Genomic DNA, 72,089 nt, shown 5'->3' on the forward strand with positions numbered 1-72,089 from the left:
AGATTCAGCCAGGAATAGGGAGAGAGTTTCACCTGTAGGCAGGGGTGAAATCTACATACCTTCCTTACCGGTTCGGAAGTGCACGCGCCTTAGATAACTTTGCAGGGTTATGATAAGCTAAGGGGAGAAACAAAAACTGTATGTAGAACAGGGGTGTCAAATCTTGGCAACTTTAAGACCTGTGGACTTCGACTCCCAACAAGGCTCCCTGGGTAATTCTGTGAGTTGAAGTCCACAAGTGTTAAAGTCGCTAAGGTTGGACACAGTTGGTACATAGAAGTCAAGAATCTGACTTCTTGAGAATAAGCTGAATTCCCCTAGATTGGAAGTTTCTCTCATTTTATAGAGCAGTTCCCACTGAGCACACTAGGTGGCAGAAGATCCATTCTAAATACAGGATTCATTTCAAGTTTCTCTTAAGATTGCCCAGCCAAAAACAAGAAAACAGCCAGGTACACACACACACACTTGGAATTAGGAAGTTTATTCACTAAAGCAACACTGAGGAAAGTCTTTACATACAGGCTTTTTAAATTATCTTTACAAGCAGGTTCCAATATACAGCATTTCTCTCTTTTTCTTTTTTTCCTTTCCTTTAGGCAAAAGACTATATCGTAAGAGTATTTTGCAGCCAGTACTGATTTAGACTAACATTGCAGTTAATCCTGATAAATTGTGGTGCTTTTGAGAATTACACAGGCAGTGAGCAGCTTTACCACAGCAGTGATCAACTTTAACTTAAGTTTCTGAAGACCCAGCTAGTCCTCTCTAACCATGATCTCATTTCAACAAGGCACAACTCGCTGACACGATAATCCCACATCCCACAGCCACAGAGACTGAACCAGCCAAAGGCAAGGACAAGTTTAAATCTAGGGGTCTTCAAAGGGCTTGGTCCACTTCAGCTGGACCAGGTCCGTTGTATTTGGAGAACTGCTACCATCAGATGAAGGGCAGAGCAAACGGAATTGTCAGTCTGGTGCCAGGATGCTTCTGGCGGTAGCAGGTTGGTCTACCAAACACAAAAATAATGCCAAAAAAAGAGGGGGGGGGAATCAACTTTAGGATGCTACTGCACCATCGCACAAAAGGCTTCAGGCACGCAAAGAGTGCGGCAAGGAAGCTCTTAGTGACCTCCAAACACAGCATTTGAGACTAAGTCAGTTTGCAAGTCCCTATCACTAGATTCCAAATTCTTGAAATATGCAATGCTCCTTATTTGCACAAGGCAGGTGGTATTTATTGCAGAGTAACTTTTTTTTTTAAAAAACCCACACAATTAAATCAAGCAATTCTAAATGCAAACTTTAGCTTTGGCAAAGGTCTTAGGAATTTTCTCTTTTGAGTTATGGCATGAAGAATGTGGAGCTTCAGAAAGAAGATGCTTTAACAAGACAAAAGCTTTGCAAGACCAGGTTGTGTAGGCATGCAAGCCACCGTTCCACAAATAGTTTGAGATAATGAAGAGACATTTAATGGGCTGAATCTTCCATGGAAAGCTTATGTTTAAAAAAGCTGAAACACGAACATTAATATACACTGAAAAACTATTTCACTACTTCAGCTATGGATCTTTTTAGGCACAACTCCAAGCTCATCTAGTGCAAATCTGTTTTGTTCCATTTCTACTTCATTATACACACTGGAGTGGTTTAAATACCTTAGGAATCATTGCATAATGCAGTAGAATCCAATGGACACAATGCATGTTAGCAAAAAGTAAATATTAGTAAAATGCCAGATTTGTTTTTCCACTTTAAAGAAATCATTAAGGCCACTGGGAATCTGGTTGCCTATCTGGGACTCCTACCAACTTGAATGAGCCTTCAAGTCATACTGCATGCCAACTTTGAAAATAAGAAATGCCTTTCATCTGCTGGACATCCTAAACATACCCGAGAACTTTCTCCAACACAACTGCATTCAAAAAGGTTGGCCCTCTCAATTGTATAAGGGAGACTCACAAACAATGATTAAAAACCCATCAGGTCCCACCTTGGCTTTGCCCAATCAATGCTCAAAATTACAACTCAGGGCAGCTCAGCCAGCCCCCTCTGGGTGAAGGACTTCCATGTTGCCTCAAGACACAGTTTAGATGTTGAACATCAACCTCACAAGCTGCCATCTGCTACGGTCAGCTTGCTTCTCAGAGGCCAGTCTGACAATGGAATCGGAAGCAAAAGGCTACTGTTATCTTTGGAACGTAATTCTCCCAAGTGCTATATTTTCCTGAAGCAAAGAGGCCACCTTCCAAGGGTGACTTCTCATTAAGTGTTTACAGCAGAGGTCTTCAAACATGGCTGCTTTAAGACTTGTGGACTTCAACTCCCAGAATTCTCCAGCCATAGCTGGCTGGAGTTGAACTCCAGGAGTTGAAGTCCGCAAGTCTTAAAGCTGCCAAGTTTGAAGACCTCTGGCTTACAGTAACGCCGGGAACATGAATTTAAAAATGCTAGTTGAAGGCCTCCTAATGTATACTGAAATACTGTATAATGTAGAAGTTCAACCTGATGCAGTCGTGCTTTTATAAGATGGATTACGGTTATTACTTGCCATTGAGAAATGGGACAACCCTCTCTAATGTCTTTCCTCTGTCTAACTCTACAGGTACCCCTTGGTGTTTAGGCATCTTCTGTTGACATGGTACATTCGCATCCCGATAGGGACAAGAAGATGGTGTTATATATGGGGGAAGAACAGCTTGAGTCTGTTCAAGGTGTCAAAAACAGCAAGAAAGTGGTTGATTTATTTTGGGGAGGGGGGAATCCCCTCTGGACTGCCAACGTTTGTGCAACTACATAGGATCCCGTCATATTTATAGTGCTGAAAGGAGGCGGGCCCTTGGGTCCCATTGGATCAGTCAGCTTGCTTGGACAACTGCTCACTTGACAGGCTCCGTCTGCTCCGACATGGTGCCAGACTGGTTAGCCAGGGGTTCAGCCCCAACTACCTGGGCCGATGTGCTTGTCAGCTTGGATTAAATAAGGGGTGATCCACATCGAGGTTCATGGGGCTAATGTTACTAACCCCTGCCCGCTTTAAACACAGCCCTCCTTCAACCGTTATCCCTGATCAAAAAAAAAGGCAACTGAAGCTTAAATCGTGTCTGCCACTTGAAGAAAACAGGGTTTTTCTTTCCTCAAGAAAGCATTTTCCGGCCAACAACATCAAGAATGTTTCACTGCATACCTTCAAGATTTACAAGCAACACAAACACAGCTAAGGGCTCTTGGTCGGTCTTTTGATGATAAACTTAAGTTGGCTGCATATATTTCTTACTTATCCTGCTTAAGAAAACCAAAACTACTTGTCCCTGGCTTAATTTAGCCTATCTGGTGCCTTCCAAATAGACCACGGTTCCCGGCTAGCATATGCACAAGCCAGGTTATTTGAGGACGATTGAAGATTTGGCCCAGAGGTCTTCAAACGTCGCAGTTTTAAGACTTGTGGACTTCAGCAGAGCTGGTTGGAGAATTCTGGGAGTTGAAGTCCACAAGTCTTAAAGCTGCCAAGTCTGAAGACCTCTGATTTAGCCTGACATATTTGGAGGGTGCCAGATTTGGGAAGGTTATTTTGATTTTTTTTAAAGGATGCATTTTTCTATAAGAAATATTCAGCAGAGCTCAAAATCAATGCTGTGGTGTATTTTTCAAGTTTTATTTAACACTTTTAAGTGTTTTTTAAAAATGTCATTTCAAACAAGTGTTCTCAGATTGATACTGGAATAAGATTTCAAGATAATTGAACCACATTTATAACTTTTGTGTCTGTGGCTCTGGTTAACCCTTCCTTCTATTGATGGTCTATCTGACAGAATTTCTCTGTCTCCAGCAACTGTCTATCAACTTTCCCCAAAGATTAAAATGTTTTGTTTCTTTTATGACTTCCCAAGATTTCCCCAATGTGTATGTGTATATAAATGCATTTGGCATTTTAAAAATAGGGTTTAAAAATGTAAGCTTTATTATGAAAAATAATTTCTGAATCCCTACATATATGGCAAAATTTTGTGCAAACATTCCAAATTGGCTTCTTGAGATGTTTAGTTGTAACAGAACTCAATAAATAATGTTACCGTTATATTCAAGCAAGCCTTGAAATGAAAATTTACAAGCAGGCGATCATGGACTCATTATTTCCAGAGTCACATCACATGCCATTTGACAACTGTCGGTATAAACCAAAGTCTGGGATATATATTAAATACTGCTTTTCAGTTACACCATGATAATTGAGTAACACTTATATATTCTACAGCGCTTATCTACAAGGAACGGCTAAGACTTTAAATATAAATATATCCATTTCACCCTGTGAAATTTTGTGGCCACTTGTGAACCATGAATACGGACCCCAAAAACACAGAGAACAATTTGGGATCTTCCTTGCGAAAACATACAACCTCCGTTAAATATTAAATATACATCTTTTACAAAGTTTGGGGTTATAAAGAGACAATTTGCATAGGCCTCTTGAGAGACAGACTTATGGCTGAAGAGTAACGTGAAAGGAAGAAAACAACCACAACAAAAGAGATCACCAGTATCCTTTGTCCATCACTTTCTAATTAATTCCCAGAACCGGAAGGTAGCCTCAGTCATCTATTCTTCAGGGAGACATCTAAAGCAGGGACCTCCAACCTTGGCAACTTTTAAGACTTGTGGACTTCAACTGCCAGAGGTGGTTGAGGAATTCTGGGAGTTGAAGTCCACAAGCCTAAAAGTTGCCAAGGTTGGAGAGCCCTGATCTAAAGGATACAATTTCCGTCAGCAACTTCCCTGGTCAGAGACCATTGGTGCCATCAGGAGAAGTCACAGGCTCGTGCAGATCGAGGCTTGAAGAAACAATGCACTTTTTTAAAGAGGGTAAAACTGAGACTAGAAGAAGCAGCATCAGATGATGTGCATCGTTTGGTGCCTTCCAGGCTCTCACTGGGGCCTCCTGGCCAGGAAAAGGACGGCCAAGCAGCATCATGGGACAGGACAACGGCAATGACATGGGAGAGTCCCACTTGGGCTACGTCTTTGGTTTAGGGAGTCGGGAGTGACGGTACAAAGTCAGGCCCTCTCCGGGGCGAGGGGCTGGATCTCGGTTCTGTGGGGCGTCTTTTGCTGGCGTCAGGAGCTTTGAAGGGCCAGCCTGAAATCTCTGCTGCTCAGGAGCTAAGATGGTTTGGGGGGTTGTCCTCTGCTTGGGGCGGAAGGAAATGGCCGGAGGGCGAAGTTTGGAGGCCCTCTGGGTCCTGCTGTTTGGAAGGGAGAGGTTGGACACTGACTGGGGTTGTGCCTGGCCGCTCAGTGGAGGCACAAGGGAGTCTCTCGAAGAGGTTGCTGGAGGAGGCACTGGCACGGTCTGCTTTGGGGCTCGGAGAGCTCTTGACATCTTTGGTGGTGAAGCCTGGTTTGGCCTGGAGCTGTGACTTTTTAGAGCTGGTCTGGCCTGCCCGTCCTGTGCACTCAACTGGGCCGAGGGGGCAAGGGGCTGCGAGGCATTCAATTTCCGACCAGCTACGTCTTTCGCTTTTTCTCTGACCGTTTCGTTCTTGATGGAATGTGCGTTCGCCAGGGAGTTGTCTTCGTTCCGCTGTGTGTTTAAAGTGCTTGGTTCACGTCTGCTGTCAGTGCCGGAGCCGAGGGCAGCATGGTCGTCTTTGTGGCCAACGTATTCCAGTTGGTCCTGAGGAGGGGGCTCACTGTGAGCCACGGTGGGTGATGCTTTTGCTAGTTTTCCCTGGCTGAGGTCTGCGGAACGGGGAAGGTGGCTGGAAGGCTGTAGTACTTGAGGCTATAGAGGAAACATTACATGCCAATGGATTAGAAAAAGAAAGAATGGGAATCTTACTGGTATCTGCTTAAAAATTAACTTCTGTGTTTAAAGCTAATGAGCAAAGGGCAAAGGAACCAACGTTTTCCATGCCTGTGCAAGGACACCAAAGCAATAAGCTATTGCAGTCAAAATTCATGATTATATTTAGGTCTATATGTAATCAACACAATTCCAACACCCAACTGAACTCTTATTATTGTTCCTTATTCACCTGTATTTTTGCCTTCTAGCCCAGAGGTCATTCAAGGGGACTAATGCTAAAACATGCAATTATATCTGCTAAAAACAGTTAAAAATCAACTAGTCTTCAAACTAGAAATGGATGGGTAAAAAGGAGGAACTGGACTCTTTTCCTAAATGCAGTTTAAAGACTTTTCCTGAGGTGACAGCTGAAGGCAACTCCCAAGGCAATTATCCTTCATAGTTGGGGACCAATGCAGCAACTGTACCAGTAAACATGTGTCACAAAAGGAGGCCATTGTTTTCATTTGACAAGGTCTTTACTGGTTCAGATGAATTGGGCAACCCCTCCAAATATTTCATCCATTACCACAGGGATCTCCAACCTTGGCAACTTTAAGACTTGTGGACTCAGAATTCCCCAGCCAGCCATGCTTGAAGTTTAAAGTCTTAAAAGTTACCAAGGTTGGAGATCCCTACATTAGAGCGGAAAAACCGGCCTATTCCTATTGTTTTGTCACAATAGCAGACGTAACTGTGTCACAATTAAATGCTGTATAAGCAAATTTAACCAGATGAGCACTGTCTTCCCAAGATCCATTGACTAAAGCTTATTATTTGCAAGGGTATGTTGATTAATTAGATTAATTTGACTTTGAAATCTCCATAATTCCAAAGTCTTTGGGTTCTTCAGCTGTTAATAAATGGAACGCTTAGCTAGAAGGTTATCTAGGCTGGGTTAAAAAGCAATGTTTTAATGCACAGTATGCAACCTGGGATTACTACAGTAGTTCTGTTTCATGATCATTATCTCTCAGAAATGAGAATAAATGTAAGGAAAAATTCCATAACATGGTGAATGAGTAAATAGGGTACAGGCCTGAGAAAGATCTCTGCGTCAGATCTCTTTGTTATCACAAGACAAAACAGACAGTAAGATACATTTACGTTTATTTATTTATTTATTTTATTTATTTATTATTTACGTTCCCTGTATTTTTGTCTCATTTTAGCACCGTGCATCCTGAGTTAATTAACGTGGCCAGATTTTAACAGATATACTTTACTGTTTTCTATACACTATGTACCCACCTGCATAGATGTGACTGTTAGAAGACATGCAACTGTTGCAGATGGCAAATACAGACCAGAGTGATTTGTAGACAGAAAACATACAACACATAAAACACAAACTGCCCTCAACATACAACAATCCCACACAATCCCTCTACTTATATCAATGCCTGGAGGCTTTGGGGTTGTTGGTTTTTTTACTAATGTAAAAAGGGCTCTCTTCCATTTCAGGATTTTAAGTTACCCAATGGAGGATAATAAAGTGATAACACTTTATTTGATTTGATTACAGCAAACCTCAATTTATCAAAAATTCCCAAGAAGAAAATACATTAAAATGCTGCAACATAAATGTTATTTATACGTTGAAAAACAAAACAAAACAAAAAACTGTAATATATGCCTCATTACTCATGGTCTTACACAAATATGTGAGTTAGATCCACAGATACTGTTCTGTTCCTAAAGAGTCACTAAACGCAACTAAAATGAAACTGAACTAGTTATTAGTGTACAAGGGACACGGTGGCTTAGTGGGTAAGACGTTGAGCTTGTCGATAGAAAGGTTGGCAGTTCAGCAGTTCAAATCCCTAGTGCCACGTAATGGGGTGAGCTCCCGTTACTTGTCCGAGCTTCTGCCAACCTAGCAGTTTGAAAGCACGTAAAGAATGCAAGTAGAAAAATAGGGACCACCTTTGGTGGGAAGGTAACAGCGTTCCGTGCGCCTTTGCGTTGAGTCATGCCGGCCACATGACCACGGAGACGTCTTCGGACAGCACTCTTTGAAACCGAGATGAGCACCGCCCCCTAGAGTTGGGAACAACTAGCACATATGTGCGAGGGGAACCTTTACCTTAGTTATTACTGTAAGGTGACCTCAGATCTAAGGAATTCTAAGCCTCAAAAAGGTTAGAGCTGACTTTTGCCTAGTAAAATCTAATTTTGGGAGGAGAGGTCAGATGCAAAATTTTAACAGATCCAACATCAAGTGCAATAATTTAAATACAAGTTGTTAAATTAAGCAGCCTTCATTTCTAAATAAAAATGGGACAGGTTTACACTCAGTTTCACAGATTGTTCAAATAAAAATCTAGTTAGAATTTTTCTCCTCTCTCTTCTACTTGATCTACAAAACATTTCTCCTTAAATTTATCTTGGAGGGAGAATTAAATAAGGAAAAAAACCATAACGAGATCATAACCAACTTTCTCCTAATGGGTAGTGTGTCTAATCAGGTTGGCGACAGGACAGCAGAGGAAAAGAAGGAAGGAAATAGATAAAAGGGCGTGTATAAGGAGGGGTAACCCTAGTTATCTCCCACTCACCCAGTTCTGAAAGCAATGGGGGGAAAAAACAGAAAATATAGGCTCAGTTTTTCCAACTCGTCCTTGATTAAATCACTGTTTTCTACTTCTCTAGCAACTGAAAGAAGTTACTGCAAGTTTACAGAGAGAAGAAAAGGAAATCTTGCTTTCTGGGTATGGTGGAAAATCTGTTTTTCAACTCCCGTCTGGTTAAAGAAATCTCGTTTTGTGCCAGGAAGGAACAAACCTGCTTCAGCAAATCCTTGCTGCCCAACTGGTCAAATTACTGTCCCAAATGCAGAAACGTGCACCTTCTTCTTGTGACTGCAGAATCCCCAAACACTATTTTAATCCAGTGATTAAATTCACAACCCTGGTCAAAAATAGCCAGGGAACATACAGATCCTCCTGGTTTTTTGAAGGCAAGAACTGTCAATTCAGATAATGGCAAGACGGTTGTGTTAACACTTGAACTATCCTCTGCATCTCCTTATTTAAAGCTTCAGTCTTCTACTCTAACTCAACTGGGAATGGTCTGCTTGGGCAGGGAGAGCAGCTCCCAGAATTCCACTGGCTGGGAAAAGAAAGGAAGGATTGCTCTAATGTGTTGCTCGGATCCGTCATGTCTATGGAGATTCTCAATCACCCAGATCATGGTTGTCCTAAAGGTGCTTTATCCAAAAGGCAACTGGACTTCCTTGGGGTTGTTATTTTTTTTTCTTTGAAAACATTTTGCTTTTCATCCAAGAAGCTTCTTCAGTTCTAATTTCAGTTAGAACTGAAGAAGTTACTGCAAGTTTACAGAGAGAAGAAAAGGAAATCTTGCTTTCTGGGTATGGTGGAAAATCTGTTTTTCAACTCCCGTCTGGTTAAAGAAATCTCGTTTTGTGCCAGGAAGGAACAAACCTGCTTCAGCAAATCCTTGCTGCCCAACTGGTCAAATTACTGTCCCAAATGCAGAAACGTGCACCTTCTTCTTGTGACTGCAGAATCCCCAAACACTATTTTAATCCAGTGATTAAATTCACAACCCTGGTCAAAAATAGCCAGGGAACATACAGATCCTCCTGGTTTGTTGAAGGCAAGAACTGTCAATTCAGATAATGGCAAGACGGTTGTGTTAACACTTGAACTATCCTCTGCATCTCCTTATTTAAAGCTTCAGTCTTCTACTCTAACTCAACTGGGAATGGTCTGCTTGGGCAGGGAGAGCAGCTCCCAGAATTCCACTGGCTGGGAAAAGAAATGAAGGATTGCTCTAATGTGTTGCTCGGATCCGTCATGTCTATGGAGATTCTCAATCACCCAGATCATGGTTGTCCTAAAGGTGCTTTATCCAAAAGGCAACTGGACTTCCTTGGGGTGGTTATTTTTTTTTCTTTGAAAACATTTTGCTTTTCATCCAAGAAGCTTCTTCAGTTCTAATTTCAGTTAGAACTGAAGAAGCTTCTTGGATGAGAAGTGAAATGTTAAAAAAAACACCACAAGACAGTCCAGTTTGGAAAAAGCATCTTGGGGACTTGTAGACTTTATTACACAAGAATTCAAGTCTGTAGAACAGACCTTCTTTTCATAGTCATGGTCTTGACTAAAAGCCTTTAATTTAAATAATTAGCAAGATAGCTTTTCTTACAATTAAACTGGCTATCTAGCCCCTGTCAAAATTTGATGGCTTGAAAACAGCAAACTGGTTTTGGTTTGGCCCAAAAGTGGTGAAATGGTTGGAAGATGCTGATTGACAATTTATCACATTAGGGAATGTGTCTGTTTTTCTATCATACTTGTTGTTGCCTTCTGAAGTTAAGTGGCCATTGTATGAATAGGAATAAATCCCATTCAGGGCAATTCCTGAGAAACCAGACATGAGTCTTTATTCAGATCACAAAAGTATTCTAAAAGCAGCCAAAAATATACAGTAGTGGCCAAAATTGTGGAAACCTTTTGGGAAACGTGTATTTTTGAGGTTTGATGGCTAATAACACCATTTTTGGGAAGTTTCAGGATAATTATATTCCCCTGCTTGAATGGCCTGGGAATAGCCCAAACCTTAAGCCAATTGAAAATCTATGGAGCCGACTAAAGAAACTTCTAAGTCAGAAGCAACCCAGCAATAAAACCCACTTAATAGAAGCAATCCTTCAATCTTGGTTTCACATTATAACAGCTGCAGAACTAAAAGACTTGGTTCACTCCATGGGAAGACATTGTAAGGCCGTAATTCATGCTAAAGGTTACTCAACTAAGTATTAACTGACATGGTGATAATTTTTGTGTATCTTATTTTTTCTACGTGTTTCACTTTTCTTCTTTATACTGTAACTGCTATTCTAATAGCAAATCCTTCATAAAAGTTATTGCATTACATTCTTGATTAAATTATATTTCCATTGATGTATAATTTTATGATACTACTCCAAAAAAGTGGTGTTATTAGCCATCAAATCTTAAAAATACACTTTTCCCAAAAGATTTCCACAATTTTGGCCACTACTGTGTGTGTGTGTGTGTGTGTGTGTGTATGCACACACACACACACACACACTGTGTATTTATATCCTCGACTTAGAACAGTTCATTTAGTGACCGTTCAAAGTTAAAAAAGCACTGAAAAAAGGATTGATGGCCATTCTTTAGAGTTGTGGTCTTTGAAGCATCCCCATGATCATGTGATCAAAATTCAGACGCTTGGCAACTGGTTCATACTTATGATGGTTGCTGTGTCTCAGGGTCACGTGATTCCCCCCTTTGTGACCTTCTGACAAGCAAAGTCAACGGGGAAGCCAGATCCAGTTAACAACCAGGTTACTAATTTATTAACTGTGGTGGTTCACTTAACAACCGTGGCAAGAAAAGTTGTAAATTAGGGCAAAACTCGCTTAACAAATGTCTCACTTAACAACAGAAATGCTGGGCTCAATTGGGGTCGTAAGTCAAGGACTACCTGTATATATAAAAATAGCAATTGCTCATTTGGGATCTTTTGACTGTTTTGCATATCTCTGACAATGTTAGTGAGCCTCATGTAGATCTATTTAATAGAGGTGGTCCTTGGATTATGACCACTTGTTCAACATCCATACAAATTTATGATGATGCTAAATGAGTGTTACTTGTGACTGGTCCTTGGAGTTCTGGCCATTGCAGCATGCCTGCAGTCACATGATCACAGTATCTGATATTCCCTGCCAGCTTCCCACAATCAAGATCGATGGAGAGGCTGCAAAAAGTCAGGTCCCTGCTTAATGACAGCAACCAGAGGCTGCCAGAACTGCTGTTGCTAAGTGTCGTTGTCATGTGACACTGCACTTTACAATTGTATTGTTTCATTATGGCAATTCCAGTCCCAATTGCTACTGTAACTCAAGGACTACCTATATATCAATGGAGTGTGAGCTAAGAGTTACTAGCAAAAATTGTGACTTGTTTCATGTGTTAAAAAATAAAGTTGTCCAACATCTGAGGTGATGATCGATTGATACGTAGGAAGAATTTTATGGAGGGAGTTCAACAATTTGAGAGATGCACGACCAGAACTGCTTAGTTAAGAGAATGAGTCTCTTTCCCAACAAAATTGTATTTGTCAGAATCAAGCATGTAGTCCAGGCCTTCTGCTTTGTAGCAGGGAGACAATCCCAGGCTTCTTTTAATGTAAAGATGAAAGGAAACACAAGTGACCTATTTGGAGCACTGGAATATTCCAAGAGTTACTGTAATTTAAAATTCAACTTAGGTGCAGCCAAAGAAGCTATATATCATTTTAAAAAAAGAGTTTACTGATAGCATCTTTGGGAACATTTGTTACTGACACTGGGAAAAAACAGGTTTTCTCATATCCATCTGTCTTGAGATGAACTATTATTTCTTTAAAAAAGCGTACACAGAGAAGCATGGTCATATCCTGTGATGAGTGCTTCCACATTTAAGATGCTCCATAACCAAAAATTTATGAACAAACAGATAAACACTTAAACACCTTAACTTGGGAACTACTTCAAAACTTGTGTAAGTTCACATATAGTGGAGTGTACATTCGTCTGTGTGTTCAAAACACATGAGCTTAAAATGTGATTTAAGCTTCTCAATGATAAGATAAACTCAGAAGGAATTTGGTGGCATTGTTTCTGATTAATAAATGGTTATTCAAAGACCTTTGAATGAAATTGGTAAATTGGACAATATGCCATTAGAATTCTTTTGAATTTGGCAATATGGGTATGGTAATACACTAACAACAGCTCTCGTCCTAAAATGGTTTCAATTTCATTAAAAACTATAGAGCAGTCTTTTCCTTTTCCTATTTACGCAGTGAAATTAACAAGACAAGAGCATGCACAAGTGTGATCGGCATGCACCATGCAGAAAGCAAGTACAACGGTGAAGACACAAAAGGAGAGGTCGGGAAAAAAATCTAAAGTTGTACTGTACCACGCTTTATCACAGAAGTAATGGACTAACTCCTCAATTCCTTGTCAATAGCACAATAGGAAGCAGAGACAAAAAGAAAAAGAAAAAAAGAAAAGACAAGGACAATGATATCAGAGGGCCAAGACACAGTAATGAGCCACTGACATGATTAAGAACATCCTCTTTACACATTGTGATAGCCACAATGCAGATTCCCCCAATGTCAAAAAGGCAAACGAAGGGCATCTTTTAAATGCAACCATACCTACTCACCTTTATCCAGATCTCAGAATGCAACTACATCCGGTCATCCAATGGATCCTGCCCTCACATCTTGCTCTCAGGGGTCATCACATAATTTTATTATGTCCACCAGATCACAAAGTGTCAATGTGTTATCCTACATATCCATATCCGTTTGTCTTTTTCCACTTAAGACAGAATATTTCTGTGCTTCATAATTTTCTAAAGTGTAAGCATTTCGCTCGGCTTCAAATTCTTTGGATAACTTCCTAATTTCTTGAGCTAAACATCTGCTATGCTATAGATATTCTTGAACTACAACACCTCCATCAGCCTCAGACAAAATGGACAATAGGGGGGAGGAGGGGTGGATTTTGTAATTCCTACTCTGCCTTTAAAGTTATGCAAGTTGAAAAGTTGCTTAATGGATAAGCTCTCTCAGCAACCGTTACATACAAGAAGCTAAAAATCTCTAATGTTGTAAGTTCTCATGATGCTCTATTTTATTGGAATCAATTTTGCATGGAAGCGCTGTTCTTCCTGATAAATTTTAGTAATATTCACAAAAAATACAGCTGATAAAATTAGGACCTCCGAGATAAGGGCCTCAAAGCATCAATTGGCCCATAGATGCCTCTTTAGCACTGGTTCAATCTCTCTTTTCCAAATTTTTAAAAACATTTTAAGAATTCCTTTTTTAATAGAAATATTGCAAACTTCCGCTTACTGTTTTTAAGAAATAAAATTTAAATGGTGGGAAACTCCTTGAAATAAGGTGATAGGGAATTTTGTTGTCTTCCTTTTCTCTCTGGTGATCCTGTCACTGGATATATTTTTTTCTCTTAAAACACACCACTGGAATTCTGGAAGGCCATCTTAGCTTCAATTCTTGGCTTTCTAAAATTTCCCAAAATAGACCCCCCCCCCAACAACAACAAGCCAATAAGGCCAGTGGCAAAAGATGCTGTTTTTACACAAGCAAAAAGCCAATTCCCCATTCCTAATCAAAGGACAGTCCTCAGTTTAAATTCTGTTTCTAATTAAGTAAACATCAAGAATATTACTATGTCACCTGAAAGAAAAACAGAATCTAGAAGGCTGAGTGGCCTAAACATTAAGTGCACGGTTAGGTGGCAAATTCCAGTCAACTTTGTCTGATTCCTCAAATTTAAAGAGGGTCAGACCTGACTGGGATTTGATGAAAGTCTACCAAAAAACCTCAGAGCTACACATGAGTTGGGAAGTTGGAAAAACACAACAGAACAGCAGAGGCAGACAACGAGAAATCTCTGTGGCCAACAAATTGTAGATATTTTTTTTAAAAAAGAACAGCTTTATATTACTTTTTTGTGGAATAAAAATCATTTTAGGTATATTAATAAGTCTTTTTTTTGTTTTTGCAGATGTCTTTGTAAGTCAATATATTTATCTACTATTACATGTGTTTCTTTTGCTTTATGTATTTTTTGTTCACTTGTTCCAGTACAGAAGCACTGACAATAAAATAAAAAACAATGATCAGTCTAATTGCCGATACAAAATATTTCAAATTGTTGCTTTTAGCCAAAGAAAACCTATTTATAATCAGGATATGGCTTTAGCTAACTGGAACCCTTTGGAGAGATTCACACAGCTATTTAATCTTTATATGGTCAGATCCAAATGTAATAAAATGGCTCAGTTCCCAGATTTTGCTGTATATAGCAAGGCATCAAGCTCAGGAATGGACTGTGAAAGGATCACCATGATAATGAACACCCCTCCGTAGAACTTTGAAAAAGACTGTACTTTGGGCAATTCCCAGATTTTTAACCATTAATTCAGGCTAGCTAGTCGCTTAGTTAATACTTTCTTGGAAGTATCTTAAACAAATTCTATCAGCTAGATCTGAATACCTGACCATCAGGATTTGCTTTGCGTAGCTGTTTCTAATTAGTCTAAATCCATCTGTATAGCACAGGGGTGTCAAATTCAAGAGCCGGGTGACCGGATTCGGTTCATGAGGTACTTAGATCTGGCCTGCGGGGCCACCTTGGAAACAGTGAAGGACTGGCCTGCAATGCTTCTGCCAGCGAAAACAGGCTCCAGAGCTCCATTTTCAGCTGCCACGGCCTCCTCAACCCTCTGCCAGTGAAAACGGAGGGAGGGCTGCAAGTGCTTGGGCCGCCACAGGCACCCTGGACAAGAGTACACTGAGCTGGCCACACACACCCCTGCCCCCCCCCCCGAGGTCAAACACAACCCTCAATGAAATCAAGTTTGACACCCCTGGTATAGCAGATCAAGGAATGGACAACACTCCATTTGAAACCATGGCCTGATTTGTAAGTCTTGGCTTGTGTTTAACTATGGAAGAAACAGAATCTTACTAATTGATAAGAGATGAAAGCCAAGGGAAGCCAAAAAAGCGTATTAAAAGGCTTTTCTTTCTTACTCAGGTTCCATATTCTCCATGTTGATCTTCTCCTTCCTAAACTAGAGGTGAAGAAATTAACCTCCCACATCCAAACCAAATCTATATTCTCTCAATCCTTTCCAAAAGGGCACACACATAAAACTTATGCAAAAGCAAAAAAATTAATCCAGAAACAATCTCTCTCCCTCCTTCTTTCTTCCCCCTCCCTCCTTCCCTCTCAATGATTCAGTTTGTTTGGAAAACTCCAGTTTGTTCAACCAATTGTGGTTAAAATAAACATTACAGCTTAAGTGTCAGCTTTGGAAGCCATACTAGGCCGAAGGCTTCCGCGCTGCCACTTTCCCATGTGTGGGAAAGTAGGAGGCGGGATTTGGTAGAAGGGGCCATTAGACATAATAACATTCTTCCTGCCGATCAAGGTCAGGCCGAGCCTACATCTGGAGAAGGAGTGGCCAGAGTGATGTCTCGAGAGGGGATGGTTGGTGATTGGAGCATGTGATTGGCAGAGGGGTCAAGGAAGCGGTGATTTTGGAGTTTGTCTTACTGAGGATAAACCCGGATTCCCAGATTCGGAGTTTCTCCAGTTGTGCCAGTTTCCCTATGCTAGTAAAAGAACTTTGAAAGATGTTTGCTTCGGAGTCTTTTCTGCAGGAGGGGGTTTTCTGGAACGCTGACATTAAGCATGACATATTAACTCATTTCTCCTCATATTCTGAAACTCTTCTGTACTTAATTATAACAAACAAGTTCATCAATATTATGCACTGTATCAGGTATTGCTGACAGTTGCCATGGGTACCCCGTAATGAGTTAATATGGTCTGACATAAAACCCTGAAATAATGCAAGGGTGACTCAAGGAATACAAGTTGTTAAACTACAAAAAAACTATATTTCTTGGTTTTCACATCTGACTTTGTTCTTACTTTGGAGATCGGTTTTCTATAATCTGCATGTTAAGACTCATTTTGTTTCATTTTTTTAGGTTTTGCAAATCTGCAGTGTTGCTTTTAAAATTTTCCTTGTAATAATTTAAGAATCCACAAAAAAAAATATTCTCTATATCAGAACACTACAAATGAGCAAAAATGTTGTTTCTATTGTACATTAAGAACAAGAATACGAAAAAAAATCCCATTTTAGTTCAAACAGTTATAGGTTAATAAATAATATTAATACAACATGCAGAATTGAAAAAGCTACTTCTTAGCTGTTACGTGCTTTTTTTTTTTTTTTTTTGAGGAAAGACCGCTTGGAGAAACATATACACGTAGCTAGAAGCAAAGCTTAATTCTCCAAAGAAAGCAATGTGTCATGTATTATTAAAATACGGCTTATCATGAATGTATCTACACAAATATTTTGCAAGGAAATTGGGGTGGTGGGTACGCATGCCAATAACATGGATGAACACGGCCACACATTTCGAAAAGCCACTGGGAGGGGCAAGAGGGCAAGCAAATTATAGTTTGCATGAAAAAGAAACAAAACTTCCAGACCAATTTAAGGGCCGTTACAAAACCGTTTTCCATCCAGTTGTCAATGGCAGTTTTATAGCAAGTGAAGGAGGCAAAAGGGTTAAAGATTGTCCCGTGTTCTTGCAAGGGAGAGCAGAGAGAGCGAGAGCTGAGCGATGCGGGGGAGAAGGAGGAGTGCGTGCAAGGGAGAAACTGCTAGTGGAGCAAGGGTGGGGGACAGAGGCGGGGGTGAGTGAGGAGTACAGACTCACTCTGTCTGCGCTGCGGTGGAAGAGTCCGAGGGATGCCCTGGAATGAGCCCTGCCAGGGAGAGAAGGAAGGAGCAGAAAGCCCACTCTGTGCGGAGAAAGACGGGGGGAGAAAGAAAAAATAAAACACAGAACCAGGGGGGGAAAAACAGTACCAAAAGCTACATTGTTCCTCTTGTCTTAACAAAAAATAGCTGCAATTCTAACCCATCCCAAATGAGTCGTTGGATTTGCCAAGCTTCTTTCGACCGCTCTTTATTCCAGACACAGATCCGATTCTATTAGCTCATGATAAGCAGAGTTCTGCGGGGAAAAATAGAAGTATTCACCCCCCTTCCAGATTTTCTGAATTTTTTCTTTTTTTTTTCTTTTTCTTCTGAATGTTATCAAGAGCCTCAGTGACTGGTGGCCATGGGACACTGTGAGTGTCATAAAATGAATCAGGGTTGCCGAGTGCCCAAACCACAATTGTGACCATGGGATTGCTGCAAAAGTCTGTGTGAGGACAAGTTGTAAGTTACTTTTTACTGCAACTTCAAACAATGGTTGCATGTCAAGGACTACCCTTTACATTTTAACTTATCACATAACCAATTTGATAATTGCTGGGATCTTCTTTTAATTATTTCCAAAGATTGTTAGCTCAATGCAGAAGCTAAAAATAGGGAAATTAAAAAAAAAACGGGGTACGGAATTGCAGAGATTTTAGTTATTTTGAACGAAACTAATAATTGAATGGCGGTAAGTGGTTTATCCACCAGGAAGATCCCAAGGAAACTTATGTCAAATATTTCAGTAAATCATAGAATATACAATCAAGGTAAAACAATGTATCCAAGCAAACTTTATAAGTTTCAGAAATCTGGAAAACCAAAATAATAATAATAATAATTTTCACGGAAGAAGATTCTATCAGCAAGGCCCCAGGAATAAGAATGCCCCCCATCCTGGCCACCTCTCATTTCTGATAGGGGACCCAACGGTAGAGTTAAGAAGACAGGACCAGTCTCCTGAATATAAATCTTTGGAAAGAAGGCCTTCAGAGCAAATACAGCCACTTCTTTGGATTATTAAAGCAGATGTATCTTTGCCCAGGCCTTAATAGAAAGACTCAGAAGCAGTTATTCGTTTCTGCTTGAATGCATCCAGAGTTATCTACTCTCTATCTCAGTCTTTCCATTACTAAACTGCTTTTACTGTAAGGAAAATTTCTGTGGCCTTCAGCTGAAATATGTTTGCAGGCACCACTATAGACTGTTTCCCATCCTCTTCTGAACAACATCTCTTTAGGAGTTGAATCTTAACTGCCTTCACAAGGCTAACCTCTATCACTCTCTCCTTGTAAGACTTACTTTTCTGGAGCTGACTCTCTGGGTTGATCTTTTGTGCATCCCTTTCTGTTTATTTAAACCAGGGGTCTCCAACCTTGGCAACTTTAAGACTTGTAGACTTCAACTCCCAGTTGAAGCAAAACTGGCTGAAGAATTCTAGGAGTTGAAGTCCCCTGATTTAAACTCTTCTTCCAGTGAAGTGTCTGGAACTGGACGCAGCACTTAAGAAGTTTGACTTGTACAGAAACTATTTTTTCCTACTTTAGAAAGTATAATTTAATAACACCCCAAAAGTCAGATTCCTGACTCATTCAGTTCATAATCACAGTTCTTAGATCCTTCCTCCACCTCTCCTGAATCCCCTATTAATGAATTTGTTTTTTATTTCTAAAAAGAGTAACTTGTCTGATTAAATGTTGTTATTTTCAGTCTTTTCCCTAACTTTTCAAAATCATTTAAGTTTGTTTCTTCTTGCCATCTGTAAATTTATCAAGCCTTTCTTCTGAGCATATTGTTTTAAAGAAATTAAATAAGCATATTTACTTCTATTTCAGGAATTAGATATATGTGTTTAATATACTTAAAACAATACTCAGAAGCATATTGATTCTTTTTTTGGTGACGTTCTTACCTTTTGTGTAAATCTCCAGCTATAGTTATTGGTATATGTCATTACATAAATATAATTAATAAATTTAAAAAATAAATGAAATGAAATGAAAAAATCTGGCTATAGACATTTTCATGTTTTTCTTTTATCTATTTGGGAAAAAAATAGATTACGATATCTTGCTGTCCCGTTTCATTTATTGTCTGGCAAAAAATGGAAGAATGCACAAATACAAGGATGGTTAAAAGCTATGAGTCTGAGGGGGGGAAAAAACACCTGATGGCTTTTCAAGCTGATCTGAAAAATTAATTCAATTTTTTTCCTGGAAAGTTTAAGGGTTGAACTATGTTTTGGTGATTCTGTGATGTCAACCAACTGTTACAATCCCTCTAAAAATCTTCAAGAACAAAATGAGCTCATTCCTTTCTAATTCCCAAAAGCAACAAGGAAAACAAAACCAAGATATTCCCAAGGTGACTACAAAAAGATTTAGTATTTGTAAAAAAATTAACTTTCAACATATTCCATTTTGTTTAAAATACAAAAAAATAGCATGACTTTCCAAACATGTTCTACACTTGTGTTTAACTTACTGCACTGACATTTGCTATCCTGGCATTTTATGGAATATCCATTTAAATCTTCAGTAAATTATCTCTGTGTGCACTTTACAGATTGTTTATATCTTACATAAAAGTACAATTACTAAAAATTAAAATTGGAGTAAGACTTTTAAATTCCAGAACCGCAAAGAAAACTTAATACTAGAAGTAGTGATTTTAAATGGTCAAGAAATTAATGCTGTCTAAGAAATGTATGTTGGTAAACTGTTCCCATTACTTTAGAAAAAAGTGTGTTAAATCTGACTGGGTTATAAGATATATTCAGAATTGCCCCCAGTTTTTTCAGAGATCAATTTTTTTCCCCTGTTTGCCATGTAGACAAATCCACAAAATCCAGTATTAATGAATTGAGGAGATATAATACCTGCTTTTTGAATGCGTACCTAAAATATGATGAATGAGGCAAGCCTAGAACCACAAGCCTATCTTTTGATATTTCCAGGCTGCCCCCCGACCCCCGGGCCAGATTTAAGCACCCCGCGGGCCAGATCCAGCCCCTGGGCCTTGAGTCTGACACCCCTGCACTAGAGCAATGATGGAGTGCAGATAATTGTAGACTTACAACCACAATTGGAACCAAAAGTGGAGACCCCCAGACTTTTAGTCATGGGGGACTTTAACCTGCCATCTGCCGGCTCGTCATCGACAGTAGCTCGGGAGTTCATGGCTTCCATGACGGCCCTGGACCTGACTCAAGTAGTGGATGGCCCCACTCACATCGGGGGAGGCACACTGGACTTGATTTTCATCTCTGGTCGGTGGTTGAAGGATCTGGACTTGAGAGATATAGTCACAGAACCTTTGTCATGGTCAGATCACTCGCTCCTTCGCCTAGACTTTCTGACCGCTACCCAACACCGCAGGGAGACGGAACCATTATGTTGGTACCGTCCCAGGCGCCTGATGGACCCTGAGAGGTTCCGGACGGAGCTTGGGCCACTTCCTGAGGGTCTGGCTCACGGCACGGCAGAGGAACTAGCCGCAGCCTGGGAACGGGCTGCGGCTGGGGCTTTAGACCGTGTCGTGCCTTTGCGGCCTCTGACCCGGCGCAGATCCCAACCGCCCTTGGTTCTCCGAGGAGCTGAGGGGATGACACGCCGGAGAAGACGCCTAGAGAGTTCTTGGAGGTCCAGCCGCTCAGAGGCTGATCGGACACTAGTTAGATCCTATACTAGGACCTACCTAGTGGCACTGAGGGAAGCGAGGCGTTGCTACACCTCCTCCCTCATTGCGTCGGCAGATAACCGCCCAGCTGCCCCAGCCTGGTGACCCGCCTCCTCCTTCACCAGGGGAGCGGGATGACCCGTTGCAGGGACGTGCTGAGGAGTTTAACGGTTATCTATACGATAAAATCGTTCAGCTTCGGGACGGTCTGGACCAAAATTGTGGCGATTCGGACGGGGCGTCTGAGGGCGGTCTTGGTGATATTGTCTGGGATGAGTTTGACCCTGTGGCTCCCGAGGACATGGACAGGTTGCTGGGTAGACTGAATGCCACCACGTGTTTACTGGACCCGTGCCCCTCCTGGCTGGTGCTGGCCACTCAGGAGGTGACACGAGGCTGGCTCCAGGCGATTACAAGTGCTTCCTTGTTGGAGGGAGTCTTTCCTGCCGCCTTGAAAGAGGCGGTGGTGAGGCCCCTCCTCAAGAAGCCTTCCCTGGACCCGGCTATTTTAGGTAATTATCGTCCGGTCTCCAACCTTCGCTTCGCGGCGAAGGTTGTAGAGAGTATGGTGGCATATCAGGAGGAAACTGTCTATCTAGACCCGTTCCAGTCCGGCTTCCGGCCCGGTTACAGCACTGAGACGGCTTTGGTCGCGTTGGTGGATGATCTCTGGAGGGCCAGGGATAGGGGTTGTTCCTCTGCCCTGGTCCTATTAGACCTCTCAGCGGCTTTTGATACCATCGACCATGGTATCCTGCTGCGCCGGTTGGGGGGACTGGGAGTGAGAGGCACCGTTTATCGGTGGTCCCCCCCCTATCTCTCCGACCGGCCGCAGACGGTGTTGACGGGGGGGCAGAGGTCGACTCCGCGGCGCCTCACTCGCCCCTTCTGTTCAACATCTATATGAAGCCGCTGGGTGAGATCATCAGTGGCTTCGGTGTGAGGTACCAGCTGTACGCTGATGACACCCAGCTGTACTTTTCCACACCGGGCCACCCCAATGAAGCTATCGAAGTGCTGTCCTGGTGTTTGGAAGCCGTACGGGTCTGGATGGGGAGAAACAGGCTCAAGCTCAATCCCTCCAAGATGGAGTGGCTGTGGATGCCGGCATCCCGGTACAGTCAGCTGAGTCCACGGCTGACTGTTGGGAGCGAGTCATTGGCTCCGATGGAGAGGGTGCGCAGCTTGGGCGTTCTCCTGGATGAACGGCTGTCTTTTGAAGACCACCTGACGGCCGTCTCCAGGAGAGCTTTCCACCAGGTTCGCCTGGTGCGCCAGCTGCGCCCCTTTCTAGACCGGGATGCCTTATACACACTCGTGACGTCTCGTCTGGATTACTGCAATGCTCTCTACATGGGGCTCCCTTGAGGGGCATCCGGAGGCTTCAGTTAGTCCAGAATGCGGCTGCGCTGGTGATAGAGGGAGCCCTCGTGGCTCCCGTGACACCTATCCTGCGCAGACTGCACTGGCTACCTGTGGCCTTCCGGGTGCGCTTCAAGGTTTTGGTGAACGTCTTCAAAGCGCTCCATGGCATAGGGCCGGGCTATTTACGGGACCGCCTACTGCTACCGAATACCTCCCACCGACCCGTGCGCTCTCACAGAGAGGGACTCCTCAGGGTGCCATCGGCGCGACAGTGTCGTCTGGCGACGCCCAGGGGAAGGGCCTTCTCTGTGGGGGCTCCCGCCCTCTGGAACGAACTCCCCCCGGGACTCCGTCAACTTCCGGGCCTCCGAACCTTTCGTCGCGAGCTTAAAACGCATTTATTCATCTGCGCAGGACTGGGTTAGTTTTTTAAATTTATGGGTTTTAATTGGGGGTTTTAAATGGGGTTTTAAATTGTATCTAAATTTTTAGGCCGTTATTGAATCAGATTTTTATATAGTTTTTAATTTGTATTCTATGTATTGTGTTTTTTACTGGCTGTGAACCGCCCTGAGTCCTTCGGGAGAAGGGCGGTATACAAATATAATAAATAAATAAATAAATAAATAAATAAATAAAATGTCCATTTCTGACGAGGCGTTTGTTAATCACATTCAACTTCACAGGGTGAAGCAAATCCAAGCAAATTCCTGGAATTGTTAGGCGTAGTAGACAATTGTTAAGCAAATCTGGTTTCCCCCACTGACTGTGACACCATGTGTGACCAGCAGGAACCAGTGGTGATCGTATGATCCAGGGGCATTACAACCGTCATAAATAACGGCCAGTGGCCACGTGCCCTCATTTTGATCATGTGGCCATGGGGATGCTGCAATGTCCACAAGTGTGGGGACCGATGGGTCAGCCACAAGTCACTTTTTTTCAGTGCTGGTGCAACTTTGAACAGTCACTAAATGAATGGTTTTAAGGTCTAGGACTACCTCTCTACTGAAGTATGATACCCAATAGTACAACTGAAAGTAAAACACCAAGACAATATATAGCATAAGGAAGCATCTCTATGCAAGGAGCATCTTTTCCAGTAAAGGACTCACCGCATTTCTTCTCCAGGAGGTTTGGGTGAATTTGTCAACAAAGCTGCACGTGGTCACTTCAGGCATCTTGCAGCCTTTGTGGCAGTCACACCTAACAGCCTTCATGCAGAGGGAAGAGAGAAAACCAGGTGAAGACCGCAATTCAGCACTGCTGGCCTGTCGCCCACATTCTCTGCATAAGACACACAGACATTTCCACCCACTTTTGGGAGGAAAAAGTGTATCCTATGGAGCGAAAAATTCGGTAAGTGCTTCTTTACTGAACTTCGTGCACCTTATGGGCACAACCATTTTCTGCCATTATTATGATCGCATTTCTTTTCATGAGTGGCGTGATTACTTACAAGACGACGTTCAAGCTCCTGGATGGTCTCATCTTTCTTTTTTAAATCGTCTTTCAGCTGCGTGATCTCACTCAGTAATTCGTCAGTCTGGCATAAAAAAAAACCTCTCCATAAATTAAGGTATTAATGTGTTTTGAGAAATATTATAATGTCTAATTATCTGCTCCGGAAGGAAGAAGTATTGTTTTGAAATCAGGACTGAATAATGGACTTCACATTACCAAACGTTTAAGAATGATACAGATTGCCAGATATAATACTATATCTATACCCTCATATTTCTCTTATTTATTAAATCTGTTTGCCATCCATCTCGCTGGGAGACCTCAGCAATTACATCAGTGAATACATTCAATGAATAAATAACATTTGCCTAAGACAGATATGTATAGTTTTGTACCCAGACACAGGCATTTGTTTAGGAGAAATAAAATTAAAACGACTGGAAACCTTATTTTTTCTGATACTTGCCATTCACAAAATAACTGCTGTGTGTAGTGCAGGGGTCTCCAACCTTGGCAACTTTAAGCCTGGAGGACTTCAACTCCCAGAATTCCCCAGCTTTGCTGGCTGGGGAATTCTGGGAATTGAAGTCCTCCAGGCTTAAAGTTGCCAAGGTTGGAGACCCCTGGTGTAGTGAACATTCTACTAGTGCTGCCATCATTCACACAGTTCATATATTACCAGACTTACATACAAATAAAGTTATGCCATTTTTATGGATGCCACATCTATAACTACACATTAAATATGATCATTTACATAGCATATCCAAAAATGTAGGAAGCATAACTCAATTTATGAAAAACTGGATTGTGCAATATTTTCCAAAATGGAATATTACCTACGTTAGGGACTACCTACGTACAATTTTCATTTAGATCATGGCTCAGACATTTACAGTTTTATTATTAATTAAATAATTGGACATTTCGCCCACTCAAGACTATTAAATTACTTGTTTGTGATTTTTTTTATATTCATGTTTTAATCTAACTTTTAAAGGCCTTCTGGTGTTTTCATTTCTCCCACTTTCACATGTTTAAAAGTATTAATTAGAGATTGTCTGATTTTTAAATAATTTTATATGCCCATTTATTTTAATTAGCCGCTGTTCCTGTTCTATGTTATTGCCTTAAATTCTATGTCTCTACATGGCTCCTTTTAAAATAATTTTATTTAAGTGCCTAATCTATTTTGGGGACTTAAGATGATAGTAGAAGCATCCCAACCCTGAGAAAAACATGCAGCTTGGAATTATTTAGGTAAGACGTACAAATAGTTTAGAACAGATATTAGCCTCTCAATATCTGTGATCTGTCTGGTGTGATTTTCCTAGCAGAATCAAACCTCTTCAATATCCAGGGCAATTCCATTCTATGGTCTCATCTCCAATTACCTTATATGTTGGTTCAGGTTCCAGCTCTTCTGGACTTGATGGCACTGAGAATGTGATGTTGTGCAGTGACATGTTTTCATCATTCTGCAAAAGAGCAACATTTTGTTGTTGTTTTGAGGATCTAAATCTTACGAAGATAACCAGACTTGGGAAATAAAGGCTTAAAAATTTTAAACCCTAGTTGAACAACCTACCATAAATAAAAGGAAGGAGAATAAGCGGATACCAGGAATTTCATTTTTTCAACTAAAATCAGAAAACCTTTATCGGCTGCTGTCTTTTCCCAAATTCTCCCATGAGGGACAGATCCTACAGTAAGTCCAAACTACAAAATAAGCCAGCCAACAAAAAAGCTAGAAATCAACAATTTAACACATGTCCAGAATTTCTGTAATGGCCTTTGATATCCTTGCAAGAATTACATTTTCTCTCCTCTCTGCTGACCAAAACAATGAAATAAACCAACCTATTCCAAGACCCTGTCAACAGAGGCAGCCTGGAGGAGAGTCCATCCTCACAACCGCTGCGGCTTGCTGCCATCACTGGGGGTCATTTCTGTTTGGCTGATTTAGCTCTTCATTATTGCCAGATGCCGTTGCTTCTCCTGGATCTTTACAACCACAGCCAGCATGAAATCCCTCTTCTGGGCCTTCAAGGGTTACTGCAGGGACCATTAACTGCAGCCAGTCCCACACTTTGGCTTTTGCTAGATGGGTTATTGAATAGAGCTGGAAGGGACCTTGGAGGTCATCTACTCCAGCCCCCTGCTGAAGCAGGAAAACCTATACCATCTCAGACAAGCGACTGTCCAGTCTCTTCTCAAAAACCTCCAGTGATGAAGCACCCACAACCTCTGTTCCACTGGTTAATTGTCCTCACTGTTAGGAAGTTTCTCCTTAATTACAAGTTGCTTCTCTTTTTGATCAGTTTCTAATCATTATTTCTTGTCCTGCCCTCTGGTACTTTAGAGAACAATTTGACCCCATCCTCTTTGTGGCAGCCCCTCAAATACTGAAATACTGCTATCATGTCACCCCAAATTCTTTTATTTAGACTAGCCAAACCCAAGACTGGGAGCAAGTTAAGACTCTTCTGATATTTAGATACTCGTTTTTCATCTGTCTTTTCTTAGCAGATGCTCTAAACCTATCTTCAATGGTGCAAAGGCCTGCACCTATTTTCAACTATATAAAGAGCTCTTTGTTTTTGATAGTTGCCAAGTGCTTGAAGCCTTGTCTCAGTTATCTGATCTGGGGCTCACTTTCCTACCTCTGCAACAAACAGGCCTCTCCAACCTGGCCTCTGGGGGATCTGCTCCTTTTGAGGTTTCTGAAACTGTTCTGTCCTGAATTCCTCAGCTAGCTGGCTGGATCCTCCTAACTGCCTCTGCTTGGTATTTTCTAGAAGCCCACAGCCTTCTTGTACTGCTCTCTTGTTTAATCTTCCTTTGCTTTTCTCTCTTTCCTGAGAGACTCTCAGCTCCAAAAGCTGGAGCCCACTAAGGCCTCTCTTCTTCTTGAGTAGGCAGCGCCAAGACATGGCCATGAAGAAAATTCACCTTATTCCTGTCCTGTCAGGCATCCGCTCCTTCCATTGTCCTAATCACTGAGAAAACAAACCCTCTTCCTTTTCTGCAGCCTGTCAGGTCTGCAAAAAGCTTGGAAAAAGCTACACTCTTTTTTCACTCTAAAATACTGAGCAACAACAACAGAAGAAGCAGCTTGAACTTTAGCAGGGGCAGGGTGGGGTGCGGATACATCTGTACGGTTTCTGACTGAATACTTTTATTAAGGAATCAAAGGCAGATAAATAAGTAAAAGTAGTGTTGCAAATAAAACAAAACAAAACACGAGGCCATCTGAGGTGTGTTTAGATCCAGAAGGGATGTGGTTCCTCATCTGGTTGTTTTTTTTTGGGGGTGGGGGGAGGAGCATGACCCCTTCCCATGACTTTTAGCACCACAATGGAAACAGGAGATGCCCATTTTTAAGCAACGTGTACACAGATGAGGCAAAAGGGGAAGGCAGAAGATGAAATAGTTAAGTCAGAAGCAGTGACTGTGAGTTTGGGCAGAGTCCAGAAAAGGAGGAAGGTGGGGAGGGGCTGATCCATATAATCACGAGCATTTGGATGCACTCAGTGACCGAACAACAACAACACACAAATGTTCTAAAATAGAGCTAAAAAATGAGAGAAGAAATCTCCTCAGCGTTCTCCCAGAGAGGAAAATGCCAGGCGGGGTCTGGAACAAGGTGTTTGTCTTGGCTTCTACAAAAAACAGCCCTTGAAGTCACTGCCTTCTAAAAGGCTCTTGGCCTGGAGTAGATGATCAGGTCTTAGCCCACAGGTCCCGAAACTTGGCAGCTTTAGGACTTGTGTACTTCAAGCCAGCTATGCTAGCTGGAGAATTCTGGGAGTTGAAGTCCACAAGTCTTAAAGCTGCCAAGTTTGAAGACCTCTGACTTAGCCCAATATGTCTTAAAGCCCAATATGTCTTAAAATAAAAGAATAAAGGTTGGAAGGAAAGGTTTTCTCCACATTGAGAAAACCTTTCCTTCCAACCTTTATTCTTTTATTTTAACAAAGAGAAAATCAGCTTCTCAATCTATACAAAAAACAGTTTGCAAGATGAGACAATTGTCTTTTTAAAAAGGTCGTTTTAAAACTACAGTTTAACTACCGAGCAACTCATTTTACTAATTTTATTTTTCCTCTATCAGGTCTATATTCCTTCATGTATTTTCTATAGTAACTGGAAGAAGCAGTCTTCTGGAATTTGGGCTACGGAGCTGCATTTGGAAGCACAAACGCTGACCTTTGGTATTCAGACAGACTGCATCATTGTTGACATCACAACCTGTTGGTAACAGACCACATTCTTCTCCCCAGCTGGGGCTATAATGTGAGCCATGAATGGTTTAATAAGTTTATGTTCCAACTCCAATTAGCATAATCAGCAAGCAGCAACATTAGCTCTGGAGGAACCCAACAGATTTATATTGCTGTGATACTTTAATCCTGTTTTCCCAGGCCAAAAGCATTTGTGATTGTGAGGAATGAGAACGAGCCCCTTAATGCTCCCTGTCGCAGCTACTTTGCAAAGAGTCACACTGCCTTGCCTTAGATCAGGGCTGTCCAACCATGGCAACTTTAACATCTGTGGATCTCAACTTCCCAGCCAGCTGAATCTCAAGGAGAACTAAATTAAAATTTTGAATTTTAATCAATTAAAAATGCTTGCTGTTCGAAGGGATGCTCTGGTTGACAAGCCCCCATCTACTGCAACATCCATGAGCCCGAAAACCCAATTCCCAGCACTTGGGAAAAGACATTCCTCAGACTGGATGACCTTTCTCTCAACCCTCCATCCTCCAGGAATGGAAATATTTACTATTACTACTACTACTACTACTACTACTACTACTACTACTACTACTAGAAGGTAGGGATGTTCAAAACATTTCCAAACCGGAAATGCAAATTAGACTCTTCGAGGCACAGGGATTAAGCATGTAACAATATTTTGTACTGTACACAACAGTGCTTGTACACTTGGTACACTTCCAAAACTTGCTCAAAACAGCTATATGGCTCAATGACGGTGCCTTTTACACCCAAAACAGGAGATTTCCAATTCAATTCAAGATGCTATGATCTAGGACATTAGGGCTTATTACTATTTCAGCAGCCAACTTCAATGTCTTTAAATATTAAATATTTAGTTTCATAGTAAAAAAAGTAATGACAGGTTACCTTTTCTCCTCACTAACCTGATGGAGTATTCTTTTCATTTTTAAGAGCTGGGTTTTCACCGCTGTGCACTCTTGCACCATATGCCGAAGGGTCATTTCATCCAAGACCACAGTATTTGCTGGCAAACTCCTCAGTGGTGGATACAAGCCTGATGCCCCGTAGCCTTCGAGATGACTGACAGGGGGAGACTCGACATAATTGCAACCCCTGAAAGAGAGTTTGGAGGATGTTAGTAAAGAGCCTTTGTTTATTAAGTTTCCACAGAAGTGAATTTCTGTATTGAATTAAGAGCAATGCAGTATTCTACTTACAGTAGTGGCCAAAATTGTGGAAACCTTTTGGGAAAAGTGTATTTTTGAGGTTTGATGGCTTAATAACAGCACTTTGGGGGGGAGGGGGGGGAAGTTTCAAGATAATCCTATTCCACTGCTGGAATGGCCTGGGAATAGCCCAGACCTTAACCCAATTGAAAATCTATGGAGCCGACTAAAGAAACTTGCTAGTCACCCTCAGATTGAGACCTATTTACCCAGGCACTGAAAAATACATGTACAATTTTTATTTATTCTCTTACATTTGTTCTGTCCTATTCACGTTTTGTTGTTTTGCTTTTAATATGGTTATTCTTGCTCTTGCCTTGTAGGCCATCCAGTTATCTTCACACAAAGTGCAATCTTAAAATATTAGCGCTCATTGATTGATAAATTATACATATAACTCACTCCCATAAACTCATTTTTGTTTTGGCCATTGCGCGTATATATCAAATGTGAGCACAGTTGCAATCACTTTGGAGAAGCTTTCAGTGAGAAACAGCCTCATTTCAACTGTTTTGCCCTGAATTTGAAATCTTTTCAGAAAGATTAAAGTAGCCCATCAGGAATGGAACACAGCCATTTCAAGCTCAAGGTAGGGTGTTGACGTTGTCTGAGTTAGAGACATTTGACAACTCTCTGGACTGCTGTCTTTTCTTTGTAAGAATCACTGTGTCTAACTGAAGATTTTTAACTCAGGGGGGAGGGGGGGAACCTCTAATGAATAATGGCTGCTGGAGTGATCCCAAACCCCAACCTTCAACCTTTTCCTCCTCTGAGAATCACACCTGTTCAGATCATTTCTGAGGCGGGAATAGTGCTCAGTGGGACTAAGATGATAATGATCCTGAGTATTCCACCTCTGGGGTGTCCTCTTCCAGAGTCCCTCTGCTTTCTGCTGTCGAATATTTCTGTCCGGTCGCTCATAACGGTTCATATTGTCATATTCTTCTGTAACAACAGAAGAAAATAGAGTAACACTGATTTAAGCAGAACTAGTATCGACACAAAAAACAAAACAGGTATCAGATGGCACTCTTAATAACTCACAGTTGGCCATAATGAAGTCAAGGAATTGCACATAAATTAGGTCTGGGCATAGAAAAGGACATTTTATTTCACAATATGATGATGATCAGAGGCAAGATATAAATGTAAAACTCAAGTTTTCTTCTCCATATCAAACAACAGAAATACGAAACTAGTTGTGCTGAAATTAACTGGCTTTCGGTAGAGTAAAGCTGTTACTGCAGTTCAATAATTTAAATTCTTTCTTTAGCCTCATGGGGAATAAAGAATCAAGCCGTTCCTTTACGATCTCTCCAAACACAACTTAAAGCAGAAAAAACAACCTTTATTCTTCCCAAGGATTTTCCCCTACACTTACGTAATCGATGATGAAACATTATCTTTGGAGAATTTTATTAATTAAGGAAAGGTTTCAGAACACTCGTTTTACCATGCAACATGAAACTTCTAAAAAAAACCACATCTGTCAGTGCCTCCCAAAAAAACAGTTTGGTTTCTGACAACTGGATGAGGCAATTGTTTGGAAATCTTAAAAGCCAAACCAAGGCACCAAGAAGTTTAGCGGGGGAAGAAAAGTTTGAAGAAACCCGTTCAGCTTTCCACTTACCTAAAACTGTTTTTCTTCTCAAGCTAAGCCTTGGCTGCGTGGCCCTTTTCCTAGCTGTTGCTTGGCTGCCTACTCATAGTTTTGCAGAAGACGGGGACAAACAGGCCTTCCTTCCTGACCGTTCCCTGCTTGCGTAGAGTTGGGAAAGCAGCCCAGTTTGACCCTGTGACTTATAACTCCCGTCCTCCAAGTTGCATACTTCTTACCACAGAACAATTGCTATAAATAGAGGGCAAGTTCCATCGCAGGCTCCAAAAGGGAGCCAGAAAATTATAAACCTATGAATTACTTTAGCACTTGCTGGGGTCAATCAGCCTTCGGGCAAGATGTAGTTAACTCCTGAATTCATGAATCACATAATCTTGGGAGCTGAAGTGGCCACGGAATCCAAATCCTGTTTTCTGAACCTACATTAAAGCAAGATTGAATGCATCCAGTAAAACAGAAACCTCGCCTACACCTACAGTCAACGCTGGCTCTCTTCGGATTGTTCCTAACCTTCCACTGAAATTCTAATCACTCTGCTCTGCATGTAAAATTAAGGTTTGGTTACTTAATTTCCAGACTTCAGAAAGGTTTTCTGTGTACTTATCTAGCTAGTTGATTTTGGTGTGGGTTTTTTTAAAAAAAAGCAAAAAACAAAAGAATACACTGTAATTTTATCCCTAGTATATCAAAATTTCTCAGTGAGAACTAATTTAAAAAAGACTTAACTGAAAATGCTGGCTCTAAAAAAGAGACAGAAACAGAAGCTGAGAAACCTCTGAACGAGCTTCTGTGAAAACAGTGTTTCAAAAGTATTGCTCTGTTAAGAAACTTCAGAAAAATTCATTGCATTCCTTGAGCATAAATGAAGATGTACGGCAGGGGTGTCCAACTTCGGCTTATAGACTTCACCTTATAGAATTCCTCAGCCACCTTTGGAAATTCTGGGAGTTGAAGTCCACAAATCTTATCCCAAAAGTGCTTTTTCAAGAGGCAACTGGACTTTTTTGGTTTTGCTTTGAAGACATTTCGCTTTTTATCCAAGAAGAAGCAAAAAGTCTTCAAAGCAAATCCAGAAAGTCCAGCTGCCTCTTGAAAAAGCACCTTTGCGACAACCATGACCTTAATGACTGAGGATCTCCATAGAGATCCACAAATCTTAAAAGTTGCCAAGGTTGGACAGCCCTGATGTAGCCTGAGATAAATGCCTTGGTGCCCTACAGATTTCACGGGATGACCACTCTATAAATTGTTGGTTCTCTTGACTTAGTAGAAATCAAAGGTGAGATTAAAGTAGTAGCACTAATGTAGACTCCAGACACTTCAGAAGGATCCTTTCACTAACCATTATCACAGGGTGTATCCTCAGGTAAGTCGACATCAAGCATAAGATCATCATCTTCAAGATCACAGGACTCAAGGTTGTTCAGGATATCCTGCAAGGAACGAGAAATGGCTTCAAGCTGAGCCCACCGGACTGTGTTTCTCTGTCCGACTAACACACATCCAGTTTGAAAGTTTCTGCAATTACAGAAGACAACTTTATCATGGTCAATGATCAGAGCAGCTTCCAACTATCCAGCATAGCTAGTATTGAAATGAAAAGCAATAATTAATTCCCAGGCCTCTTCAAATAGGTGCTAAGTATTCAGGTTAAAACAGATCTTTATTTCGGCCATAGTCCAGCTTAAAATACAAGGAGGAAAAATTACACCCATTTCAGCATTAACATATAGAAACTTGTAAAGGATAAAACATAATTTAAAACTACAACAATTAACATAATACAATTATATTCAAATGCTAAAATATGTCTAGAAAGTGAGGAGGAAGATGACCAGCATCAAGGAGAAGGGACTCAATTATGCTGGCAATGGGGACACCCAGACGGTTGCAGGAGGCTGTGGCAGCTGAAAATGGTGCTCAGGAGCCCATTTTCACTGGCAGAAACACCGTGGGCTGGTCCGCTGTTTCCAGGGCGGCCCCACAGGCCAGATCTAAGCACCTCTTAATCAAGCATCTCTATGAATGTTTTTATTATTGGACTAAAATGGGGGAAGAACTATGAAAACCAACCACATAAAGGAGGTAAAAACAGATAAAGCAGCACAGGGGAGCCATAATGTCTGGTTAGATGTGTCATATTTTCCAGGTACAAAACCAAGGATTTGGAAGGTAATACGTCTGATTTGCATATATTTGATTATTGGCCTTGAAGAAATATCCCACCAGTATCAATAGAAATATGTTCCTGAGACTAGTCCCCAGTACTGGGACAAAAGGCATTAAAATGTTTGTGATTTCCCAGGTGATCCGTGTTTCTCTGAATGCTGTTATTACCTTTTCAAACTATAATTTAATAAGCAACTAGGACTTTTCACAACTATCAGAAGAACATCACAAGAAAATCGGATGTAGAAATGAAATATTACTACAGCTCCCTTAATATTCTACAGTAAACTCCTCCCTTCAATTGATATTTCACTCTTCCCTTAAAGAGAAAAGGATAAACTGAATTAATAATCTTCTTCCTTTCATTCTAGCATATTGTAGATTTCAAGGTCTTTGTACTAAATGAGTGAAGCAGCAGATAAAGTTGCATCTTCCCTACTGATTTACAAACATTGTGTAATTTGATTTTAAAACGGGATGACAAAACGGCAGTATTTCTTTTCCTTTTTTTTAAAAAAAAGGGCCAGTCAACATATTTAAATTTACAAAAATCCATCGAATTGTGCTGGATATTAACCTATCCATACATAGAGAATTGCTCTTCTACATTACATCACAGCTTAAGGGTGAAGCAGGTCCCATACCTTTAGGAAAGAAAATAAAGCTGACGAATGATTAAAATAAAATACTTCCCAAAGAAGGGAGACCAGAAACAAGAGGCAGAGGCTGGCCTTAAGCTTATTACTGCAGTTGCCATCGCAACCCGGGGGGGGGGGATTCAAGGAGACCTCCCAGCCTGTATCCAATCACAGAGGTGCAACCCCTGACTGCCACTACGTTGTCAGTCTGCCTGAGGCTAGCCAAACAATCACATGGACAGGGATATCAGTTGCCATGGTGAGAAACAAACCCTACTATGAGCCTCAGGAAATCATCAGCCCTTTATCCTCCTCTTATTGACTCTAGGAAGCCCAAAAAAAAAATGCACAATGAATTTTGCTAAACTACAGTTCTGGAAATCATTCCTGCAAACCAAGCTTTGGCAAGTGCTGTTTCTTCATGATTTGCGGGTCATTTACCCATACTTCTGAAATGTGTTTGTGTTTAAGCATACACAGATATAAAATAAAGGATAATATTGGTAGTGCGGGGTTGAAATGAGGGGTCCTTGGTGCTCTCTGCTCTTGGTTGGTTTCTTGCACCCAACTAGGTGACATCACCAGTGCTAGAAGGCTGAGTGCCAACCGTTCTGCCTTCTAGCACTGATCATGTTACTTAGTTTGGGTAATGAAACATCTGCAAGAAAACCAAGCTCAGAGAGCATCAAGGACCCCATATGAATAGATGTCCTGGTAATGCAGTGGTTCAGATGTAATCCAGAAATGATACTTGGGAATGGACTAGAGAGCAAATGCAACGTTTAGTTGTGACATATTAAAGTAGCCCCCTCTTCCTCAGAATTGCCAGCGACTGCAGCTGTGTAATCCTGGAGACTGACATGACTGTTTTAAGAGGCCACAGAGAGATGCTGTACCTGTGTCGCTCTATCTTCACAGCATTTATTCCAAATTAACTCTGAACTACTGCAGGATCTCTAATTGCTACAGATAAACTAATTATCAGATGTAAAGAAAAATATGTCTCATAAAAAAAAATTCAGATTACGGAGTATAGTAGCAAGTCATAATACTATTATAAATGAGATATCCATGTTCTTGATATTCTTGAAAGCCATTAGGCTCAGGGGTCTTTGCTGGCGGTGGAATTCTGGGAGTTGAAGTCCACAAGTCTTAAAGTTGCCAAGGTTGGAGACCCCTGCATTAAATCACCATCTTTTTACATTAAAATAGATTTTTTTCAATCTTTCTCCTTTGTCTACTCCTTTATTAAACTACTGTAATAATACCAATGTAATAGGTAATTCATAAATAGTAATTCAGAGCATTTGGAATTATAAATAAGTCCATTAAAATATAGAGATTTTTCATTATGGCTTCTACACTTGCAATAAAAACCATCTCTTAATTTCATTCTTCCCTGCTAACTCTTCCAGGGTGAGTTTCTAAAAAAATGTATTGCTTTATTCTGAATAAAACTGATTGTCATCAACTGTGATTCCAGCCACATTCTTTTTATATTATTATTATTATTATTATTATTTATTGGATTTATAAACCGCCCTTCTCCCGAAGGACTCAGGGCGGTGTACAGCCAGGATAAAAAAGAACAATATACAATTAAAAATACAATTAAAAAACTTATTACAGTATGGCCGAAAAAATTAAGAATTAAGAATCTAAAACCCCAATTAAAACCAAAGAAAAAATTTAAAATTAAACAATTTAAGAAAGCCCCGCACGAACAAACAAATATGTTTTCAGTTCGCGGCGGAAAGTCCGAAGGTCAGGAATTTGACGTAAACCAGGGGGGAGTTCGTTCCAAAGAGTGGGGGCCCCCACAGAGAAGGATCTTCCTCTGGGGGCCGCCAGCCGACATTGTCTGGCGGACGGCACCCTGAGAAGGCCCTCTCTGTGCGAGCGTACGGGTCGGTGGGAGGCATGAGGTAACAGAAGGCGGTCCCGTAAGTACCCAGGTCCCAAGCCATGGAGCGCTTTAAAGGTGGTTACCAAAACCTTGAAATGCACCCGAAAGGCAACAGGAAGCCAGTGCAGTCTGCGCAGGAGAGGTGTCACATGTGAGCTACGAGTGACTCCCTCTATCACCCGCGCAGCTGCATTCTGGACTAACTGAAGCCTCCGAGTGCATCTCAAGGGGAGCCCCATGTAGAGAGCATTGCAATAATCCAGGCGGGAGGTAACCAGAGCATGAGTGACTGTGCATAGGGCATCCCGATCAAGGAAGGGCGAACTGGCGCACCAGGCGAACCTGGTGAAGGCTCTCCTGGAGACGGCCGCCAAATGATCTTCAAACGACAGCCGTGCATCCAGGAGAACACCCAAGCTGCGCACTCCTCCTTTGGGGCCAATAACTGCTTCAACAGTCAGCTGCGGCTGCAGCTGACTGTATCGGGTGCCGGCATCCACAGCCACTCCGCCTTGGAGGGATTGAGCTTGAGCCTGTTCCTCCCCATCCAGACCCGTGACGGCTTCCAAACACCGGGACAGCACTTCGACAGCTTCGCTGGGGTGGCCCGGGTGGAAAAGTACAGCTGAGTATCATCAGCGCACAGTTGATATCTCACCCCAAAGCCACTGATGATCTCACCCAACGGTTTATAGATGTTGAACAGGAGGGTGAGAGAATCGACCCCGCGGCACCCCACAAGTGAGGTGTCTCGCGGCCCACCTCTGCCCCTGTCAACACTGCTGCACCGGTCGGAGAGATAGGAGGAGAACCACCGATAAACGGTGCCTCCCACTCCCAATCCCTCCAACCGTGCAGCAGGATACCATGGTCGATGGTATCGAAAGCCGCTGAGAGGTCTAATAGGACCAGAGCAGAGGAATAACCCTGTCTCTGGCCCTCCAGAGATCATCCACCAACGCGACCAAAGCTGTCTCCGTGCTGTATCCGGGTCGGAAACCGGACTGGAACGGGTCTAGATAGACGGCTTCATCCAGGTACTGGGGTAGCTGCCGTGCCACAGCACTCTCTACAACCTTCGCAGTGAAGCGAAGGTTGGAGACCGGACGGTAATTACCTAAAATAGCTGGGTCCAGGGAAGGCTTCTTGAGGAGGGGTCTCACCACTGCCTCCTTCAAGGCAGCAGGGAAAACTCCCTCCAACAAAGAAGCGTTGGTAATCCCCTGGAGCCAGCCTCGTGTCACTTCCCGGGAGGCCAGCACCAGCCAGGAAGGGCACGGGTCCAGTAAACATGTCGTAGTATGCAGCCTCCCCAGCAACCTGTCCACATCCTCGAGAGTCACAGGGTCAAACTCATCCCAAATGAGTAGGCTTGCTTTTGCTCAGTGTGACACAGAATGACCTCTTCAAACCTGCAGGTTTCTTACTTCAAAAGGTCATCTTCAAACAATAAGAAAAATGTACAGCTTTAATCAGTTGAAAGCAAAAATATTGACAGGTTTCTAGGTGAAAAAGTAGCAAAGCAATACATGTTTCTTAAAATATTCAGCATCATACAGTCTCAACTGTATTTAAATTTGGGAAGGAGAGGGAAGTTGCACCAAAAATCACCTAGACTTTTTCAGGCAGCTTAACAAACCATGTTTTCAAATACAGGACTGTATTTACAGTAGTGGCCAAAATTGTGGAAACCTTTTGGGAAAAGTGTGTTTTCTAGAGCTAGCTAATAATACCACTTTTTGGGAGTAGAATCATAAAATTATATATTAATAAAAAGATAATTTAATCAAGAATGTAATGCCATAACTTTTATGAAGGATTTGCTATTAGATTAGCAGTTACAGTACAAAGAAGAAAAGTGAAACATGTAGAAAAAGAGATAAACCAAAATTATTACCATAGAAAAAACGAGATACACAAAAATTATCACATCAGTTAATACTTAATTGGGTAACCTTTAGCCTTACAATGTCTTCCCATGGAGTGAACGAAATCTTTATTTCTGCAGCTGTTATGTGAAACCAACATTTGAAGGATTGCTTCTATTAACTGGGTTTTGTTTTTTTTTTTTTGTTTACATTTATACCCCGCCCTTCTCCGAAGACTCAGGGCGGCTTACAGTGTATAAGGCAATAGTCTCATTCTATTTGTATATTTTTACAAAGTCAACTTATTGCCCCCCCAACAATCTGGGTCCTCATTTTACCTACCTTATAAAGGATGGAAGGCTGAGTCAACCTTGGGCCGGGCTCGAACCTGCAGTAATTGCAGGCTACTGTGTTCTTAATAACAGGCTTTACCAGCGTGAGCTAAACCGGCCCCTATTTTATTGCTGGGTCGCTTCTACTAGCCAGTTTCTTTAGTCGGCTCCATAGATTTTCAATTGGATTAAGGTCTGGGCTATTCCCAGGCCATTCCAGCAGTGAAATAGGATTATCTTGAAACTCCACAAAAAAAGTCGTGTTATTAGCCATCAGACCTCAAAAATACACTTTTCCCAAAAGGTTTCCACAATTTTGGCCACTACTGTATATGGACATTCCCATTAGTGTTTCAGCTCCTAAAAGAGAAAGATTGTGTCTTAAATTTCTAAGCCTGTTTAGTAAAATGAAAAGTTAGTGGATGGTAACAAAGATGCTAGTAGAAGTTTACAAAGTTGACTTTTTCTTTTTTTTTTTTTTTTTTTTTTATTCAAAAAGTTTTTATTAGTCAAAAAAAGGTTTATACAAATACATATCAGGTATGGTAAATTTTCATTTTTCTTATCTAAAATAAGAATTTAACTCAAATTTTTTAACACATACAACAGCCATATGGCAAGCAGGTGACACGAAGTAGCTAAGTTTACAAATTTTAAATACGTAATAAAGAAGGGTCAAGAATAAACAGAATATCGTACAAAAGAGAATAAGGAAAACCAACACAATCCCAAATATCTTTATCACTTCCTAGTTTTGGATCTCAGAACTCTGGGTTCAGCCTGACCCAACTCCAGGGCCGCAACAGCGGCAGCCGCTTCCGCCCCATGGTCTATAACCTCCCCTTCTTCAATTCCTGGGTCATCTGATTCCAGGAGGGCTTTGTGTTCCTCCACATAGGCCGTAGCCTCCGCAATTGTACTGATTTTTTTCGTAATGCCCTCCCGGAAAATCATCAATCCTCTGGCATCAGCCATCTGAAGCCCACTCCTTCTGGTACAATTTGCTTGACAAAAATAATATTTCTTTCTTTTTCACGTACCTGTCTGGGAATCTGCCTCAGAATGGCTATCTCCCTGCCCCTGTAAATCAGTGCCCCACTCCTATGTTTTCTAAGAATTTCATCTCGTCTCTCTTCTCACAAATTTGACATGAACCTCTCTGGGAACTGCATGCGTGCGTGCATATTGCGAATTAACTCTATAAACTCGATCCACATCCCAATTCATGAAATCAACACCTCTCCCAAGAAATTCTCCCAACAATTTAGTCACAACATCTCTCAAGTCTTCTTGGTCCACTTCTTCCAAATTTTGAAACCTAAGGAAATAAGACATTTTATCCATCTGTAGTCCAAGCACAGCATTGCCTGTCGCCTCCTCTTTTCTGCACTGCCCGCATCTCACCCTCCAAACCTTCCACTTTCTGCTTGTTTTCTGCTGAAACTTGTTGAGTATCCTTTAAATCCTTTTGGATAGTCACAATTTCTGCTCTTATTTCATCCAATTTCTTGTCCATATTAGATAACTTTTCCAAAATTCTCCATCTCTCCAGCAGTTGGTCTCTGACCTTTTGCCATTAAGGAAAAAAAATACAAAATCCTCAGGCAGGCACAGTATCCTTGTAATTTCCTCCGGTTCAGCCAAATTGGTCCAAACCGGTAGCATTTCACCCCTGCTATTAACTGTGGATAACAACATAGATTGCTTTCTAGGTGGAACAAAACAGCACTAATGGTATTTTGTATCTAGTGTCAGAATTCTACAAACGAGGCCATTTTAATCGGTATAATTTAGAAAGATAGATGTGCCAAGTATGCTAAATTCTAGGCAATTGGATATTTGGCACAAACTGTAAGCTCACGTGATCAGTGAAGCATACAGTTAACTTCATTTGTTTCAGGAACAAATGAATACAGTTGTGAATATTGGTACTACTGTTGCCCAGTTGATTACGTAATCAGAAAGAGGAAATATGACATTGGTCTGACATGCAATGTTTACACCAGTTATTGAACACTGTTGTGCTGCCACCTAGCCTCTACTCACAACATTTCTAAAGAACTGCTTAAAATATTCAGCATCATACAGTCTCAACTGTATTTAAATTTGGGAAGGAGAGGGAAGTTGCACCAAAAATCACCTAGACTTTTTCAGGCAGCTTAACAAACCATGTTTTCAAATACAAGACTGTATTTACAGTAGTGGCCAAAATTGTGGAAACCTTTTGGGAAAAGTGTGTTTTCTAGAGCTAGCTATAATACCACTTTTTGGGAGTAGAATCATAAAATTATATATTAATAAAAAGATAATTTAATCAAGAATGTAATGCCATAACTTTTATGAAGGATTTGCTATTAGATTAGCAGTTACAGTACAAAGAAGAAAAGTGAAACATGTAGAAAAAGAGATAAACCAAAATTATTACCATAGAAAAAACGAGATACACAAAAATTATCACATCAGTTAATACTTAATTGGGTAACCTTTAGCCTTACAATGTCTTCCCATGGAGTGAACGAAATCTTTATTTCTGCAGCTGTTACGTGAAACCAACATTTGAAGGATTGCTTCTATTAACTGGGTTTTATTGCTGGGTCGCTTCTACTAGCCAGTTTCTTTAGTCGGCTCCATAGATTTTCAATTGGATTAAGGTCTGGGCTATTCCCAGGCCATTCCAGCAGTGAAATAGGATTATCTTGAAACTCCACAAAAGAAGTCGTGTTATTAGCCATCAGACCTCAAAAATACACTTTTCCCAAAAGGTTTCCACAATTTTGGCCACTACTGTATATGGACATTCCCATTAGTGTTTCAGCTCCTAAAAGAGAAAGATTGTGTCTTAAATTTCTAAGCCTGTTTAGTAAAATGAAAAGTTAGTGGATGGTAACAAAGATGCTAGTAGAAGTTTACAAAGTTGACTTTTTCAAAGCGAGCAAGTTTATCTCTTCAGTGGACAATTTCAGCTTCTGTGTTTGTGTTTCTTTATTGACACTGGGGTCAAAGACCAAAAACAGGGTTACAAAATTGGTACAACTGCTAAAAATGATGAACCACTCTAAAAAAATATAATCTTGCTCAACCTTGCAGAAATCCAAATAAAAATTCTGACTGCTCAAGAGATAAAATATTGTAGCTAGACTCTTAAAAGAATCCTCGTATAGTCTTTAAAATGAAAAATGTTCAGAGTAATAAATCTGAATGCTATATTAATATTCCCTCCTGTCTGATTTCCAGGTTTCATATATTTATAATGATAAATGACAGATTTTTTTCCGAAAATATTATCTAAAAGAATTAAGCAACAATGGGGATAGCTGTACTGCTAAATCAATAAAAAAGGAAGCGTTAGAGAAAGGGCAAACAGAGAACAGAAAAACTCAATTTCTTGCATTTATTTCACTATGGAAGATATTGCAGGTAGCTTCAATTTACAACCATTTGTTTAGTGATGGTTTGAAGTTAAAACAACACTGAAAAAAGTGACATGACTTTCACATTTATGACCTTTGCAGCATCCCTGTGGTCATGTGATTAAAAGTTGGACATTTCGCAACTGACATGTACTTGTGACAGTTGCAGTGTTTCAGGATCACGTGATCGCCTTTTGCGACCTTCTGGCAAGTCAATGAGGAAATCAGATTCACTTAACTGTTAACAACTGCAGTGATCTGTTTAACAACCCTGGCAAACAAGGCTGTACAATGGGGCAAATTTCACTTAACAACTGTCTCACTTAGCAACAAAAATTGTAGTTGTAAGTTGAGGACTACCTACAGATAGAAGCCAATCACTAAATTAGAGGGTTTTTTAAGCAGGACAGCTGAAAAAAATCATATTGTGATGCTAAGGAGGCAGATTAAGAAACCAGCACATGATATTAGCATATAGTATCAGCATTCTCCATCAAATGAAGAATTAAAGTTTTCAGGTTTTCCTACATTTTCCACAAGGTATCTGTCCTAGAATAGAATAGAACAGAACAGAACAGAAAATAGAATTCTTTATTGGCCAAGTGTGTTTGGATACACAAGGAATTTGTCTTTGGTGCATATGCTCAGTGTACATAAAAGGAAAAAGAAAAAAGAAAAAAATACATTCATCAAGAATCATACGATACAACACTTAGTGTTAGTCATAGGCTACTAATAAGCAATCAAATCATACTAGGAAACAAACAGAACAATATAAATTGTAAAAAGTAGTATAGGTTGTAGGCTTATCTTTTCAGAGGTTTTACCAGTATATAAGGAACAAAAAGGTAAAGGCCAGTGTGTAGTGGAGTTTAATGTATGGCTAAAGGAGTGGTGTAAAAGGGAAGGCTTTGGTTTTATTAGTCATAATGTCTGCAACTGGTCCAATGAAAAACTGTACAAAAGAGATGGATTGCATCCATCAAAGAAACGGACTGAGTTACTTAGCAATACATTCACAGATTTTGTGGATAAACATTTAAACTGAACAGTGAGGACAGAGAATTAATTGATATAGAAAATTTCTGTCCCCAGCAATCCAAAATTAATAGGGTTATCAGTGCATGTAGTACAGATGTCTGTGTGGGTAAGATTATCAGCCCTGCTATCAAGCAAAACCAAGCATTTAATAGTGAGTGCCATACCATATGCACTAGTCAAACAGGTGGCAAGAAAGTAGGGGCAGTCAGGCACAACACAGGTTATGTACACAGTAAACACAAGGTCAATCAAAATGGACTCAAATGTCTATACACCAATGCACAGAGTATGAGGAATAAACAGGGTGAATTAGAAATTCAAGTAAATGAGGGCAGATATGATATTGTTGCCATTACGGAAACTTGGGATGAAACCCACAAATGGAACATACAGCTAGAGGGATATAAATTATTTAAAAGAAATAGACCAAATAAAAGAGGAGGTGGAGTTGCATTACATATACGAAATAACTACATCCCTACAGAAATAGAGCACAACAATGATGAAAATTATCTTGAATGCATTTGGGTCAATATTAAAGTGGGGGGAAATGATATTGCCATAGGTCTATACTGTAGGCCACCCAACCAAACAGAGGAAGTAGATGAACTTTTTGCTAGTCAGCTAACTAAGGTATGTAGGAAGCACATCACAGTAGTAATGGGGGATTTTAACTACCCTGACATCAACTGGGAGACAAACTCTGCACCAAGTGGAAGATCCAAAAGGTTTCTAACAAACCTAGCAGACAACTTCATTTCCCAAAAAGTAGAGAAGGGAACAAGGGGATCAGCCATATTGGACTTAATTCTCACTAATAGAAATGAAATGATAGAAGGTGTTGAAGCTACAGGAACCTTGGGGGCAAGTGATCATGCAATACTGGAATTCAACATTATGCAAACACAAGTAGTAGAACAAAGTCCTTGGACTTTAAGAGAGATAATTTCAATAAACTTAGAGAGAGTTTGAGAAGGATTCCATGGATGAGAATCCTCAAGGGGAAAACAACTCAAGAAGCTTGGGAAATTTTGAAAAATGAGATTATAAAAGCCCAGTCTAGCACAATACCAACGAAGAAGAAAAATAATATATCTCAAAAGAAACCGGCATGGATGCATAAAGAATTATCTGACAAATTGAAAGACAAAAATATAAAAAGTGGAAAGAGGGGCAAATAACTAAGGCAGAATATCAGCAAATAGCCCAAGCCTGTAAAGATGAAGTGAGGAAAGCTAAGGCTCACAATGAACAAAGACTAGTGACAAAAGTAAAAAATAACAAAAAAAGCTTCTTCCAACATGTTAAAAACAAGAAAAAAGTCAAGGAAACAATTGGCTGGGAAACATTGCTGGGAGAAAGTGGCAAGAAGATGACAAGCAACAGAGAGAAAGCAGATCTACTTAACTCATTTTTTGCATCTGTCTTTACACAAAAGGAAAAACCAATCCAACCTATCAAAAACAGCGCCACAAAAAACAGATTAGGAACACAAGTTAAAACAGGGAAGAAAATGGTAAGCGAACACCTGTCTACCCTAGACAGGTCTACCCTAAATCACCAGGACCGGATGGATTACACCCCAAGGTTCTGAAGGAACTGGCAGATGAGATTTCAGAACCACTGAACTATACCTTTCAAAGATCCTGGAGCACAGGGGAATTGCCAGAGGACTGAAAAGAGCTGATGTAGTTCTCATCTTCAAAAAAGGAAAAAAAACAGATCCAGGAAACTACAGACCTATCAGCCTGACCTCAATACCAGGGAAGATTCTGGAAAAGATAATCAAGCAATGAATCATTGAACTTCTAGAAGCAAACAAAGTAATAACCAAAAGCCAACAAGGGTTTGTCAAAAACAGATCATGCCAGACTAATCTCATTGCATTCTTTGACAAAGTGACAAAATTAGTGGACCAGAGGAATGCTGTCGATATAATTTACTTGGACTTCAGCAAAGCATTTGATAAAGTAGACCATAACCTACTACTAGATAAAGTAGAAAAATGTGGGTTAGACAGCACCACCACCAGATGGATTCGTAACTGGGTGACCAACCGCACTCAACGTGTAGTCCTCAATGGAACTACATCCACATGGAGGGAAGTATGCAGTGGAGTACCCCAAGGCTCTGTTTTAGGCCCAGTACTCTTCAACATCTTCATCAATGACTTGGACAAGGGGATAGATGGGGAACTCATCAAATTTGCAGATGACACCAAGCTGGCAGGAATAGCCAACACTCCAGAAGATAGGCTCAAGATACAGAAGGATCTTGACAGACTTGAACATTGGGCGCTAACTAACAAAATGAAATTCAACAGTGAAAAAAGTAAGGTTCTACATTTAGGCAAAAAAAACAAAATACACAGGTACTGTATATGTGGTATCTTGCTCAATAGTAGTAACTGTGAGAGGGATCTTGGAGTCCTAGTGGACAACCATTTAGATATGAGCCAGCAATGTGCAGCAGCTGCTGAAAAAGCCAACACAGTTCTGGGCTGCAAAAACAGAGGGATAGAATCAAGATTACGTGAAGTGTTAATACCACTTTATAATGCCTTGGTAAGGCCACACTTGGAATATAGCATTCAGTTTTGGTCGCCACGATGTAAAAAAGATGTTGAGACTCTAGAAAGAGTGCAGAGAAGAGCAACAAAGATGATTAGGGGACTGGAGGCTAAAACATATGAAGAACGGTTGCAGGAACTGGGTATATCTAGTTTAATGAAAAGAAGGACTAGGGGAGACATGATAGCAGTCTTCCAGTATCTCAGGGGTTGCCACAAAGAAGAGGGAGTCAAACTATTCTCCAAAGCACCTGAGGGTAGAACAAAAAGCAATGGGTAGAGACTAATCAAAGAGAGATGCAACTTAGAACTAAGGAGAAATTTCCTGACAGTTAGAACAATCAATAAGTGGAACAACTTGCCTGCAGAAGTTGTGAATGCTCCAACACTGGAAATTTTTAAGAAAATGTTGGATAGCCATTTGTCTGAAATGGTGTAGGGTTTCCTGCCTCGGCAGGGGGTTGGACTAGAAGACCTCCAAGGTCCCTTCCAACTCTGTTATTATGTTATGTTATGTTAAAATACAAGCAACATGGTTATAGTCCTAAGTGGGAGGAGATAGGTAATAGGAAGGATGACAAGAATAGTAGTAATACAGTCTTAGTAAATAGTTTGACAGTGTTGTGCAAATTAGTTGTTTAGTAGAATGATGGCATTCGGGGGAAACTGTCCTTCTGTCTAGTTGTTCTGGTGTGCAGTGCCCACCAGATTAAGATTTTCTGCTTAACAACAAGCATTCACAAACTTTCTAGTGCACCCTCAATTTCCATAGGCCACTGGTCGAAGACAAAAATATACAACACTGAATATCCTCAATAGCTTGGATAGCTGCACCATGCACGACAACATCCTAAGCAATTGTCTTTCAAAAAAAGTGACCACTCTTGCTCTTGAGCTACAAAAATCACTTCCAAAGAATTTTGAAGAGCAGGACCTCTGTATTTTAACTTTTCTTATTTAAAATATTTCAAACAAACACTTACAGTATTTTAATTCACTGACAAGATCTTAATATAATTGAACAAGTTTGTAAGTTACAACTGCATAAGTTGTAACAGCAAAAGGAATATAAGCAAAAGCACTTATTTCTACATTTAAAGATCAACCAAGCTTATAAAGGCAGCTTATTATATTAACCAGTGTCCCCTCTATTTCTGCTTTATTCAAACTGAGATGCAGTACAGGCTGCATTTGCCATGGAATTCTCAGAAAATGATAGAGTTAATGTTAAAGGCCATCAAACTGGTCAGTCCTAGAGATCAACCCTGACTGCTCTTTAGAAGGCCAGATCCTGAAGATGAAACTCAAATACTTTGGCCACCTAATGAGAAGGAAGGACTTTGGAGAAGAGCCTAATGCTGGGAAAGATTGAAGGTAAAAGAAGGGGACGACAGAGAACGATGGAGTCTGGATGGAGTCACTGAAGTAGTAGGTGTGAGCTTAAATGGACTCTGGATGATGGTAGAGGACAGGAAGGCCTGGAGGACCGTTGTCCATGGATCAGACACAACTTCACAACAACAAAAAATGTGAGATACAACACAGATATTTGCACAGTACTGATAATATATCAGTGTGTGTATATGTACTATGTTTCCCCAAAAATAAGACCCTGTCTTTTATATTTTTTTGAACCCCAAAATAAGGACTTGGCCTTATTATTTTGGGGGTGCAGGAGGAGGCGAGCGTGGCCACCTCATGGCTGCTGCGGCTCGCACTGACCTTCCAAAGGGTAGCAGCAGCTATCCACAATTTTTTAACCCTTATTTCATCCTGGCCCACGTGCCCCAGTAGAGTCGGGATGAAATAAGAGTAAAAAAACTGTGGATAGCTGCTGCTGCTACAGTACCCTTCGGAAGGCTGGCGCTAAGCATATGGGGCGCATCGCTTGGCCTCCTGTTGCAGAAGTGGCCGCAATCAATGGCAAAAGCAGCCACGCTTGCTGGAAGCGCTGGCCGGAGCGGCACCCGTGAATCAGCTGTAATGGTGTCCTGAGCGGCTCAGCTGATCCAATTAAGCGGCTGAGAAGCCCTGAGGTGACCGGGGAAGGAAAGGGCTGCCTTCTGTGCTGGCCGTGCCCAAGCAGTCACTAGGGCTTATTTTCGGGGGAGGGCATGTATTTACGCCCACCCCAAAAATCAGGCTTGGCTTTATTTTCGGGGCATGTCCTATTTTTGGGGAAACCCGGTATATATGTGTTTGTCTATGTGTGTGTGTGTGTGTGCACAGAGAATACATACAATGCTGTTCATATATAAAAACAAAGAATACATACGATGCTGTTCATTTCTGAAGAATCGTAACTGCCGCACGGATGGACACTTCCAATGGGCTCCAATCCTTCTTCATCCCACATGTAGGTCCCATCCGAGCTGTCAGAAGGGGAAAGCTCAAAAGAGGAGCCAGCTCTGTAATCCATTTCCGAAGAAATTTCATTGTTCCCAGTGGGAAGTTTGGCAGTTTCACTCTTGTCATCTACTTCTTAAATAAAAAATGTTTTAAAAAACCTAAATACAATACATTGTATGCAGATTCATAATTTAACATTTCAGTACTTTCCTTTTCGGGACTAAGGCACTGAGGAAAACTTTTATCACCTCAAAGCAGCTAACTGTGACCCATGCAGGAAGCTAAACCACACAAGCTCAGCCTTCTCCTACTGAAGGCTGCACTTCATATGCCATTCCACTGCATGCTAAGTCAAAGACTGTGAATCCACAATGCACTACCTAATCAACAATCACACTTTTAAGGAAGCTTGTCTGTGGTTACTGAACCTGAACCAGCTTCCCCAGAGGACCACAGTTTACCCAGAAAAAAGCAAGTGGACTTGATCCTGGGCTCATATTGAAATGGGGCTGATCTTGAAGATTACTTAGAAATGACAACTGACACAAATGTCTATGGAGCTTCTCAATCATCCAGGTCATGGTTGTCGCAAAAATGCCTTTTCCAAAAGGCAATTGGGCTTTCTTGGGGGTTTTTTCCTTGAAAACATTTTGCTTTTCAAGAAGTGAAACATTTTCAAAGAGGAAAAAAAAACCAGTAAAGTCCAGCTGCCTTTCAGAAAAAGCATCTTTGGGACAACCATGACCTGGATGACTGAGAATCTCCATAGACATTAAGCACATCTTAAGTTGACCATGTTAGCTTTCAAGTGTTCAAGTCGCACAATTAAATTAAATATAATCTGAATTTTAACATTCACTACAATTAATTGAAAAATAAATTTACATAACGACTTTCAGATGCCAAACGTTCCAGATTAACAACATTAATAAAGAAGTTGAATAGTGGAATGGTTATCTGAGAAGCAGTAACAACATTTTATGGGTTCCATTAGCTTCTAAACCGAGTACTGAAGAACAACACCCTGCATTTACCTGGCACATGTATATGCAGCCATTCCTCATTAGTGTAGTTCGACTTCTCATTTTCCTGAAAAGATAGCTGTAGCTGATGTGGTGGCATTCCATTTCTATCTTCCAGTTTTTCAGTAGGAACTTTCTCTTCTTGAATCAGCATGGTTCGGCTGGGATCTTCTAAATCTATAAAATCATCGCTAAAATCTTCGCTAAGGTCATTTTTCTCCGAAGAGGACAGGGAAGATATTGATATTTCATCCACGTCACCATCTGTGCACATTTTACAGCTACTCTCTACAAAATTGTCGCTCTGAGCTTCTACTGCATCAGCAGCATCTTTTTTAACATCTGTGGAAATCAAATCTTCCATTAAACTATTCGCAGCGTCTTTCCCAGCGTTGCCATCCACGGGGATCTTTCTACCTAAATGGTGGCTGACAGGCTTCAGCAACGAAGGGCGGCCTGATCTGAACCTCAGGGGAGACCCGTCCCCCGAACCATTTAAGAGAGGCTGTTTCTTGACACGAGAAGGTGCTAAAGCAGCCAACGACCTAGGAAATTCGTACCCCGGAGGTTCGTTCCCATTGGGCACATCCAATTGGCGCGCACTTCTTGACAGGAGCTTCAACCTCTGCGATGGTCTAAGAGCTAGGTGTTGATTCTGGTAAGGCCTTGTCAGATCCACCGCTTTATTAAATGAGTGGGATCGGGTAAGAGATGTGGGAGGCAAAAGAGAGCTTTGAAGGGAATGCGAGAAGCTTTGCGACCGGACCATTTTTTCACAAGCAGGTGGACCATGGTCTGTGGATCTCGCCAGGCTCTCCCCTGAACTACTCTGAGTGACAAAATGGTTCCCCCTAATCCTCTGCAAGCCTATTATCGACTGGCTCCCACAAATGCCATTCAACTGCGGTTTTGGTGCATTAAAGCCAGAATAGGAAGTCCTGCTTAACAAAGAACTTTTGGTGTACTTTGAATTAGACAGACCAGATAAACATTTCTGATTTAATTCTTCCGCAGGCGATACAAACATGTTGCCTTGTTTCGCTGTTTTTGAAAATGTGGTCTTTGAACTGGTCCTAAGCACTTCCTGACCCACTGATCCTTCGGGCTGAGGACACCTTTCCGACCCGGTCACTTGTTCACTGGGATCCTGACTGGAGTTATATTCATTACAGATCTGATCTCCCAGAGGAAATTTGTTAGACTTTTTCCAGTTAAAAGCAAAGGAAGACAGACGAGTGGTGCCATTGTGCTTGCTGAAATTTTTGATCTGTGCATTCCCTGAAAGATGAGGAGCCGTCCCATTTGGAACAGGCTGTAAGGTACTTCCAGCAGGCTTTGTTCCATATTTTGGTAACCTGGAAACCAAAGACGTCCTGGTATGAGCTTTTTCTTCCATGTGCTATAGTCCTTCCATGCGATATAGCCTTCCAACATTGACTCTGAAGGGAAAAAAACCAGGGAGATATTAATGTTAAGGGCATGCCCCTGAAGAGAAATACATAGTAGGTTATATAGTGATGATGGCGAACCTATGGCACACATGCCCGAAGTGACAAGAGGAGCCATGTCGCCTGGCACGCACAGTATCGCCCGTTCCTCTTCTGGATTTCTGGCACACATGTGCACGCGACGATCAGCTGGCCTTTTTGCATGTGGCAGTACCGGAAACTGAAAGAGCTGGTCTTTCGTTTTCTTGCGTGAGCATGCTCGCCGGCCAGCTGATTGTCGCGCATGCATGTGTGCCAGAAACCCAGAAGAGTAGCTGGCTGAAACCGGAGGTTCATTAGCTGAAACCGGAGGTTCATTTTCGGGCACACGCATGCGCCCTGGGCAGCTCCTGTTCCAAGTTGAGGCCCAGATGTGTACGCCTGTGCACATGTGAAGTGGGCACATGCGTGCGCTCCCTTTTTGACACTCAGTGCCAAAAAGGTTTGCCATCACTGTTATATAAAATAAAACTGACACTTAAACAAGTGAAATATCTTTACATTAGTAGAATGTATCTACATGAAAAAAAAGAGATCAGCTAAATATAACAAGCATACAGTATCCCGCTAATGCTATTTGAGGAGGGTATTTGTAAGACTTTCTCCAGTTAAAAAAAGACAGAAGACAATGTGTAGTGCCATTGTGCTCACAGAAAGGTTTGCCAGCAGTCTGTTATTTTTTTTTCTGAAAAGTTAGGAACAGATTGGAATAAAGAAGGATTTAGGAGGAAGGACTCTTAATGACTCAATGTCTACTCACCTAAGGAGCCTATTCAAATTAGGTGAGAAATGAAACCTGCTTGGAGGACATATATCGCTCCTGCCCCCCAACCAACTTGCTCAGACAGTTGCAGCTATTTGGATAAGCAGCAAAACGTATCCAACTAAAAAAGAAAAAGAAGTCCATTGCCCTGACCCAACTTCCAGACAACTCTACCTGGATGACTGAGAATCTTCATTGATAACAAATCAGAAAGTTTCTGGAGTAAGTTTTGTTCTGCGCTTTAGTAACCTGCAAACCAAAGACGTCCATTAATAAGTTTTCTCTGACATATCCTGTCATCCTTCCATGTGATATAAGTTTCAAGTACTGCCGGCAGGTTTCAATCTGCTTCAGCCTAACATTGTCAACAATTCCAGGAATGAAACTGTGGTTCAATCTGTTTATGCGCTGAGAAATCAAGGAATGCTCGTCATATCTTCCAATGACCAGTTGATATCTGGAAGCTTGGCACTCTGACAAGTCATCCATCAACAGAAACACAGAGGTAAACTTGTCTACGCAAAATTTAAAAACCCAGGGAGAAACTACAAATCAGGGCACTAATCATCTTCCCCAGCAGCCAACATCCAGAGAAGCAGGAACCAGCATAAGAGAAACAATCAGGAAAGAAGCAATGTCCTAACCAAGGAACCATCAAGGAAGAAACGATGCCCAAACCAAGATGGTGGGGTCAACTACAGTAAACAAACCACCAGCAATCTTCACTCTCCAATCTTCACTGATTACATAGTGTGGTGATGAGAAGTCTGAAGCAAAACAATCTCATTCAGAGGACACAAACAACCCAACAGTCCAATGATAATATCTTATAACGATAATATTATTTGATTATTTTACCTATATTATTAAATATGCTCATAAGTCATTTTAAGCACTCTATACATGACAAAACTGGCCATACAATTTGTGTGATTACACAATTTAAATAAATATGAATTAACATATAGATTATGGAGAGGCACTGGGAATTAATAGCATTGTAAGTTCATAAGTTTTTGCTCAAGTAACCAATAACACAGCCACTAATTTCTCCATCATGGGCAACCAGCCTGCTTGGTCTCCAAAGCTGGAAATGTAACCTCTTTAAAATACAGGTAGTCCTTGACTTACAACAAATTCATTTAGTCACTGACATTTACACCAGCATTGAAGCATCTTATGACCATCACAGCATCCCCACAACCACATGATCAAAATTTGGGCAACTGTTTTATTTCAGCACCCAGCCAGGGTGGATCTTATATGTAAAATGCTAAATTTAATTGACCCAAGTTTTCCTCCTGTTTTGTACACTCTTTTTTTCTTTTTTGTTGTTGTTAGGGTTGAAGGTATGCTTCTGTTTTCTTTCATTTTGTTGGTTTTACTGCTTTGTATTTTATTTTCTACGATATTCTACAATACATTAAAAAATTGGTAACAGGTGTGTATTTATGACAATTGCACTATGCTGGGGTGATGTGATCCCCATCTGTAACCTTCCCAGCAGCTTCCATCTTCAAAGTCAAAAGGATTAGCACAATTTGCTTAATGACTGTATGATTCACTTAATAGCTGCAACAAATTACTTAACACCTGTGACCAAAAAAAGTTGTCAAATGAACCGCAACTCACTTAACAACTATCCCACTTAGCAACAGAAATGTTGGGCTCAATGGTGGTCATAAATCGAGGACCAACTGTACTGCTCCAACCAAGATGTAACATTGATATTATTTCCCTGGGGGAGAAGACAGTTCTCTCATCATCCTGCATTTCCCTCCCCCAGGAGAGCCTTTGATTAAATAAAAACAATCCATCTGATGGCCTCATTCTGGATTTCAAAGTAATGACAACTAAGCCATTGTTTCCCCTCCATGTGCTGGAAGAAACTCCTAAGCACAAAGAAGGAGAAATCAGCCTGCATTCCTTGCTCACTAAAACCTAGGCTCTTTTCCTCAAAGCACTTCCAGACTGAAGGACAGACAAGTAACATTCACAAATTCCTCAGCTGAACTTTGCCATTCATACTCCACTGCAATGCTGATCTTCCTTTCTCTGCTGATAGATGTTTGACAATGACTTAGCTGCTTTAAAGAGCTGCAGACAAAAGCAACATTCACATTTCCCACACCTGCCAAAACACCTTCCTGGAACTGAATCTGCACAGCCTACTACATCTTCTTCTCAAATAAACTACTTCACTTACCCAGTATTAATCATTACTATTTAGAAAGATAGCCGGTTATTAAGCTTGAGCAAGAGAACAAATAATTTTGGGAAGGGAAAAAACTGATTAGGAAACATAATTGAAAACCCTTGGATTCTCGGCTATTTTATTCCAATTAATGTATTATTTTCATTTTAAAAAATCTTCTGAAGTAAATTGTAACTCCCAATTAGGATCAGCAATATCATTTGTAATTTCTAGTTCAACATTCTACTTTTAACACTTAAACCATTTAATTTATAAACAGATTAGATACATTAAACTGCTGTACTTAATTAGGTCAGTTACTTAGCCATTATTTTATGTTACTGGATGGAGAAGAAGCAATTTAAATACTGATACAGAAATGAAATTTAAAGTTATACTTCCTACAAAAACAAGAAAAGCTAGTAAAAGTAGATTACAATATGTTATGAATGCACACTCTGACAATCCATATCATATCACTGTGATCATCAGAATTACTACTGGACATTGATCACTTTATAACCAGCCTGTGATAAATCTATAATTCTTTCTTCCCACTTGATCAAAAGAGAAATGCTCCCATGCAATTTCTATACATTAGAAGAAATTGTCATATCCTTAAAATAATATATATTTTATTTAAATGAACGGTTTTCTTGAGCGGCGGATGTCTATTTTCAGATATGCATTCTTAAAACCGAGATAATGAAGACTCTTGTAATTATTCCAACCTTCATTATTGTATTAGAGCAGCTCTTCTAAAGGCAACTTCCAAGGACTGTAATAAGGAGAATAAAAACAATTTTTAATCCTCTTAAAGATCTTCTATATCTAGTAGAGGGATTAGCTGGCCCTGCAATAGGAGCTGACATCTGCTCTCACCTTTTTCCTTTCAATGCTGCCCTGGAAATCTTCCCACTTGGCTATTGATTTAGAGAGACCTGTAGGTTTCATGTCTGCTTCCCACTCAGGAAGCCACATTTTATTAATCATTATACCTAGTCACAGAACAGACAAGTGATCCATGTGGATTTTGCTCTAGGGCTGAACAGCTTGGATCCTAGGTTAGGGAACTCATGGAAGAGTTAATTCCAGATAGCAGAGACTTCTGAAAAACTGGGGAGAAACCAGGAGTGTTTTCCCCATGATTTAGAAAGTCTCTTTGGATTGTGGAGATCCCTGAATAAGACTTGTGGACTTCAACTTCCAGAGTTCCTCAGCCAGCAAAGCAAAGCTGGCTGAGGAACTCTGGGAGTTGAAGTCCACAAGTCTTAAAGTTGCCAAGATTGGAGACCCCTGCTCTAAAGGCTTTTAATGATAAGAAGCAGAGATAAGACAGGGGTGGGAGTTGGGGAGGGGGGGTTTAAAAGAAATGTTTCTCAACTATTGTCTATGGAGCTTCTCAATCATCCAGGTCATGGTTGTGCCAAAGCTGCTTTTTCCAAAAAGGCAGATGGACTTTCTTGGATTTCCCCCACCTTTTTTTTTCTTGAGAACCAAAGAAGCTTCTTGGATGAAAAGTGAAACGTTTTCAAAGAGAGAAAAAAAAGAAAGTCCAGTTGCCTTTTGGAAAAAGCACCTCTGGGGTTTTTTCCAGCTAAATTTCAAACAGAGTTGGTTGAAACAGGGGGTGCTGCACGCACAATTTTAAGAAAATAAACAGAGTTCCCAAAAAAACCAATAACGCAGCTTTTGTATTAACTCTGAACACTGCCGTAGACATTAAAACTCATCTTGCATTTAGCCATCACCACCTACTCAGGAAGATCAAGTCCTTCCATGGCTACTCAACTATTCTTCTAAATTTTGGCAAAGGATTCCTTCTGGCTTCCATTGGGCCCCACCCTTTCGCCAAGGTGTCCGAGCAACGGACATCCCTCTTCCCCTCGTTTTATTCTTCCCTCTGACCTGGGGAAGAGGGCAGGGATGAGCGGAAGTGACTGGCCAGAATTGAGCTCTGAGGTCATCCACAACTGAAAGGTTGTTTTTAATTCATCTTTGGAATGAGAAGCCTTTTGTGCTGGGCGAGTAGGCGCTGCTCTACTCCCCCCACCCCCCACCCCCCCCCACCCCCAGCCATGCAGAGGAGACCCTCCCTGTGCCCTGGGGAAGGAGACCCTCTTGGCAGACCCCCAGAGCAGAAGGCCAAGCCTGCCTAGCCCAGCAGGCTCCCCTTCTGCAGAGGTATGGGGGGGGGGGAGGGAAGAAGAGGCACCCTGGCCATTTCTGTGAGTCATGGGAGCCAGAGAGCAAAAGCCCCAGTAAGACCAGGAGGGGCTTCTCCTTTCTCCCCTAAAGAAATGGTCCCTTTCATGCAGCTCTGAGGGGCATGAGGGACAGTTCAAAAATGAGAACAATAAATACAGGGATAGAGAGGAGGAGGGAGGGAGGGAGAGACAAGAGAGGGAGAGAGGTGGGTAGGTAGGGAGAGAGAGAGAGAGACAGAGAGAGAGGAGAGTGGAGGAATAGGGAGAGAGAAAGGGAGGATAGATGGATGGAGATAAGTGATAGACAGACAGAGAGATAGATATTCAGAAGGCATTTTTTTAATATTTCAGACAACCTGGTCTGAGCAAGGAAGAGAGAGGGAGAGAGAAGGGAGGGGGGGGAATAGGGAGAGAAAGAGAGAGAGAGAGAGAGAAGAATAAATAGGTGGAAGAGAGGGATAGACAGAAGGAGAGAGAGAGAGAGAGAGAGAGAGAGAGGTAAAGGGAAGGCGAAAGGAGGCACTCCTGGCTCCAAGCATTCCAGTCACTCCGGGGGGGAGGGGGGGGCTACCTTCTTTCCCAGGGTTGGAGGCGGCCCTTGATTCCCACCCACCCCACTCACCGCAGGAGCGGAGCAGGCGAGGCGAGGCGAGGCGAGCCGGCGGCCGTCTTCGGAGGAGGAGCCTGTCTGTCCGCCCGCCCGCCGGTCCGTCCCCGGAACTGGCCGCCGGCTCTGGCCCCGCCCTGCTGACAGCTGATGTCGCGTCATCCGCGGCGCACGCGCACTGGCGCTTGGTCGCCCCCCCTTCCCTGCCCGCCCAGGGAACTTTCCACTGGCCCCTCCCCCTCTCCGCAACGGCTTTTCCCGCTCGGATTCAAATCGAGAAGTGCGGAGAGGGGAGGGGAATAGAAGGAGTTTAATGTTTCTCCATGCAGACCGTCCAATGCCTAAATTGCCGCCCTGGGAAAATTAAATAGGGAGGCATAAATGTTTGCGGGATCCTTGATATTCTCTGAGCTAGGAGGTTTTTTTTTGTAGGCGTTTCATGATCCAAGTAGGGAGCAGCATCAGGGCGTAGGGTATCAATGTTCCCATTAATGGCTAGCAATTTCTGGAACTGAGAGCTTTAAAACCAGTTTCTTTCCCTGGAGCGCTTAGGTGCTCTCTAAGCTTGGTTTGTTTGTTTTGCAGGTGTTTCCTTTAAAATACACTCATGATGTAATCTAGTGGGGTCATGAGATGTCTGCAAGAAAGCAATCAGGCTTAGAGAGCACCAAAAACCCCACAGTCCTCCTCTCCAAAAACTCCACTCCCTTCCAGGACTAATGAGGTTGCCTAATTTGGGTCATGACATATCTGAAAGGAAGCAAGTTCAGCATCAAGGACCCCTCAATTCAATTCTGAGCTATAAATATTCTCTGTTGGACTATGCAGATTTCTGTCCATCCCCAGTATGTGCTGTACGAAGTTAGCACCCACCCCCCTCCTAGAAGAATGAAATATTTTAGAAAATATTTAAAAGGCAGAATATATTTCCCTGGATGAGAAATGGAGAAACATGTTTTAAAGACAAAAGCAGCTTCCTGACTCCCCCCACCTTTGTCAATGGGTCAGAGACAGAAACTCATTCTCCCCACCTTTGTCAATGGACCATCATCTGCAACACAATAGGACCCACCTAGCAACAGAAACTGACACCTGGGAAGATTACATCAGCCAGCAATGTTAACTAAGACCCCCCATCCCCTGGGAGTCTGACAACCAATCAAGATACTCTTCCTGTGCCCCAGAAAGTTCAAAGCTCAGAAAAAGCATAAAGCTAGGGAGCGCACAGGATCTCATCCCTTTTCTGTTCAGGATCTCAAGCCATGTGATCCTGGCCACCATTAAACCATCTTTCCAAGCAGCCTCCATGTTTCCAGTGTCTGTCCCCACTTGGAAATGAACCCAGATGGATATTTCTTCCAACAGTGCAATGGGAAGCTTCCTCCTCAAAATTATTTTGCTACTATCGAGATTCCCTCCATGCACTTCCCTTAAATTCTTTCTGCATACAAGAAATACATTCTGTATAGGGAATTGTTGCCATTAGAATAGAATTTTTTTTTTTATTGGCCAAGTGTGATTGGACACACAAGGAATTTGTCTTGGTGCATATGCTCTCAGTGTACATAAAAGAAAAGATACATTCATCAAGGTACAACATTTACAACACAATTGATGATCAATATATCAATATAAATCATAAGGATTGCCAGCAACAAGTTATAGTCATACAGTCATAAGTGCAAAGAGATTGGTGATGGGAACTATGAAACGATTAATAGTAGTGCAGATTCAGTAAATAGTCTGACAGTGTTGAGGGAATTATTTGTTTAGCAGAGTGATGGCCTTCGGGAAAAAACTGTTCTTGTGTCTAGTTGTTCTGGTGTGCAGTGCTCTATAGCTGCTTTGAGGGTAGGAGTTGAAACAGTTTATGTCCAGGATGCGAGGGATCTGCAAATATTTTCACGGCCTCTTCTTGATTCATGCAGTATACAGGTCCTCAATGGAAGGCAAGTTGGTAGCAATTATTTTTTCTGCAGTTCTAATTATCCTCTGAAGTCTGTGTTTTTCTTGTTGGGTTGCAGAACCGAACCAGACAGTTATAGAGGTGCAAATGACAGACTCAATAATTCCTCTGTAGAATTGGATCAGCAGCTCCTTGGGCAGTTTGAGCTTACTGAGTTGGCGCAGAAAGAACATTCTTTGTTGTCCTTTTTCAATGATGTTTTTGATGTTAGCTGTCCATTTGAGATCTTGCGATATGATAGAACCCAGAAATTTGAAGGTTTCTACTGTTGATACTGTGTTGTCAAGTATTGTGAGAGGTGGAAGTATGGAAGGGTTTTTCCTAAAGTCTACCACCATTTCTACGGTTTTGAGTGTGTTCAGTTCCAGATTGTTTTGGTTGCACCACAAGGCTAGTCGTTTGACCTCTCGTCTATATGCGGATTCGTCATTGTCTCGAATGAGACCAATCACTGTTGTGTCATCTGCGAACTTCAGTAGCTTAACAAATGGATCATTGGAGATGCAGTCATTGGTATACAGAGAGAAGAGAAGTGGGGAGAGCACACAGCCTTGGAGGGCCCCTGTGCTAATTGTACAGGTATTTGATGTGATCTTGCTTAGCTTCACCTGCTGCTTCCTGTTTGTTAGGAAGCTTGTGATCCACTTACAAGTCTGTTCCGGTACCTGTAGCTGGTTTAGCTTAGTTAGAAGAATGTCTGGAATGATGGTATTGAATGCTGAACTAAAGTCTACAAAAAGGACCCTTGCATAGGTCTTTGGAGACTCAAGATGTTGTAGGATGTAGTGCAGAGCCATATTAACAGCATCATCTGTTGATCTATTTGCTCGGTATGCAAATTGCAAGGGGTCTAAGAGCGGATTCGTGATGGTTTTCAGGTAGGAAAGCACTAGCCTTTCAAAGGTTTTCATGACTACAGATGTTAGAGCAACTGGTCTGTAGTCATTCAGTTCCTTGATGGTGGGCTTCTTCGGCACTGGGATGATGGTAGAGCGTTTGAAGCAAGAAGGAACATAGCACATCTCTAGTGATTTATTGAAAATATGGGTGAAGATGGGGCCAATTGGTCAGCACAGACTTTTAAGCAAGAAGGAGTTATCTTGTCTGGGCCTGGAGCTTTTCCTGGCTTTTGTCTGTGAAATAGGTCCTGCACTTCCTTTTCTGTGATCACTAGGGGTTGTGAACCCAATGAAATGGGGTCAGTTGTAGGAGGCTTGGCTGTTGTTGGTGTGTCTGAGATGGGGGTTGTGGAGATAGGTGGCTGTAGTTTCCTTTCAAACCTGCAGTAAAACTCATTCAGGTCATCTGCCAGTTGTTGATTACCTTCAGCCTGGGAAGGAGGTTTGCCATAGCCCGTGATATTTTTAAGAGTTTTCCACATGTTTGCTGGTTCATTTGCTGAAAGTTGATTCTTTAGCTTTTCAGAGTAGCTTCTTTTGCTGCTCTTATCTCCTTGTTAGTGCATTTCTGGCCTGATTGTACAGCATTTTATCACCTTTTCTGTAGACTTCCTCTTTGGAATGTCGTAGCTGCTTAAGTTTAGGTGTAAACCAAGGTTTGTTATTACTGTGTATTCGCAAGTTCCTTGTAGGTACACATAGGTCTTCACAGAAGCTGACATATGATGTTACAGTATCTGTGAGTTCATCCAGGTCTGCAGAGGTATCTTTAAAAATATTCCAATCAGTGCAGTCAAAACATGCCTGTAGCTTTAATTCTGATTCCTCCGTCCAGGTTTTCACTGATTTAATTATTGGTTTTATGGCTTTAAGTCTTTGCCTGTAAGCAGGTACAAGGTGAATCATGCAATGATCAGAGTGTCCTACAGCTGCACGTGGTAAAGACCGATAGGCATCTTTTAGTGTTGTGTAGCAGTGGTCTAGAGTATTCTTGCCTCTGGTGGGACAATTGACATGCTGAAAGTATTTTGGTAGTTCTTTCCTTAAGTTTGCCTTGTTTAGATCTCCCAAAACAATGGCCAGTGAATCAGGGTGTTTGGCTTCAGCCTCCATGATTTGGTCAGCTAGAGTTCGTAATGCCTCGTTTACACAGGCTTGTGGTGGGACATAAACAGCAATTAGAAGAAATGAGGAAAATTCACGAGGCGAATAGTAAGGTTTGCAGTTGATAATTAGAGTCTCTAAATAGCCATTGGGTTGGAACTAGTGTGCTAGCTACTTGCCCTCAGCTACCTTTCATTGAGCTAATTCTACACTATTGGCCATTTCATGTCTTTAAATTTACCCCCAGAGAGAAGCTAATTTTAATCCAATGAAGATAACATGGAATAAGTAGATCCAATGTGTAGAGTCAGCATTATTAATGAATGCATGAAGGTCCAATGGGCATTAATTTATTATGGATCAAATTTCTTAGAGGCAACTGCCTGGGGCAGTTGCGCCAACCACTTTTCCAATGAACTTCCTGCAAGCCTTTGATTTGGTCTTTGGGGTTTGTTTGGCTATTTTGTTGCTTACTTTGGATGCTTGGATTGTAAGCACAAAGTATTTTCTTTAGAAAACAGCAATATCAAGGCAAATCCTGAATCCAGACAGCTCAGGTCTTCCATGTACATTTGTTTATGTGAAAGGCTAATACCTTGTCAAAATTCACAGAAATTCAGCATGTTGTTGAGAGACTTATGTATTTTATGCCACATGTTGTATTATGGCCAGTGATAGTTGCAGTCTCACCTAGTCTTAGCCCGTGAGCATATATATGATATGAGTATAATCTCATATCAATGTATTTTCTTTGGTTTTTTTCCCTTGTTTTGTTTAAACTTCCTTTTTAATTTTTTAATTTTTGTTTATGGTTATGAGCCACCTCGTTATGGTTATCAGTATGCCTGATGGCAAGAAAGGAGGCCAATAAATTTAATAGTAATATCAGATTTCTCAAAAGCAGATATATTCCCATCCATCCATAATTCCTCATCATGAGACATTGGGAGTCTGTCAAAGAATATGATTGCTTTAAAGAATAATTTCATTTTCAAACACCCATTTTAGAGTTTATTTAGCCAAATCAATGCTGTGTAGAACCCATGGTAATGTTAAGGCTTTACATTACCATGAGGGCCATGATAGCTCAGGCTGTAAGAAGCCTGTTATTAGAACACAGCAGCCTGCAATTACTGCAGGTTCAAGCCCGGCCCAAGGTTGACTCAGCCTTTCATCCTTTATAAGGTAGGTAAAATGAGGACCCAGATTGTTGGGGGGGCAATAAGTTGACTTTGTAAATATACAAATAGAATGAGACTATTGCCTTATACACTGTAAGCCGCCCTGAGTCTTCGGAGAAGGGCGGGATATAAATGTAAATAAAATAAATAAAGAAAGAAAGAAAGAAAGAAATAAAATAAACGCTTAACAATGCTTGGTACGTAAAGATGCACTTTCATGGCTTTTGAAAAGAATTATCATATCATCAAACCAGGTATGACTGGGGGCACTGTGTACACCCATTCTTCATGCATACCTAAATCCACTATATAAAGTAAGAAATCGAGCTGATTTGCAGCTTGAACACCAGTAGCAAAAAAAAAGACTGTTTTGTTGAAAAGACAAAAATTACATTCCAAATTTAGTTAGACCTATTCATAGCCTTTACTGTACAAGTACAGGTAGTCCTTGACTTACAACAGTTCATTTAGCGGCAGTTCAAAGTTACAACAGGACTACAAATGCGACTTATGACAGTTTTTCACATTTTGTAGCATCCCCATGATCATGTGATAAAAAGTCAGACACTTGGCATCTGGTTCATGTTTATGACGGTTGCAGGATCCCGGGATCATGTAATCCCCTTTTGCAACCTTCTCACAGTCAATGGGGAAGCCAGATTCACTTAACAACCTGATTACTAATTAACCCACTGCACTGATTCACTTAACAACTGTGGCAAGAAAGGTCATAAAATGGGGCAAAACTCATTTAACAAAAGTCTCACTTAAGAACAGAAATTTTGGGCTCAATTGTGGTCATAAATTGAGAACTACCAGGATTTTTTATTCTGAAGAGCGTTCAATTTTTTTTTCAGTTGTAAATTCCAGCTTTATGCCTGGAAACCCAACAGGAATGCAGTTCTTACCGAGTGCTAGAAACAAGAATGTATTTGCTGAACTAACAGCCAGCAAATGAATAAGGAGGAGTAGGTGGTGAAAGGGATTACAATCCAATTTGTCTACAAATGAAAGGGATTACAATCCAATTTGTCTACAAATGAAAGGATTACAATCCAATTTGTCTACAAATGAAAGGATTACAATCCAATTTGTCTACAAATGAAAGGATTACAATCCAATTTGTCTACAAATGAAAGGATTACAATCCAATTTGTCTACAAATGAAAGGATTACAATCCAATTTGTCTACAAATGAAAGGATTACAATCCAATTTGTCTACAAATGAAAGGATTACAATCCAATTTGTCTACAAATGAAAGGGATTACAATCCAATTTGTCTACAAATGAAAGGGATTACAATCCAATTTGTCTACAAATTGGATAACAATTACTCAATTAAAATGGTCTTTAACGATTTGATCATTGTGTAAAAGATTTGTGAAACCAAATTTTAAACTGGTTGGTGATCTTCTCTACAACTCTCATCACTGATCCAGGGAGGAAATGATGCACAAGATATGATGATTAATAAAAACTGCTGCTTATTACAATTCTCTGAAGATGAGACATGTTTTTTACAGTTTTATTCCTGTTGTAGATTTATAAAAATAAATAAAATAAACGCTTAACAATGCTTGGTACGTAAAGATGCACTTTCATGGCTTTTGAAAAGAATTATCATATCATCAAACCAGGTATGACTGGGGGCACTGTGTACACCCATTCTTCATGCATACCTAAATCCACTATATAAAGTAAGAAATCGAGCTGATTTGCAGCTTGAACAACAGTAGCAAAAAAAAAGACTGTTTTGTTGAAAAGACAAAAATTACATTCCAAATTTAGTTAGACCTATTCATAGCCTTTACTGTACAAGTACAGGTAGTCCTTGACTTACAACAGTTCATTTAGCGGCAGTTCAAAGTTACAACAGGACTACAAATGCGACTTATGACAGTTTTTCACATTTTGTAGCATCCCCATGATCATGTGATAAAAAGTCAGACACTTGGCATCTGGTTCATGTTTATGACGGTTGCAGGATCCCGGGATCATGTAATCCCCTTTTGCAACCTTCTCACAGTCAATGGGGAAGCCAGATTCACTTAACAACCTGATTACTAATTAACCCACTGCACAGATTCACTTAACAACCTGATTACTAATTAACCCACTGCACTGATTCACTTAACAACCTGATTACTAATTAACCCACTGCACAGATTCACTTAACAACCTGATTACTAATTAACCCACTGCACAGATTCACTTAACAACCTGATTACTAATTAACCCACTGCACTGATTCACTTAACAACTCTGGCAAGAAAGGAGGCCAATAAATTTAATAGTAATATCAGATTTCTCAAAAGCAGATATATTCCCATCCATCCATAATTCCTCATCATGAGACATTGGGAGTCTGTCAAAGAATATGATTGCTTTAAAGAATAATTTCATTTTCAAACACCCATTTTAGAGTTTATTTAGCCAAATCAATGCTGTGTAGAACCCATGGTAATGTTAACACTTTACATTACCATGAGGGCCATGATAGCTCAGGCTGTAAGGAGCCTGTTATTAGAACACAGCAGCCTGCAATTACTGCAGGTTCAAGCCCGGCCCAAGGTTGACTCAGCCTTCCATCCTTTATAAGGTAGGTAAAATGAGGACCCAGATTGTTGGGGGGGCAATAAGTTGACTTTGTAAATATACAAATAGAATGAGACTATTGCCTTATACACTGTAAGCCGCCCTGAGTCTTCGGAGAAGGGCGGGATATAAATGTAAATAAAATAAATAAATAAATAAATAAATAAAATAAACGCTTAACAATGCTTGGTACGTAAAGATGCACTTTCATGGCTTTTGAAAAGAATTATCATATCATCAAACCAGGTATGACTGGGGGCACTGTGTACACCCATTCTTCATGCATACCTAAATCCACTATATAAAGTAAGAAATCGAGCTGATTTGCAGCTTGAACAACAGTAGCAAAAAAAAAGACTGTTTTGTTGAAAAGACAAAAATTACATTCCAAATTTAGTTAGACCTATTCATAGCCTTTACTGTACAAGTACAGGTAGCCCTTGGCTTACAACAGTTCATTTAGTTGATCATTCAAAATTACAACAGCAGTGAAAAAAGTGACTTATGGCCATTTTTCCCACTTATGACCATTGCAGCATCCATATGGTCATGTGATCAAAATTCAGATGCTTGAAACTGAACTATATTTACGATGGTTGCAGTGCCTTGGGGTCCTGTGATCAGCTTCTCTGACCTTCTGACAAGGAAAGTCATTGGGAAACCAGATTTACTTAACAACCGTGTTACTAACTTAACTGCAGTGATTCATTCAACAACTGTGGCAAGAAAGGTCGTAATAATGGGGCAAATAGAAATTTTGGCCTTAATTGTGGTTGAAGACTACCTGCGCTGAATTAGCTATGTCAGGTGTGATGTGACATTCTGGAGGCTTTTATAGTTAATATTGGTTGATCTTGACTTTTTTAAAAAAGTCATTAATTATGTAATTCTATTTGGGTTTTTTAAAAAAAATATTTATTGAATTTTCAACATATAAAACACAGAATACAAAAAATACAGCAAAATGGAAAACAAAGAAAAAAACATAGCAAAAATTTAACACTAATGACAGCTTTTCCATAGCAGTATCTCTATCATAGCAAACATATTTACAAAAGCTCTAATTCTATATATCTCTATTTTAAATTATATCCTTATTTGAATTATAGTAATATCTATTCAAAATTCAATTTCATATCTTATATTTCTTCAACAATTTTACCTTCTACATATTATATTTAACAGATTATCTCTTAGGTTTTGTGTTTGCTTTCAAACCAGGGATTCCATCTGTTTCAAATTTGATAGTACTCAGTTTCTTCCCTCTCCTTCATTTCCATAGATAGTCTATTTATTTCTGCACAGTCATACATTTTTTTAATTTGGTCTGGAGCAGAATCTGATTGTTTCCAATTCTGTGTTAGGACAATTCTACTTGCGGTTAATATATGTAGTGTTATATATTGTATTTTTTCCCCATTTTCCCTTCAAAAATGCCCAAAAGGAAAAGTTCCAGTTTCATCTCTATCCTCTGTTCAGTGATCCCTCTCAACCACTTTCTTATCTTACACCAGTATTTTCTGATCTTCCACCACATGTGGTAGAATGTTCCTTGTTTATGCCCACACCTCCAACATTCCGGGGACCTGTTCAAGAACATCTTGGCCAATCTCTCTGGTGGCAGATGCCATCGATAAAACATTTTGTAAAGGTTCTCCTTATAAGCAGCTGACGTTAGTTTGTAGTTTCTCTCCCATAATTTATCCCATTGATCTAATTGCATATTGTGTCCAAAATTTCTCACCCAACTAATCATTATCTCTTTCACAGTTTCTTCTTCCATTTTAAATTTTAACAAAAAATTGTACATTTTTGTAATCATTTTTCCCCTGTTCCTTTTAGTATCTTATCAAGTTCCAATTGTTCTGTATAAATACTATGTTGTTCCCAGTCTTTTTAATATTTTGTTCTAAATTGCAGGTATGGCCACCAATCAGTTTTTATCCCCTGATTTCTCAAATCCTGTTCTGATTTTAAATTTCCAAGTTTGTCTAATAGTTCCAAATACCTTACTATTTTATTTATATCCAATACGTTGGGGTAAATTATGGCCTCCTTTGTTGATATCCAACTGGAACTTTCATATAATGATTTTTACTTATATTATCCCAAATATTTATCAAAGCATTTTACACTAGATGTCTCTGGAAGTATGTATGGGTTTTATTTTTTCCTTCCCATAGGAACACATGCCATCCCAATTAAAGATCATGGCCTTCCAATGTTAATACATTCCTATTTCTTAATTGAACCCAATCCTTAATGCCACTGCTTGATAATATAATTCCCAATTGGGTAGGCCGAAGTCTCCTTTGGTTCTGGAGTCCTGAAGAAGTTTGCATTTTATTCGGGCTTTTTTCCCCAAACAAATAAATTTATCTATTATTCCGTTTAATTGATCAAAAATGTTTTCCCTAATCTTATTGGTATTGTTTGGAATAAGTATTTTTGAATTTGTTGTACCAATTTATCATAATTATCCTCTTTTAATGTAGAACATTTTGCCATTAACCAAATTCCCAAATATTTTACCTTTTTGACAATTTGAATCCCTAATTTCTCTTCCAATTCCTCATCTTGCCTTTTTGTACAATTCTTAGTTAATATTTTAGTTTTTTCCTTGTTTATTTTAAATCCAGATACTTTTTCAAATTCTTGAACTTCATGTATCAAGGTGGTTCCCATGTCCAAAGGATCTTCTATAATAAAAACCAGATCATCCGCGAAAGCTTGGACTTTATATTCCTCCTGTTTAATTTTCAATCCTTTTATTGTTTGGTTTTGTCTAATTTGTATTAATAATATTTCCAATGATAGTATAAATAAGAGGGATGACAGGGGACATCCCTGCCTTACCTCTATTTGGGGTTTATTACTGCATATCCTACTTGAGGTTTATTCAATCATGAAAAGCAGCAACATATTTGACTAAAGAAATGTTTAAAATAATTCAGTTTGCATTGTTAGCAATTTTTATGTTGCTTAAACACATATTATTTTGTACACAGATCAGAGCACAATAAAAATGTGCTAAGAATGATATTCTATAGTTCATTGCTTGACTCCCCCCAGAATTAAAATATCCGGTTGAATACAGTGTTGTATTCAAAATAACATTTAAGTGAAATCATACATAAAATTGTATAGAGTTATGCATCCAGTGTTGCAGTTTTCTGCATCTATATCTTTTTTGCTCTATTTCTGCAATAGAGTTATTGCAGTACTAATTATGAACGCTTTGCACATTAGTTGACAGTTAACCAGATATAATTTTGTCATCAGCGGCTGGAAGTTTGCCGCTCTGTTTTCTAGCGGCATTGTTTAGCGGTGGCATCAACTCTGGACGGCCCGGACTGGATCATGGGCGACACCAGTGGGCATAAACTTTTGCTGCACCCATTAGGGGCGGCATTGAACGGCAGAATCCATCAGCCGAACTCCATCTTGTTTATTGCCCCTACCGGCCTTTAGGCCTTGGGACTGGGACTGCCCTGACTTGTCCGTAGGCCGCGATACCATCAAACGGCTAAGGAATTACCTTTTTCCCACTGTTATTTAATCTCTTGCATGAAATATTCGTCGGCTGACCTTCTCCGACTGCGAGGTTCCCCCGCCTCGCAGGAATGGCCCTCTGTGTTATCGAGGCCTGTTTTAACGAGGGTCTTGGGACCCGGAGAGGTGGCATGCGAGGAAGAAGAATCTTTGGGGTTTTGTAGATAGGTTTTTAATAAGGGTCTTTTAAAGGGGAGGAGGAAAGCGACGGGGGGGGAAACCCGTCGGGGAGGGTAAGTCCAGTCCCGGGAGTTGTCCATGGCGTTTTATCCGGTCCGAGGGAGGGGGGTGAGGGGTTCGTTCCAGGGGTTGATGTTGGTTCCATCTGTACGGTAAGTGGAGGGGCAGATATGGCGGAAGCAAGGTCAGATCATTTTCCGGGAGCACGGACTCGCTGTTTAAAAGCGATAACGTGCTCCGGTCCCTCAGTTCTTACCCGTTCCCCGGAAGGCCAAGATCCTCAGGGCCCGAGCCTTCGGCTGATGTTGTGCAATGCCCGGTCCGTGGTTAACAAGGCTCCCCTGATTTGTGATCATATTCGGGGGGAGTCCGCGGACTTTATGGGCATTACGGAGACCTGGCTGGGCGCAGAAGGGGGTGTGCCCCTGGTTGAACTGTGCCCGCCGGGTTTCCGAGCATTCCATCAGCCGAGGGCCCAGGGTAGGGGTGGCGGGGTGGCGGTTGTGATGAGAGAGAGTCTTGAGCCGAGAGAGTCCACTGTTCCTCAGATAGCCGGTTGTGAATCCCTACTTGTGAAGTGGGGCCATAAGAATCAGATGGGTCTGTTGATCGCGTACCTGGCTCCTTGCTATGTGACTACAGCCCTGCCTGAGCTGCTTGAGGTGCTTGCCGGGGTGGCGATTGAGATCCCCCGACTTCTGGTCATGGGAGATTTCAATCTGCCATCGGCCGGCTTGTCATCGACGGTGGTTCAGGAGTTCCAGGCTTCCATGACGGCCTTGGACCTGATCCAAGTAACTGATGGCCCTACACACATGGGGGAGTCCACACTGGACTTGATTTATATCTCTGGACAGTGGTTTAATGATCTGGTATTAGGGGATTTAGTGACAACACCGGTGTCATGGACAGATCATTTTCTCCTCCGCCTAGACTTTCAGACCGCCACTCACCACCGCAGGGAGATGGAACCAATGCGTTGGTTCCGTCCCAGGCGCCTGATGGACCCCGAGAGGTTCCTGACGGAGCTTGGGCCGTTTCCTGATGATCTTGCCCACGGCACGACTGAAGAACTAGTGGCGGCCTGGGAACAGGCTGCGGCTGGGGCTTTGGACCGTGTCGTGCCTTTGCGGCCTCTGACCCGGCGTAGATCTCAATTGGCTCCTTGGTTCTCTGAGGAGCTGAGAGAGATGAAACGCCGAAGAAGAAGCCAGAGAGTACCTGGAGGTCCAGCCGCTCCGAGGCTGATCGGACACTAGTTAGGTCTTTTCAAAGACCTACCTAGTGGCAATGAGGGTGAAACGCCCTATGTTTCCACCCTCATTGCGTCGGCAGATAACCGCCCGGCCGCCCTGTTTGGGTGACCCGCCCTTTACATCAGGGGACGGGATGACCCCTTGCAGGGACGTGCTGAGGAGTTTAGTGGTTATCTATACGATAAAATCGTTCAGCTTCGGGATAGTTTGGACCAAGATTGTGATGATCCGGATGGGATGACTGAGACACGTCTTGTTGATGTTGTTTGGGATGACTTTGATTCTGTGGCTCCCGAGGACGTAGACAGGTTGCTGGGGAGGTTACATGCCACTACATGTTTACTGGACCCGTGTCCCTCCTGGCTGGTGCTGGCCACTCAGGAGGTGACACGAGGCTGGCTCCGGGGAATTATAAATGCTTCTTTGTTGGAAGGGGTTTTCCCCGCTGCCTTGAAAGAGGCGGTGGTGAGACCCCTCCTCAAGAAGCCTTCCCTGGACCCAGTGTGAGGCTACCTCCGACGGTAAATAGGAAAGAATTCACCTTGACTCCATTTGGAATGAAAACAAGTACTTTTACTTTTACAGTCTTGATAGCAGCCAAGCAAAGCTGGAACTGAGACAAAATATGGCTAACATATCATATCCCCCCAATTGTCCCTCCTCCTCCAGGAGGTCAGGCTGGTCTGGTCCAATGCCAACTCCTTCACGGCCCCTCGTGGTAATCTTCTTCCACAGGTCTCTGGATGTCAGTCAACTTAGGAATGAAGTGTCGGTTAGAAAAGCGCGCGCTGATAACACTCAATCGTTAATCATCCCTCCCCCCTGTTATGTCAGCCGACACTCATAATAGGCTCCTTTCCTCACCCTGGACGGAGGTATGATACATCTCATGATCCTTAACAGTTTATAATACAGAAATAAACATTTTACATTCTATCTACTGATATAATCATTCAAAACTATATGAAGATTGGAGTGGAGGCCGACAGTCGGCCGTCCTGGAACACGGACGGGAGTCCTAGAAAGAAAAAAGAGAAGTTAGGGTTTGTCAGGATATTTTTTATAGAATTGTGCTATCTTTTCCGATGCACGAACATCTTCTTTGTTCACCCATTCAGCTTGGGATAACGGGAAATGTTTCCAGGAAATAAGATATTGAATTTTATTTCTATGTTTTCTTGAATCTAAAATTTCTTTTATTTCAAAGTGTTGTTCTCCCTCTATGAGAATTGGTATAGGAGGGGGTGTACGGTTAGGACGGAAAGTAGACGTGTGTTCAGGTTTCAGCAAACTGACATGGAAAACGGGGTGGATTCTTCTAAGTGTTTTTGGTAAATCTAGTTGTACTGTCACGGGTTGATGATTTTTACTATAGGGAAAGGTCCCACATATTTGGGTCCAAGTTTCTTAGATTTCTGAGTGGTTTGAAGATATTTGGTGGAAAGATAAACCTTATCGCCCACTTGATATTTGTTCTCAGGGGACCTTTTTTTATCTGCTTGTTTTTTATGCGCACGTGAGCTGCCGATCGCTTAAGTAGTCATTTTCCATGTGCTTTGTATTTGATCTATCCATTCTGACAAAGAGGAAACAGTAGTTTTTTCCTTTGGGAGTTCCGAGAGAGGAACAAAATCTTGACCTGAAGCTATTTTAAAGGAGTAAATCCTGTGCTACTATGAATTGAGTTGTTGTAGGCAACTTCAGCAAAAGGTAAGAGATCAGACCAATTGTCTTGCTGGTAGTTAACATAACATCGCAGATATTGTTCTAGTACAGAGTTCGAACGCTCACAGCTTCCATTAGTTTGAGGATGATGGAGGAGCTTAATCCTTGGCGGAACCAATGAGTCGTAAAAATTCTTTCCAAAATTGAGAAGTGAATTGAACTCCTCGATCTGAAATGATGCGATCAGGAACTCCGTGAAGTCTATAAATGTGTTGTACAAACAACTTTGCTAGAGTCTTTGAGGAGGGTATTTTCGAACATGGAATAAAATGGACTTGTTTGGAGAAAAGGTCAGTCACAACCCATATAACAGTATTGCCTGAACTTTCAGGTAATTCCACTATGAAATCCATGGATATTTCTTTCCATGGGGTTCCTGGCCTGGCTACAGTTTGAAGTAGTCCAGGAGGTTTTCCTGGAGGCCTTTTGGATGATGCACAAATAGGGCAACTTGCTACATATGCTTGAATGTCTTTTTTAAGACTTGGCCACCAAAATTGTCTTTTTAAGAAGATGCAAAGTTTTCACAAATCCAAAATGCCCTGCCATTTTGGCATCATGGCATCGTTGTAGGATGGTTTCTCTGAGTGATAGAGGAACATATAGTTTTGTTCCAATCCAAGCTAGTCCATCACGGAGTGTGCATTCATGGAATGGGTTAAGTACCAGTCATCGGTGTTTAAAGCTTCTTTAAACGACTTGGTTAGTTCATCTGGGAGTGAGGGGTCAGCTTTGGAGTGGCTTCTAGTTATTGCTGGGGCTGCCAACTGTTGTAATGGGAAGTATTGGTTGAACCACCTCGGAGCGAGTGCAATTGTATTGGGGTAAACGTGAGAGAGCATCTGCTAAGAAGTTTTTCCCCAGGAATATAATGTAAAGTAAAATTAAAGCGGTTAAAATATTGAGCCCAGCGGCTTGTTTAGGTGAAAGTTTTCTAGGAGTCTTTAGAGCTTCTAGATTTTTGTGATCAGTCCAAACTTCAAAAGGATGATTTGAACCTTCTAAGAATTGTCTCCATGTTCGTAGAGCCCAATGAACTGCAAATGCTTCCTTTTCCCAAATAGCCCATCGCCTTTCAGTTTCAGTCAAATATCGAGAAGTGAAAGCACAGGGTTGTAAATTACCATCAGCATTGTTTTGGAGCAAAACGGCTCCGACTGCTACATCACTTGCATCAGCTTGTATTACAAAAGGAACATCCATGTCAGGGTGCTTTAAAATAGGTTCGGCGGCAAAGAGTCGTTTCAATTTTTCAAATGCTGCCTGACATTCCATTGTCCATTCGAGAGGTAATGATGGTTTGGGTTTCGTGTCTCCTTTAGTTTTTAAAGGTTAGTGATTGGTAAAGCAATTTGAGCAAAGGAGGGATGAATTGACGATAGAAATTTGCAATCCTAAAAACTTTGGAGTTGTTTATGTGTGCGTGGGGGCCCATTCCAAGACAGCTTTCACTTTTTCTGGATCCATTTCTAACCCATCAGCCGAAATGCGATACCCTAAGTAGTCTATTTTGGTTTGATGGAAATCACATTTGGATAGCTTGCAATATAGTTCTGCAGATAATAACTTTTTGAGTACAGCTCTTACTAGTTTAATATGTTCTTCCATTGTTTCTGTATAGATAAGTATGTCGTCAAGGTAGACAAGAACCCTTTGAATAAATGCTGATGGAGTATTTCATTTATTAGTTGCATAAAAACTGCGGGCGCCTGCAGTCCAAATGGCAGTACTCAAACTGGAAACATCCTAGTGGACAGTTGAAAGCGGTTTTCCATTCATCCCCTCTTTATACGAACTCTGTAGTAGGCTTCTCGCAGGTCCAGTTTGGTGAAGAATTTTCCTTCGCTAAATGTGCTAACATATCTTTCATGAGTGGCATGGGATATATGTTTTCCAAGACACTGCGTTTAGGTTCCTATAGTCAACTATAAGACTAAAGGAGCCATCTTTCTTTTCTCGAACATCACTGGCGCCGCCACACGAGGCCTAGCCGGTTGGATAAAGCCCCGCCTAGGTTTTTGTCTATGAATTTACGTAGTTCTCCCAATTCCTTTTGGGTCATGGGATAAGCTTTTGGCTTTGGAAGCTTTACCCCGGAAGGATGTCTATGGCACAGTCAATAGGCCTATGGGGAGGAAGTACGCCTGATGCTTTCTCACTAAAGACTTCTCGCAAGTCCCAGTATTCCTTGGGTATTCTCTCTTCCCGCTCATCCGCTCAATCATTGCCCCTAACTTATCCTGGTGCAAGGTC

The 72,089-nt window shown here is 41.1% G+C and overlaps 1 protein-coding gene across 6 annotated transcripts; it reads right to left on the bottom strand.

Annotated features, from left to right (window-relative positions):
• Window positions 1-463: 463 nt before the first annotated feature.
• CCSER2 (coiled-coil serine rich protein 2) lies at window positions 464-55,507 on the bottom strand. 6 transcript variants are annotated; one of them, XM_058187905.1, is made up of 10 exons: window positions 55,392-55,507; window positions 48,131-49,557; window positions 47,023-47,228; window positions 32,157-32,247; window positions 29,979-30,141; window positions 28,894-29,083; window positions 25,124-25,207; window positions 23,725-23,811; window positions 23,381-23,479; window positions 464-5,784 (listed from the first exon to the last, which is right to left on the bottom strand). In XM_058187905.1, the coding sequence occupies exons 2-10, from the start codon at window positions 49,512-49,514 to the stop codon at window positions 5,017-5,019; spliced, it is 3,072 nt and encodes a 1,023-aa protein (XP_058043888.1). In that variant the 5' UTR covers window positions 49,515-49,557; window positions 55,392-55,507; the 3' UTR covers window positions 464-5,016. The 6 variants fall into 6 exon arrangements, with proteins under 6 accessions (XP_058043888.1, XP_058043889.1, XP_058043890.1 ...); XM_058187911.1 differs by lacking the exons at window positions 23,725-23,811; window positions 55,392-55,507 and adding exons at window positions 17,176-17,260; window positions 50,543-50,581 and having other exon boundaries at window positions 5,550-5,784; XM_058187909.1 differs by lacking the exon at window positions 55,392-55,507 and adding an exon at window positions 17,176-17,260 and having other exon boundaries at window positions 5,550-5,784; window positions 47,023-47,225.
• Between the last annotated feature and the right edge of the window lie 16,582 nt (window positions 55,508-72,089).

Source organism: Ahaetulla prasina, chromosome 6, assembly GCF_028640845.1.
Source record: "Ahaetulla prasina isolate Xishuangbanna chromosome 6, ASM2864084v1, whole genome shotgun sequence".
NCBI lineage: Eukaryota > Metazoa > Chordata > Lepidosauria > Squamata > Colubridae > Ahaetulla > Ahaetulla prasina.

Excerpts from the sequence above, each read along its gene's own strand:
- CCSER2 (XM_058187905.1), bottom strand. The coding sequence starts at position 49,514 with ATGGAAGAAAAAGCTCATACCAGGACGTCTTTGGTTTCCAGGTTACCA. Across the intron at positions 47,229-48,130 it reads GCTGCATATACATGTGCCAG|AAGTAGATGACAAGAGTGAA; the intron begins GTAAATGCAGGG and ends TTTTTATTTAAG. Across the intron at positions 32,248-47,022 it reads CTTCAGAAATGAACAGCATC|GATATCCTGAACAACCTTGA; the intron begins GTATGTATTCTT and ends CGTTCCTTGCAG.